Below are 72,089 nucleotides of genomic sequence, written 5' to 3'. Positions count from 1 at the left end.
CTTTGTAGCACTATGGACCGCCAGAGTCTAAACCCGCCCGAAATATAGGAAAACATGAACTCCAACTAGGAGACTATAGTCCGCTCAAACTCATAATACCAATGAGCCAATAAACTTGATGTCATATTGTATTGTTTCTATTAGATTGTTGAGCATATTACTACATTCTATTAGATTGTTTCTATTATATGGTTAACCTTCAGCAATTTCAAGTGTCTCATAAAATCCACACTATTATTTGAGTTCATTGCATAAGTCTCAAACTACTAGCAATTCATGCATATGTACTCATATGTTGAAGAAAGAGCCCAATTGTTGTCTTGTTCAATATGCCAAAAAAAATATCTCAGCATATATGGAATTGTACACAACCAGCGCCCCAGCATTTTTTATATCCTTGTACTTCGCTGCCCCAAATCCCTAAATCCCTGCCTTCACAAAATGCAATGGTTTTGAAATATATTTGGGAGAGATGCAATGTTGCTGCACAATTAATCTTTGATTTGTAATGTTAATGTGTTCTGTTGTCCCATATCGGTTGGATAAAAATTACATTTTGTTGATAATGAGCTTGTGTGTGTTTGGAATGAGACCACTGATGGGAAAATAGCAAGTGTACTATTTTTCTCACTGTAGTAATAAAAGGGAAATTCCCCGTTTGTCGATCTCAAGGACTGCTTAACGATCCAGAGTTTATCGATTGTTTCAATTAGACAAAAAGCCTTTGGTTTTTGTGATATGAGTAATTATACTATCAATTGCAAATAAATTAAACAAATAAAATGGTTGAACGAGAGACAAATTAGAGTAGATTGCTAGGGTACGGTGAATGAAACTTCCTGTAACAGATATAATTTATGAAGGCTTTGACAATAATCTCATCCGATTGATTTCGGTCCTCAAGGGTGTCTATTCCTAAATCCTTAGTGAAAAGACATTTGATTATGTAACCTAATTACTATGTCCATAAATAATTAAGTTCATACTCAAGCATTCGAATATCAAGAATTTCCGGTCAGATAGAAAATCCCTACTCCTATGTGATTTTTACTATCCAAAGTCCTTATACAGATCAATAAATAATTGCTATTCAGCTTAAACTATTCATATTAATCATCATTCGTTGGTCCGACGAATAAAGCATGAAGAACGGTAATAAGAACAAATCAATTGAGAAAAAGAAATAGTCAATGCATTCGCAAACATAAAATCTGTCACATTCAGAATCAGGGTCACCCCCCTAGCAATGGGGGGTTTAGCTACTCATAATAGAAATAAACACAAAGATGAAGTTGTTGTCATTACAGAATTTCTTGAAGGATCAATCTTCAATCGTCGAAAAACTCTTGAACATATGGATCCTCTGATAATCCTTGAGTCTCCAGCGCTCAAAACGCGTCTTTTTTCTCTCCAAAATTGTCCAACCCCCGGAAAATCGTGTTCTCCCCTCTAAATAGCTATTCAGTTGGACTTTTCCTGATTTTGGGCTTCATACGCGTATTGCCCAGTCTGATACGCGTATTGCACGTAAGACAGCCTCTGATACGCGTATTGCCCAGTCTGATACACGTATTGCCCAGTCTGATACGCGTATTGCACGTAAGACAGCCTCTGATACGCGTATTGCCCAGTCTGATACGCGTATTGCCCAGTCTGGTACGCGTATCACCAGAAGCTTGTCTTTTGGCTAGATTTTCCATCCCTCTGGTCATATACGTATGCTACGCGTACTGGGAAGGTCCATACGCGTATCATGTAAGGTCATACGTGTACGGACAGCAGGTTCTCCAAAAATTGATTTTTTCTTCCGTTTTCTTGCTCGGGCTCAATTTCGCATATGACGTTTGATTCCCTGAGCTTCCAAACTAGTTTTTGACCTGCTAACATACCCAAAAGTGTAAAATGTCCTCAAGAAACTCATAAGTAACAACACATTTTATATTATAGAATTGAGCTTATATCTAACTAAAAATGCTTCAGTTTACACAGTTTACCTGACTTATTTACGGTTAAATAGTGAAATGTCTAGCATAAATGGTGACTGATCACAACCCCAAACTTAGCTTGTTGCTTGTCCTCAAGTAACATTTTATTACCATCAAAGATCATGTCACCCCAAACTTACTGTAAAACAGTTCTTACCACAATACTGCTGAAATCTTTCGCACTGGACCTCTTGATGTTTTTTCAGGTTTTCTGATTTTTCCACATAGCCAACGAGCTAGAAACTCTTTCCCTCAGAGATATGACTTTACCTGTCAGCTTATATCACACTCTCACCAAGTCTCTCTGGGTTAAAGTGTTATCACTCTCAAATCACAATATGCAATATCAAATCAGAAGTTTGAATAAATTCTCTCATCCTATCAACATGTACAATCACACACACTTTTTGAGGTCTTTTGGGTTGTAACGGGGCTTTGGTTTAGGTAGGGTATGAAATTTGAACAAAGGTTTTTGGTTCAGAGTACATGAACTCATTCTCTCACTACGTTTCTTTCCTATTATTCCTGTAGGGTTTTGTAATCCTCTTTTCCTTTTATCTATAGTGAATGTAGCATTTTTCAAAAGTTGTTCTTTTATTGTTTTTCGCTTTTCTCTTTCTTTCTTTTTTTTTCTTTTTTTTTCTTCGGATCACAAGCTTTTGCTTGCTTCTTTTTTTTTTTGTTTTTTTTTTGTTTACTACATTCACTTACTGCAGAGCTACCCCAAACTTAAAGGTTGTTATTCCAACAGCAACCCCAAACTTAGATAGAAACGTAGAGATGAAATTAATCCTCACATACTCTGAACAGGGTAGGATAGTTACAAGGTCATGGATTTAGAAAAAACGGGTATATCAGAAATAAATGATTAACAGGCTCAACAGGGTGAAACAATGGATAATAATAATAGATGGGATGGCTAGAAAGGCTCTAGGTGATAAACAAAAACATGCCTCTGTGTGTGTATTCGTACAGCTAATAATAACAAAAGAACATACGCAAACCAAGATTGATAAAGACATACCTGATATCTCTCATATGATGATAAGTGTTTGACTTTTTCTGATCTCACCAGGACGGGTTAAGCTGACTTGTTCTATCATACCTCTGAGTTCAACGCTCATGTGCTCGTGGTTCTGATGTTAATCTTAACCAGTGCGTCCAATCATAAACAACAGTATCTACAGTCAAGGGGACTCAATGAGAGGACACCCAAGTATTTGGTGTAAGTGATCAAGATAACCAATAGCCAGACATAGTCACATATCTAACGAAATAAACAGGAAAATGTAGGTAAACAAAATCAAATTCATTAGATTAAGACAACCCATAATAGGTGATTACATCAAAGCAAAAGAAAATAAAAACTGAATAAACCAAAAAGAAAAATACACAAGGAAATTTCAAACCTCCATTGGGTTGCCTCCCAAGCAGCGCTTCGTTTAACGTCGCATGGCTCGACGGGACACCTCATACTCAGATGAGTTTAACATTTTCAATTGGCCCCCCTTTACCGGGATTATATGGTTCAACCTCTGACCATTAACCTTGAAGGTGTCGCCATTCTTCTCGTTTAAAACTATTGTGGTTCCTCCTTTCTTTGGTACCACATGCACAGGACTTACCCACGAGCTGTCAGAAATGGGGTAAATCATTCCTGAATCTAACAACTTTACAACCTCTTTCCTTACCACTTCTTTCATCGCTGGATTTAACCTCCTTCGTGGTTGTACTACTGGTTTCTGATTATCTTCCATCAGTATCTTATGCATGCATACTGTGGGGCTAATTCCTTTTAAATCCTCAACAGTCCAACCAATACCACTTTTATGTTTCTTCAGTACCTTTTCATCTTCTAATTCTGGTGAAGCTCTCAGATCCTCCCACCTGCGTGGTTTGGATTTCCTCCAAGGGGGTTGTGTATCCAGCATAGCAAGCACTTCTTTTTCTTTTTCATCATCCTTCTCCTCAATCTCTCTGACCGACAGACTAATAACTCTTTCCAACGGTAATTCAGGAAACTTTCTTTAAATTGTGCCAGTTACAATTTGATCAATTACTTCCACGGAGTGGTTTGTACACATATTCTCTTTATGTTTCATAGTATCTCGGACATCAATTCTGAGCTCTTCATCATACACCTTTAGGGTCAAGGTACCTCCCTCAATGTCTATCATGCATCTACCTGTTTCTAAGAAAGGTCTGCCCAGAATCAGAGGTATCTCTTCATCTTCTGGCATTTCCAAAATTACAAAATCAATAGGAAAAACAAATTTATCAACTTTGACCAGAACATCCTCAACTACCCCAAAAGGTCTCTTCACCGAGTGGTCAGCAAATTGAAGTGTCATTCTGGTATCTTGAACATTTCCAATTCCTAGCTTCCTGTAAATAGACAAAGGCATAAGGCTAACACTAGCCCCCAAATCAATCAGCGCCCTTTTAAAAGACCTATCTCCAATGGTACACGGGATGGTCACAGAACCTCTATCTGGCTTCTTCACTGGAATCTTCATACCCTGCAAAATAGCACTACAAGTTTCAGTTAGTATAACAGGGCCAGTGTCAGTGGTGCGCTTTTTGGAGATGATGTCTTTCATGAATTTCGCATAGATAGGCATCTGCTCGAGTGCCTCTGAGAATGGAATATTGATTTCTAATTTCCTGAACAACTCCATGAATTTCTGAAAAAATTTCTCATCTTGCTTCTTCTTTTTGTTTCTTTGTGGGAATGGAAGCTTAATGATGGGTTTTGGTTCAGGTAGCTTTTCTTGTACCACCGACAGTATCACACTTTCTTCCTCAGGTGGTGTCTTGTTTTCTAAGATTTCCAGGTCCACTTCAAGCAACTGATCTTCTTCTTCATCCTTCTTCTTACGATCTTCAACAGATCTTCCGCTTCTTGTTGTTATTGCACTCACATTATGGTGCTCCCTCGGATTTGTCACTGTTGCACTAGGTAATGCGTCCGGTGTTTGAAAATTTGTTATCTGTTGTGCTATCTGACCCAATTGAATCTCCAGATTTTTAATGGATGCATTGGTGCTCTTATGATTATTCCTGGTTTCCTCCTGAAATTGCATATTCTGAGTCGCCATCTTCTCTATAGCAATCTCCCAATCCGCTTTCTTCGGTACTTGTTGCTGATAAGGTTGCTGTTGCGATTGATATTGTGGTTGGTAAGGTGGTTGTTGTTGTGGAGGTCCTTGGTTCTGAATATTACCTTGCTGATCTTTCCAAGAGAAATTAGGATGATTTTTCCACCCCAGATTATATGTATTTGAGTAGGGATTATTTTGCCTCAGGTAATTTATAGCTTGCACTTGTTCTGCGGTTGCAACACAATGCATGGTAAAGTGTGGTCCACTACAAATCTCACAAATCATAGTCTGAACCGGTTGAACTTGAGCAACAGTCTGGGTACCTAAATTCATAGCTTTCAATCTTCTTTCAACCTCAGCAGCAATCTGGTCTTCCATTTTCACTACCTGATTTGCTAATTTCAAGTCAATTTTTCCCTCCGGCTGATTCACAGTACGGTCATATAATTCCAAATGCTCATTCGCTGCAATCGCTTCGATGATCTTTTTGATACCAGTTGCTGTTGAAAAATTACATGAGCCACTAGCAGCTGTATCAATGAGTTGCTTATTTCTCATCTTCAGCCCGTTTACAAAATTCTGCATTTGTTCAGTTGCATCCAGATTATGTGTAGGACATGCAACTAAACATCTCTTGAATCTTTTGTATGCATCTCCAAGTGTCTCTCCGTCTTTCTGTTTAAAATTCAAAATGTCATACCTCTTACGGATATACACAGAAGCAGGAAAATACTCGTTCAAGAATGTTGTTTCCATTTGTTGCCAAGTAGTAATGCTCCCTGCGGGTAGGGAATATAACCATTCCTCAGCATCCTCAGATAACGTGAAGGGGAACATGACCAATCTCTTTGCCTCTTCAGAATGCCCATCATTTTTTAATGATGTAGTCATAGTCAGAAATCTCTGCAGATGCTTGTTTGCATCCTCATTGATTTTTCCTGAAAAAGGTTTGCTTTCCAACTGACGGATGGTTGAGGGATGTAACTGGAAGTGAGCAACATTAACAGGTTGGTTAACAATGGTCAACCGCACTGCTGGATTATTCTGTCTGCCATAGTCACCTAAAAGTCTTTCCGCTGGGGGGGGGGGGTCTGCAGCCATGTTCACGGTGTCTGGATGTGAAGCTGTGTCTGACTCAAATTTTTCGGAGTGAACAGAGACTGGTGTGACAGGTGTGGTCGGTTCTTCGGTGTCAGAGTTTACCAGTTTCTTTCTTCTAGCTTCTCTGAGCTTTGCGCGCAATGTTCTCTCTGATTCTGCGTCAAAATGAAAATCAGCTGAGGCCTTACCTCGCACACACAGATTAGACAGAAGTTAGTTATAATAATAATGAAAATAAAATTAACAGTAAATAAAATTTTGGATGCAGAGCAACAAAATTCTAATTGAAAATAAATTAATAAACTCTATTATCTTTGGCAGTCCTCGGCAACGGCGCCAAAAACTTGATGGGAAAATAGCAAGTGTACTATTTTTCTCACTGTAGTAATAAAAGGGAAATTCTCCGTTTGTCGATCTCAAGGACTGCTTGACGATACAGAGTTTATCGATTGTTTCAATTAGACAAAAAGCCTTTGGTTTTTGTGATATGAGTAATTATACTATCAATTGCAAATAAATTAAACAAATAAAATGGTTGAACGAGAGACAAATTAGAGTAAATTGCTAGGGTACGGTGAATGAAACTTCCTGTAACAGATATAATTTATGAAGGTTTTGACAATAATCTCATCCGATTGATTTCGGTCCTCAAGGGTGTCTATTCCTAAGTCCTTAGTGAAAAGACATTTGATTATGTAACCTAATTACTATGTCCATAAATAATTAAGTTCATACTCAAGCATTCGAATATCAAGAATTTCCGGTCAGATAGAAAATCCCTAGTCCTAGGTGATTTTTACTATCCAAAGTCTTTATACAGATCAATAAATAATTGCTGTTCAGCATAAACTATTCATATTAATCATCATTCGTTGGTCCGACGAATAAAGCATGAAGAACGGTAATAAGAACAAATCAATTGAGAAAAAGAAATAGTCAATGCATTCGCAAACATAAAATCTGTCACATTCAGAATCAGGGTCACCCCCTAGCAATGGGGGGTTTAGCTACTCATAATAGAAATAAACACAAAGATGAAAATTGTTGTCATTACAGAATTTCTTGAAGGATCAATCTTCAATCGTCGAAAAACACTTGAACATATGGATCCTCCGATAATCCTTGAGTCTCCAGCGCTCAAAACGCGTCTTTTTTCTCTCCAAAACTGTCAAACCCCCGGAAAATCATGTTCTCCCCTCTAAATAGCTATTCAGTTGGACTTTTCCTGATTTTGGGCTTCATACGCGTATTGCCCAGTCTGATACGTGTATTGCATGTAAGACAGCCTCTGATACGCGTATTGCCCAGTCTGATACACGTATTGCCCAGTCTGATACGCGTATTGCACGTAAGACAACCTCTGATACGCGTATTGCCCATTCTGATACGCGTATTGCCCAGTCTGGTACGCGTATCACCAGAAGCTTGTCTTTTTGCTAGATTTTCCATCCCTCTGGTCATATACGTATGCTACGCGTACTGGGAAGGTCCATACGCGTATCATGTAAGGCCATACGCGTATGGACAACAGGTTCTCCAAAAATTGATTTTTTCTTCCGTTTTCTTGCTCGGGCTCAATTTCGCATCTGACGTTTGATTCCCTGAGCTTCCAAACTAGTTTTTGACCTGCTAACATACCCAAAAGTGTAAAATATCCTCAAGAAACTCATAAGTAACAACACACTTTTTATTATAGAATTGAGGTTATATCTAACTAAAAATGCTTCAGTTTACACAGTTTACCTGACTTATTTACGGTTAAATAGTGAAATGTCTAGCATAAATGGTGACTGATCAACCACCACCCTTCACAAAAAATTTGATCATCTTAAAGTTTAGTTTGGAGACTAAAATCAAATAAAATTCAATAGTGAAGAACTTCATTAAAAAAAATACATAGACAAAAACGAAAGAACAACAAATTATTTAATAAATGAACTAAAATAATCCATTTAATCATATTTATTAAATCCACGTGTTCTAAGATTTTAAAGTCAATTTGGCATCGCCAAATTTTATCCTTCAATCATATGTTGATATTTGACACGGTCTTCCAAATTAAACATATAAAGAGTTAAAGCATTTATGTAACAATTGTAAAAATAATATTTTTATAGGTTTAGGGTTTGCTCTGGCGATTTCGGATTAGGCGCACGTGAATTTCGACAAGTGATTAAAGTTTAGTTTGGGGACTAAAATCAAATAAAATTCAATAGTGAAGAACTTCATCCAAAAAAAAAATACATAGACGAAAACGAAAGAACAAAAAATTATTTAATAAATGAACTAAAATAACTTATTTAATCATATTCATTAAATCCACGTGTTCTAAGATTTTAAAGTCAATTTGGCATCCAAGTTTTATCCTTCAATCATTATATGTTGATATTTGACACAGTCTTCCAAATTAAACATATAAAGAGTTAAATCATTTATAACCATTTATGTAACAATTGTAAAAATAATATTTTTATAGGTTTAGGGTTTGCTCTGGCGATTTTGGATTAGGCGCACATGAATTCCGACAAGTGATTAACCAACTTGTTTCTAGGAGTTCAACAACAAAAACCTCCTACTAAGATGGTTTAAAATCTTACCCTTCAGGTTAGGGACCAAATTGGTGGGGTCTTTGTTGTTGAACCTCTCAATTTTTGGTTGTATTTTTAGGTGATGGGTCGAGGACGAGGAAGGCAAAAAAAGAAGGTGTCGTCGTTGTTGGTCCATCAACTAATAATGGAGGAAACATCAGAAGCTCATAATGGTGATAACGGGATCAAAAGATGCGAAGTTTTATCAGAAGATAGTATTGAGGAAGAATTGATTTCTCAAACCCTATAAGAGAATACATCCCTCATTATGAAGAACAATGTAATAGAGGAACGGGAGGGCACAAAGCAAAAACTTTGGGTAGATGTCATCAGTGGAAACCGAACTTTTTCAAATGGTATGGCGGTTGAATTTTATGCTCTCAAAATTGTTGAAGGCGAAGCTGAAATCGAGGAAACTGATGTGGAAACATTGGTAAAATTTTGGGAATCTTCGCTCATTATGTATGTGATATGTATAGACTTTAGTATGAATGCAGTTAAGCAATACATGATGAAAACCTGGAACTTTATTCAATTACCTGATCTATTCTATCACTGAGAGGGATATTTCTTGATGAAATTTTGGTCCTTTAAAGAGAAATATTTAGTTCTAACTAGAGGGTCATACACAATTTAAAACATGTTAATGATTCTCAAAGAGTGGACTCCTGACTTCAACTTTAATAGAGACATGATTCACAACATTCCAATTTTGGTGAAACTCCTTATTCTTCCTCTATACCTATGGGGTTCTAAGAGCTTGAGGAAACTAGGTAGTGTTTTAGGTAACCCTTTATTTACAGACGAATGCACTGCTCACAAACTAAGAGTTTCAAGTGCTCATATCCTTGTTGAAATTGATGTGACTCAGAATCAAAAGGAGTCAATAATAATAAAGAACAATGAGGGCAAGAAGATTGTTCAATAGGTGGAATTTGAATGGAAGCTCGAATACTATGAGATATGTCAGAATGTTGGACACCAATGCAACAAGGAGAAACAAAAAATTGCCAAGCAATGGTGTGTTAAGACAAAGCAACCAGTTGCGCAACCTGAAGAGGTTAAGATTCTTATTGCTCATACAATAAGCGTTTCCTTATGGACTCAAGTGGCAAACAAAAAGAACAAATGGAAGATGATTATGTAGTAATCAACTAGTGTTAAGGAATATATTCAATGTCATAATGGTTTTACTCCACTAATAATTTTGAGTGATCTTATAGTGGAAAATGAAACTGGACCATGATTGTTGCTTGTAATGTTAAAGGGTTGAATAATGTTGGGAAATGCAGAGAGATTAGGGTTTGTCTCAATAAAATGAAACCAAAATTGGTTATTCTTCTGGAAAATAAGGTGAGGAGAAATAAAAATGCCTCAATCAGAAATGAGTTAGGAAATAATTGGATGCTTGCTGGCAATTATTCCAAACATGACAATGGAAGAATTTGGATCCTTTGGGATGACACCAAAATTAAGGTGACTTATTTGGACTGCTCTGCCCAATATTTACACTTACGCATCTCCAACATTAATGGTGAGCGTGTATCTTAGAAATATATGCCCTCAATATGATATCGCAAATAATGAGTCTTTGGAGTAACATTAAGCAAATCTATTAGGACGTGAAATGACCTTGGTTTTTTATGGAGGGAGAGATGTCCATAAGTGTGAATTTTTTGACCTAGTGAAAATGATGGAGAAAAATTGTCTTTTGAAAAGGAGAGTATAAGTGGCCACTTTACTTAGTCAAACAATCAGTCCAATGACATTATCTACTATAGGATTATGATTGCTTGAGTTATTGCTAATCTGAGCTGGCACACACAGAATGACATCACTTGTCTTTATGTCAAAGATCATGGTGTTTTTTATCATGCCTTATTGTGTCTCCAAGATCAAAGCCAAAGCACAATTACTAAAATTCTTGAATGTTGTTATTGATGCAGAGGGATTCATGGAAACTATCACCAATAACTAGAAGCAACCTTTAGTGGGTGGTGCTATGTACATTCTTTGGAATAAGTTGTAGAGATTACAAAAGGATATTAAAGAGATAAGAAAACCTATAATGGGAATTAAAGATCAAATTACCCAAGTTATAGAGGCCCTAAAAGTTGTCCAAAGCGCCCTGATTCAAGATATAATGAATCCAAAGAAGATTGAGAAGGCCAAAATATGTATTGTTGAAGACATTAAATTGAACAAGTAACCGAGAAGTCTCATCAGGAATCTCTTCATCATCATCTTCTTCCATTTCGAACACAAGGAATTCAAAGTTGGGATAGGGCATAAGGTCATTGTTTTTAATGGGCTCAATTAATCTGCACAATGATTTTATGCTTGATTTTAGAATATGAGCAAATAAATGCACATTATGATGCAGATATAAAAGTGATTAATATCTTGTTTTTTTTATGTTACCATTTTTTCCAGAAAAAGGAAAAGGGAAAACATAATATGGATAAACGAAACAATATTTTATTAATGATGACAAAATCTGAAACAAAGCCCACGTAGATCCACTTTCACCTTAGGCATAGTGAAAGGATTTTTGAAAATAACAAAAAACAAATTACTTGTATAAGTGAATAACAGAAGGAGCATCAACAACAATCTAGTTTTGGCATATCTATCCACGTGTCACAAAGTTTGACACTCTTTGCTCTTCATCATCTTCTAAAATTGTGGCAGCAGACTAATCTTTGGAATGAATAAAGCCAACACTATGAAACACCTCCTGAATTCGCTTCAAATCTCTTCGGGTTGCACCAAGTGAGAAACCCAAACCAGCTCTGTTATTGTTCTCTGCAGGCTCAATAACTTGTCCCCACTTAGCAGATCGGCCATTCTTCAACACATGTGGGGCATACTTCAAGGATGACATGAATTCACCATTCTTCTTATCAGCAATATTATCAACATAAAGGTCGGTCAATAATAATGTTTATGTTAATATATGCTAGAGAAACGATATGTAAATCATTCTCCCAAAGTCATGCCACAAAAAAAGGGATGATCAAACACAAAGGCTAAAAGGATGGTCCATTACTTCAATCCACACTTCATGACACTTAGGAAAAACTTATGCATCAATCCAAAGTACCTTAACTAATCCATGATCACTTAGAAGGTAGATTTGAAATGATGAAAATTCATCAAGTACCAATCCATACATCATGAACAAGATGGACAAAAACCATCTAATCAATCATCCCATCAACACCCAAGATCCATTGAGTTTGATGAGACTTGAAGTCTAAACCATCATGATCTAAGGCCAACAGAAGTTCACAAGAGTCACAAAATATAAAATGAAATTAAGTGAAATAAAAATGCACCAAAGGTATTTTTTAAATGAATTTTGAAATAGAAATAAAATGGAAAATCCATAAAGTCCTTCAAAACACTAAATAAATGGCCCAAAAAATTATGGAAGGTTGAAAATAAAATAAGAAGCATATAATCATTTTTTCAGAATTTAAAATTGCAGAAAAGTATTTTTAAACCAATTAAAATAAAGAAGAAAAGAGAAAAGAGAAAAGAGAAAATTCATAAAAAATAGAAAGTTAGTGAAATGAAATGAAAATAAATAAAAATCAGATAAAAAAAATAAAAGAGAATTTTAGAAATTATTTTGGATAAATAATGTAATTACTATGAATTTTAAAAGAAAAAGAAATTAAAAATAATAAAAGAAAAAGAATTAAAATCAGAAGAAAAAAAACACGGAGCGTTGGATCACGCCTCATTAACTGACGTGGCAGATCCAACACTTCACATGTTAGAGAACACGATGAAACGCGTTGCAAGCAATACACATGATCCAATTCAAATCCAACCCATCAAAATATTTCATTCCTCCAACGTGTCTAACTAAACTCAAACAACCTGAGAAAACTCCGGTCGTCTTCTCCGGTGAGCTCTCATCGAAGCTTCATCTTTTGGTAAATTCAGAACACGAGACCACCACCATTGTGACCCTCTTCTCATCCTGAATTCAACCTCATGCTACAAATTCATTTATATAAACTTAACAAAGGGAATTTCAGAGAAGTTTCATAAATAAGCAAGCCATGAAAAATTAAATTAAATGATGAACACGATCAATCAACACCAGATAAGTTAGGGAAAAGAATCAGAGAGTGAATGACTAAATTATGGTAACTTATTTGAGTTCAAATGATGCTCAAAACTACCTTGTCCAAATGGTGATGAGAAGTTGATGAAGCTCGATTTGGTTAGAGCACTTCAGAAGGTCTCAGAGCTTGGGAATTGTTGCAAAAATTTCAGAGGATGCCGAAGGTGCTAATGGAATAAAAAATTGGATTGAAACAAGCTGAAACTCAACATGATAGTTGAATTTTCTGGAAAAATTTCAAGTTGCACCAGGGATTTCTTGTCACTCCAAAGCTTAGAAATGAATGCAATAGCTTCCTCTATTTATAGGAAACGTGATTGGATCCAAATACGTATGAAATGGTGCAGAATTCCTACAAAATGAATTTGATCCGAGTGTTAGAAAAATGTGACTTGAAACTCCTTAAAACGCAGCCAAATGATGCATTTTAAGGGTCAGTTAACTTATAATGACTTGGTTAAACATGTTTAGTTCCAAAACATATGCTAATTCAGTTTGGAATTGAGATTAGTGAAGTTCAAAACTCGGGCAATGATAATTTCTTCAGTTACAAGTCACCATGTTCAACCCAATGAGGCACCCTACTCAGGAGGCTTTTTGATCCCATTCTTTTTGCAATGTGTTAACATCATGTCAAAGATTACAATGTGCCAAGAAAGGTTGTATTTAGATGCTTAAGTACAAATTTATGTCATGTTGAAGTTGGCATGAAAAACTAATCATACAACTTAGAAACATTTGAGTGCTTCATGGCTGAAAGTGACCTGTAATGTTTCAATGAATTCCATGGCCTTCCAAGCATATTCTAACCTTGATCCTTGAAGCAAAATTATAGAGGGAGTCACAATTGGCATTGTGAAAAAAGAATCGGCCTCATATTTGAAAATAGAAGAAGTTATTATCTTTTAAAGTTGGGAAAAAGTCACTTGAAAATAGGTCAAATTTCATTAAGTCCACAAATGACCTATAATGTCTCCAAACTTGTGATGATCCTCCAAGAATAATAAACTATTGTCATGTAAAGAGAAGTTGCAGGGGGTGTTGAGAAGAGTCATATGCAAAAATGAGCATTCAAGAAATGTTGAGAATTGAAGGAGTTGTGATTCTTGGAACCTTGGCTTTAAAATATTGACTTTTTGGTCAAACCACTTGGAACAAGCTTGTGCATTTGGACCTTTCTTGCATTTCAAAGCTCATGGGTGATCATATGAACTCAAAATAAGGCACCCTTGATTTCCTCTTGATTAAATTGCTCAAAGTTTAAAGATGCTTATTGAAGAAGGCATGAAAATAAACACATGAACCTTTGACTTTCCTTGAGAAGTAAGCCACAAAACTTTGAGATGCTCTTGATTGAAAATCCCTAACTTGCAATATAAATTTAATAAAACACATTTTTTGCTATTTTGATTAGTGATTAGATAATCAATTAATCATGTAAACATAAAGATAAAACATCAACAAAGAGGTGCTTGATGATCTCTGCGAAAAGCAAACCCAAAGATGGATAAGGGGAATGACCAAGATGTGACCTTGTTTTTGTGTAAATGATGCAAATGATATATAAGATCTTAGGGTTAAAAATTATGGTATGACAGTTGTACTACCCCAAAATCCCCCCTCCCCCCCTCATTTTGCTTTTTTTTTCCTAACCTCATTCATGTCCCATTAACACACATCATTCAGTCATGATTAACACTTGCTAACGAGTATCATAGATTCAAAGTTCATGGTAGATAAAATCAGGGATTTGGCTTGAAGATTGTGGTTTTCCTCATCATCTGGGGGTGAAACTCTGATTGCTTGGTTGATGACATTTGAGGATCCTTTTGGTTTGCTTTGACTTGGAAACCCTATTTGTGGTTCCTGACATTAGTGCATTGCTTGTACTGACTATCTCCTGGTTGGAGATTTTGGTTATTACTTGACACCTGATCTTTGAGCTAACTAAACCCTTACTGCATGGCTCGTGTTTGATCGGTGCCAAGCATGCTTGCATTCGTATTCCACTACACCAGGTCATTAATTGCGTTTGACCCCGAGTCACTTCACCCATTAATTCCAGTGGACTTCATTGATCTAAAGTTCATTTGATTCAGTTTGATCAATCATGACATTATCACTAGGAGTCACTATCATGCATTCATAAAATATATTAGTTCTAATTGGTTCATGGGTCCCTCTTAAACACACATTTTTAATCAGAGAAGTTTATTTCATCATCTTTTTGTACCAGTTGACTTTTTGGTCAACCAGTTGACCAAAGTCAACTTATCATACTTGACCATGACATTTAGCATAAATATCAACGATCATTTCGTCATTGCTTCAAATTGATTTTAAATTCAAATTGATTGTATAAATTTCGTATTAATGGGTCATGATTGGCAAATTAATAGTTGGCCCTTTCATTCATGAAAGTTTTACCTTATACCCCTACATTTTTATCCTTCCACCCATACATTTTATAAAAAATACCAATTTTATCCTTGTATATTTTTAATTAATTTATTATTTTATTTTTTAAATATTTTTAAAATTTTATTTTTGTGTATCGGAAGACTTTGTAAAAGAGTTTCGTAGTTATTTTTCAAGTATTTTTTAAATATTTTTTATGTACCGGAAGACGTTGCAAAAAAGTTCCGGTAGTCAATTTTTGTGTACCAAAAGACTTTGTAAAAGAGTTCCGGTAGTCAATTTTTGTGTACCGGAAGACTTTGCAAAAAAGTTCCGATAGTCATTTTTCAAATATTTTTTTAACATTTTTTGTGTGTACCGGAAGACTTTGTAAAAGAGTTCCGGTAGTCAAATTTTATGTACCGGAAGACTTTACAAAAGAGTTCCGATAGTCATTTTCAAATATTTTTTATCATTTTTTTGTGTACCGGAAGACTTTGCAAAAGAGTTCCGGTAGTTAATTTTTGTGAACCGGAAGACTTCGCAAAAGAGTTCCGGTACTCATTTTTCAAACATTTTTTGACTTTTTTTTTATATCGAAAGACTTTGTAAAAGAGTTCCAGCAGTCAATTTTTGTGTACCAGAACTCTTTTGTAAAGTCTTCCGGTACATAAAAAAAAAATTTAAAAAATACGTGAAAAATGACTATCGAAATTCTTTTACAAAGTCTTCCGGTACGTAAAATAAAATTTAAAAAGTATTTAAATAATAAAATGATAAATTATTTAAAAATATATAAGGATAAAATTGGTATTTTTTTATAAAATGTAGGAGTATAAGGATTACAATTTGTTTCACATGTTAAGCCCACGACTCAAAATTAACATCCGATTCCACTATTTCTTTTTTACCAACAATTATCCAATTTCCATATCCATTTTGTGAATCATTTCTCTTATCCAAATGCTACTATGTTCATATCCATCAAAATCCATTAACCTAAATGCTCATTTTCCATATCCAACGCAAACCAAATTACCTTCTCAATACATAAACAACATGAACCATGTTCATTGAGCTTTTTCATTCCAATTCCCAAATTTCTTAGAAGTTGATCACCGACACATAATATTGGATCATCATAAACCGACTTGAACCACACACTTTAATTTTTCGGTTCATGTAATTTCTAACGTCCTTCCAAATATCAATCATTTTTGTATTTCAATTTCACCAATCATATTCAATCACACAAATCCATTCTATTTCCAAGGTCACAACACTATTTGTTTTATATAAGCACATTACATACATTCCATTACAAATTTTCAAAACCAAACTCATTATAATTTCAAACCTAACATTAAAATTCCAAACACCATTTTGCTTACACATTCAAATTCTAATTCTATTCAATCCAAGTGCATCGTATTACAACTCTAACTCCATTCTAATTCCAAATACATTTGCATTTGAATCGAAAATTGCATTACAACACTTTATGCCAATACGTAAACCATACATTCAAAACAATGCTAATCCATCTCAAGAGTCACAAAAATTATAGGGAGACTAAATCCAAGTAAGTCCTAACATGCTAAAATAATTTCCAAGACATCACCATCTTCATGCCATTGTCATTCAAAGACCAAGTTAGTTTCCCTTCCATGAACTACCTGTAAAAAAACGAGAAAAAGCCACTAGCAGTAGAATAAGCAGCATTGCAGGATTTTTAAGTCCAACAGAAAATAAAATCGCAGATAACAACTTCCTAAATAACATCCCAATGCCATCAACCAACTTAACAAAACCTCAACCAACTTAACAAACTACAACCTGTCAATAAATTCTAACTGCCTAACCGAATTAACTAACCAATAGTTTTCACTAACACAATAAAAACCAAAACAGATTTGCAACTAACTGTAACAGATATCCAACTAACTTCCTAACCTCCAACCGACTCAACCGAACAATAAAAAGAATTAGGATAAAAAGCTATCAAGGTTTATTTTGAATACTATTATGATGAGAGTATTTAAAGTATCAATCATTCTTCTTTAAATAACTTTAGTACGAATAAATATAATAATAACATTACTATAGTAATGTAGTAAAAACATTACTGTAAAAGATTTTGTGTATTTATGTCGAGGAAAGTAGCAATCATGTCTTTACACAAAGAAAAATGAAAATCCTATCCTTTAAAAAGCTAAAACATGTACATGTACATGTACTACATCAGCGACCATCTATAGACTTTCAAGAAGACAATGATCAACAAAAATATGAAGGTGTACATTAATTGTCTTTGGTTAATTTTTCGATTTCCTGTGAAATTCGAAGCTGTTGGGGGTACAGAACTTGTAATATCTCCTGAGCCAGTTTCTTCTTTTTCATGATTTTTGCTATTTCCTGTTTGCCATTCTCAAGCATACCATGTTCTGTTTCAGATGAGTTCACATTACTGTCCACAAAATTCTCTAAGGAGAAATTGTCGCCACATTGATCCATTTCATCATAGATTTCACTGTAAAGAACTTGGGTATTAAACTGGTTCCCGGGAACTGGAGCAGTAGTCTCCAAAGGTTGGTCGTCTGGAACTTGTGCAACAACCTTTGCACCAATTACAATTTCAGCATTTTCACCCAGTCCTTTCTTTGCAATCTGTACTCGAGCGTTTTGATCTAAGTATCGATATCCCTCACAGCCATATCCGTCATCTTTCTCATTCTCATACCGTTTCCCATATAGCTCACTTGGGTCTAAGTCATCCAATTCGGTATATGCAGCATCTTTCTCTTGCTCGCCTTGCTCCATCCATCCATCATTAGGAATTTTTAGTAACGCTGCCAACGCTTCACCAAAATCATCATCTTGAGCTCCTGCATCATTGTCTGCCTGACGGGCTTTCTCATATAAGTATTTATATCCCTTACGGCCATATCCAACCTTTTTCTCTTTCTCATACCGTTTCCCATATAGCTCACTTGGGTCTAATTCATCAAAATTGGCATATCCAACATCTTTCTCTTGCTCGCTTTGCTCCATCCACGCATCATCAGGAATTTTTAGTAACAGTTTCGCCGCCATCAATTTTGCAAAGCCATCATCTTGGGCTCCTACGTGTGCCTGATTTGGAGCCATCTCACCTATATCTTGGGCTCTTACATCATTGAGTGCCTGATTTGGAGCCATCTCACCTACATCATTATGTGCCTGATTTGGAGCCATCTCACCTACATCTTGGACTCCTTCATCTTGCTGATGATTTTCTTCAGCAACTTCTGTATAAACAAAATACATGCGCCTAGAGTTAATGTTATTCTTCTTGTTGAGAATAAATATTGCTTCTGTTACAAATTAATGAACAGTAGCATGAAATCTGATGTAAAAGTCAGCACTATATAAATCAACTGAAATCTATTACTTACTAAATAGGTCTGGCATTTTGTCTTCCGTTCTTTTCATTTTCCTATCATAGCTGTTGATTTTCGATTCCAATTTCTTGATCTTTTTATCAATTTCACCCTGTTGGAATGACAAATCCTTAAGGAGGATTTCAACTCTACAAAAAAAGCAAACACACAAAGTCAGTATTCTCAAGATACCAAGGTAAGAAAGTAATAAAAGAACTCAAAATTGACCACAGTGCAAATAACAGAAACACGTTAACATTATCATTCAAGAATTAATAATCTGAGGAAGTTTGATTCAAGATAACAGAAACACGTTAACATTATCATTCAAGAATTAATAATTTGAGGAAGTTTGATTCAAGATAACAGAAACACTGATATTTCACTCAAAATTGACGATAGTGCAAAAACAGAAACCCTCATATTTGACTCAAGATATGCAAGAATTAACGATCAGAGAAAATTTGGAATTCAACAAAATCAACAAAATCATGCTAATTCAAGCAAAATTGTTCAGATTGTATGAAAAGAACAAATAAATTGAATAACTTACTCAGCTGGATTGTTCATCTTAGAAGATGAAACAGAGAGAGTATGAACGAGAGAGAAGATGAAACAGAGAGAGTATGAACCAGAGAGAAGAATGCGAGAGACTTGAGAAGAAGAGTTCAGAAAAATGATAATGTGACTTGGTGCATTGATTATATATAGTTAGATAAATGGACGCTTGAACACTCACACGAAAAAATAAACAAATTTAATTCTATTTTTTTAATTAAGTATTAATTTCATGGTTAATTATGTTTAGGGTAATGCTAATATGTGTTTTAAGGGTGCATGATAAGAGTTAAATATAAAAATTTTCTTTTTGAAAATTATGCATTGTTTTAATTAAAATTTGATAATTGATTTTTTTCAATATAAATCTTTTATTTATAAATTGCTTATGTTAACATTAGCCTTATGTTTAATACCCTTATGTTTATTAACCTGACTAATTCTAATTTAATAGGTAATTAATGAGTAGGAAAATTACATTTATTAGAAAAATTAAGTTTATTATTTAATAGGTAATCAATTGCACTTCGATCCTTCTGATGTTTTTAATCCAACAAAAACTAATAGAGCCTTTAGTTTAGAAAAATTATATTTATTATTGAATTATCATGTCTTAAATTAATTACATAGCTCTTTCGAGCATCGTCCTTAAGACCTTTTGAACTGATCTAAGAATAATATAAAAAAAATATTGGGTCACCTTGTGAACCAAGAGATGTTTGGGACTATTCCCAAACACCTATTTCTTCGTCTTTTCGGCTTTACCCTATAGTGGCGGTCTTACTAGCCCACGTATTGGTAACAACCACCTTACTCCTGAGTTCATCTTTTCACCCTTGTTGGAGTGCAAAACATTATTCTTTGGTCCAGACCATACTTTGATCACACTTCTTTCCACCTCCCACTTCTAGTTCCTTGAACTACGAAGCTCTGAGTTCCTCATTGCACTATGAGGATACGTAGGCATGAGGACCCTAATCCTCACTGAACACTTTATCTATTTCTCTCCTTTTCCCATTCTTTTACGAGTAATCTTAGATGTAACACCCATTTGAGCGATAACAGTCAAAACGGTTCCCATGGATTATCATGGATGTTTGGGGTGCTAATACCTTCCCCTTGCATAACCGACTTCCTTACCCAGCATATCTCTTCCCTCGGGTTTTATCAATGTTTTCCTTTTGGGGATAAATAAAGTTTGATGGCGACTCTGTTGTATGTTCGAGCGTGCGATACGTTCGGGTATATTTTCGCTAGCTTCAACAGTATGTCTTAAGCGCCCATAAAAATTATGGCAATTCTTTATATGAATCCTCCTAGTTGCTGAATATTTGTTCAACAACCTTTATCCTTGCAGTCCACACTTTCTTGTACGATGGAGTATAATTATATCATGTGACGATATGAGATATTATTATACTCACCTTCACTGTTGGTCCTTGTTAACAAGCGGAAAAATATCTTAACATATCAATGTAATGCTTAGTTTTCGGTGATCATGTACAATATTAGTGGCAGTGCAACTGTGAGGTGGGTCTATAGAAGCTATCTTCCAAGAATCACTTCTCTTCCTGTGAAACGTAGCCAACCGAAACTTGCAAAGAATGTTATGCCATTCAATGAAATACCTTCTCGAATCAGTGCATTTCACAATGAAATCAGCAGAGTTCTCCATGTAAAAATTTTTAATAGCTCGCACACATTCTTCTTTAGTACAGAACCTGTCTTCCACTTTTAACTCACCCTCTGACCATGGATATAGGTTGTAAAAAATATTGTCAGATGTGTCATCGTCATGCAAGTCCATGTTTGTTATATGTTGAGGCAAACAATATACCTGACTTAGAGGTAATAGAATTCAATGATCGTCATCATCAATATAGTTGTTTAACATATGATCGACCTGTATCTCACTTTCTTCTTCTTCTTCGTCAACGCCGTTGACTTCTACTTCAGCATTGGCTTCATCTGAGTCTTCTTATTCAAATTCATCAGATTCAACTTGATCAGTTATCTAAGATTGTTGAGATGATATACTTTATTGGAGATTAATATATAACTTAATAGAGTTGAAACCAAAATGTTTGTGACTAACAAACATATATTCAACATCTTCATCATCTCGCACCTTTAGCGGGTAAAATTTACATTGATTATTTTCGAAATAAATTGGATTCTGGTATGTGATTTGTGACATAAGACAATATCCTAGATAAATTTCTATTCATTTTTTTCAAATGCAAGAAATTTGAACTTTTCTTGATTGAAAATCAGACAGTTTCAGTGTTTCGAAAACTAAACCCGTATACATCAGAGTCATATGTCTCACCGTTGCAGTGAGCATTGATAATATATTATGTTGCATATGACATATTATGATAATGAACTTGTGTTGGTTTGACAACGAAGTTGTGTTGGTTTGAGTAAGAGTATGAACTTGTGTTGGTATGAGTAAGAGTAAGAGCATTAATGGAAGAACATGACAAGACAAGCATGCAATAACATTCACCAGTTCAATTGGCGATTGCTTTGGAAATTTTTACATAGTCGTCAGTCCATTTGGTGTCTTCTATGCATGCCCTCGAGATTCTGTGATGCATGCCTTAGCCATGCAGCCTATTGAAAAAACTATGCATGGAAGACCTGCCACGAGACAACTATGCAATTAGACACCTAGGAAGTCGCCAATTGAGATGGCGTTAGCATGGAAATGTTACATGTGATCGCCAATTCAGATGGCGTTATCATTTATTTCTAGCATGGGCACAAGTGCATGCTTTTCATTATAAATAAACATTATAAACCTACACTTCTTCATCAATAACAATTTTCCCCCACATTTATCTCTCATATTTTCATCAGTAACCAATACTTCTTCATCAATAACACTACGGAAAAATATCTCTACTCAATATTGGTGAATCATATAGAGGAATTGTCGCCAACATAACGACTTATGTAAGTTTTTATGTAAAAACATATTTTCTTATATTTTTCTAACACATTTTTTTTATGAAAAAACTTATTTTTTTGTTTATTTTTTAGGATGTTTCTAGGTTTCGAACTCGTGACCACGAATTTGTTGCCATCGACGAGTTGATTCAGCCTTATGCTGAACTCGTCGGTTTTGGACATGTTAGCAAAATCATGTCTTGGTCGGTTGATAATAAGTTTATTCTAGCTTTATGTGAAAGATGACGTCTCAAGACGCACACATTCTGGTTTCCAACCGGTGAATGTACCGTAGCGTTAGAAGACATGTACATGTTATTGGGGATGTCTATCGAGGGTAAGGCGGTAAATGGGTGTCGTAGCCTAAAAAATATAGTGTGCGAAAAACAACCGGCGAGAAAGAAATGACAGAAGAGTCGCCACCGTGCGTTATTTATCCAAAGGAGGGAAAGGAAACGCTCGAAGTAAACCTGGAGAAAGGAAAGGAAAAGACAAGGTCTCGCAACCAAATCTTGGGTTCGGGAGTCGATTATGTGAAGGGAAGGTATTAGCACCCCTACGCATTTGTAGTACTCTACGGGATCCACTCTTGTTGTTCTTGTCTAAAGGGTGTAGGTAATATCTAATGTACTATTTACTAAATAGGGGTCAAAGAAAATGACTCGCACGGATGTTGCATCCACTGCATACGTATCTCATATGAATATGAGAATCAGAGTCTTCGTAGCTCGGCTACCTATGGGTGAAAGAGATGTGTGCTCGCTAAGACATCGCGTCTTATGCCTACGTATCTCATCTGGAATGAGAATCAGAGAAAAACGTAGTTCAACTAACTACAGGAATAAGGGTCTCGATTGCAACTAGGGCAAGAGAAAGGGAATGTCTCGATCGCAACGAGGGCGAGAGAAAAGAATCGCAACGAGGGCGAAAATAAACAAAGATTAGTTGTTAGTTGTTAGTCAAACTCGGCAAGACATCGCACCTTGTGCCTACGTATCTCATCTGAACATGAGAATCAGAGTTGCCGTAGTTCGGATACATAGGGGTTGCCATCTGAACATGGACTTACAAAGGAGGACACCAGTTGTGTCAAAGGAGAGTGGGCAATGTGTTCACGTCCTAGCAGCAGGTGTCGCAGCTCGCTGAATCGAGTCTTAGGCAGTTACCTCTTTGCAATAGGACGGAGTGACATGCCACAGGACCGGAGATGCACGGAAGATCTAAAAAATGGGGAAGCTCTTCCCTAGAGTTGTCATGCAATATGGACCTATGGGTTAAGATTTACAAATGGGAACATCTACCTAATGTTACCATGCAAAGAGTAAGGGAATTCTACCTATGTTATCATACAAAAGAATGAGGGAATTCTACCTATGTTATCATACAAAAGAATGAGGGAATTCTACACATGTTATCATACAAAAGAATGAGTTAATTCTACCTATGTTATCATACAAAAGGGTTCTAGCTAATGGGTGCTACCTAAACGGAACAAGAATTGACGGATGGGGCAAGGAGAGGAACCAGGGATAAAGGTAGATGACGATGCCTGAGGCAATCGACTTACAAGGTTGATGGCGACGCATAAAGCAATCGACTTACAAGGTTGATGGCGATGCATGAAGCAATCGACTTACAAGGTAGATGGATGAATACGTGTTGGTTCTGTTAAGTTTTGAAAAATGATTACTCGACGTTGAATCGAGGTTTTGATCTTATTTTGAAATGGTTATCGAATGCTCATTTTAATTCTTGTATTAACAAATGAATAAAGAATGAAAGAATAAATATTATACATTTGATGGGAGAGGGATAAATTTGTTATGAATGGGGATTGTTCATGGTAATCAAACAAATAAGAATAAATGCCCCATACATCATACAAGTAGGCAACAATTATTAATCAGTCAGGTAAATAAACATGTATATGGTCAAATCAAATAATCAAAGAATAAAATAATAAGACATTAAATAATGTATGAGAGTATGAGCATGTTAAACAATCAAGCAATATTAAACATGGATGAAAGAAACAAGTATAAAAAATATCAGATGAATCAAACAAGTACAACTATGCACACAAAGGATCAATGAATAATTTAATCGGGAAATGATACAAGGATCAAATAAAATCAAGATGAATGGCCTCTAATACATGACATATGAGATGAACAAGGGAGGATCAAAAGATCTCTTCAATTTCCCTAAGCAATCCCTATGTTAAACATCAATCATACAAAAGTCAACCAAAAAGGCAAGTCAACTTAAAAAATGTCAAATAAATAGTAAATTAATCACAAAAATTATGAAAAATTAAACTAAGTTATATGGGGCCAGGACATCATCATCCCCCAAAAAGATTTTAAAAATAATGAAAATTAGTTATTGAATTAATTGAATCAAAGCAAAGGTCAAACCAAAAGTCAAACAACAAGACTAGGTTAGAAATAAATTAAGAATAAATTGAAAATGGGAAATAAAATTCCAATAAAAGGTCAGGTTGACCATGAGACATTGGTCAACCCTCATCCCAAAAATCAGAATCTAAAAATAATTTTAAGTCAAGAAAATGAAATTAATAAAAATTTATGTGTTAAAATGGACTATTTGAAACAAATAATTAATTTAAAATATCAACATTAAATAAAATATAAAAATAAAAATTAAATAAATTAAATAAAACATTAAAGAATGTAAAATATATTTTTTGGTATTTTTATAAATAAATAAAATATTTTTTATTAATTAAATCAAAACAGAATAAAAAAGAATAAAAGAATTGAAGGAAGTAAATAAAAAGGAAATAGTGATGATGGGCCTCGTGTGTGGTGGGGGGCGGATAGCATATCCAGCGTCAAGCCCAACAGAAAAAAGAAAAAAACGTGACAGCAAAATAATATTCACTTAAAAATAATATGTGGACTATGCATTAATAAGTCAACTTCCAGTTATGCACTAGTGGATAAAACTAGGGGCGGCTGGTTGGATGCGCGTGGGCTCAAATCTTGTTTGTGTTATTTTTTTTATGCAAAATAGAAAAAAAAATCCCAAAAATGCAGCCATTTTCTACCAACCTTCCAACTAGCATATCTCCCTCTCTAATGCTCCAAATGGGATGACGTAAAAATCAAAGTTCAAGTTTGAAACATGTAGAACACAATGGTGTCTTGTTTTATGAAAAATAGTGGCCATAGCATGTAGAAAAGCGAACAAAAGGGGGCTTCATGCACCCAAATTCAGCACATATGAAAAACACAGCCCATTTCCTCCATTTTCAAACCAACATAACTAATGCTACAGGGCTCCAAATGAGGTGATGTAAAAATAAAAGTTTGAGTTTGGAACATGTAGAACACAATGATGCTTTGTTTCGTTAAAAATAATTACTCTAACATGTAGAAAAGCGAACAACAAGGGGGCTTCAGGCGAGGATTTTTGCAAAAATTCAATGTTTCAAAATTAAAATTTAATGAACATGCTTCAATGAAGGGTCCATAAGACAAACATAGCATGATATTAACATTTTTTTTTTGCATGAAACAAGCATGACATAGTGGAAAATAGCATGAAGTAAACATGAATGAATGTGACAATAGCATGAAAAACATGGTGAACAAACATGGAATATGGTCATGGAAGGTTGGAATAAAGAGATTACCTAGTGGAGAAAGTCCACTGCTTCTTGTTGATGGAGAGGGTGGAAGAAAAAGGAAATGCTCTTTTGATGCTTGTGCTTGAAAAGTGAGGAATGGATCTTGAAATGAAAACCAAGTTTGCCTTTGCTTGCCTTGTCCTAAAATTCTGTAGCCTCCATTCTAATTAGGGTTTTAGAAGTTTATATATGTAGGTCTTATGTGACTAATGGGCTTGAAATGTGACTTGGATTCATGAGCAAAAAGTGCAAAAAAGTGGGGTGGTATTAGGAAATCCAATTGTGGCAAAGCCTAAGCGAGTTGACAACACAAGCACATAAAGCAAATGGCCAAATGAGGAAATGCAAGGGCTGGTTGGTTTATGCTGCAAAACATGAAAATAAGTCCAACAGGGTGACTTTAAGGCATTTTAACTTGATGAATAAATGTCCAAATGGCAAGGCAATGCAAACAGTAGAAAGAGGGCATGGAACTTAACATTTTTCATGTTGAACACATCTTGAAATGGTGAGTGGAAAGGGGTGGAAAATGGCCATAAAGTTCAGGTTTCATGGCTGCAAAATGGTTGGGCCAGTTTGACCTAAATGCTGTCAAAAAATTCAGCCTATGATACCAACTTTAGATGAGTGCATCTTCCAAACCAATGATCCAAATTGCAAGGCAATGCAAACAGTAGAAAGAGGGCATGGAACTTAACATTTTTCATGTTGAACACATCTTGAAATGGTGAGTGGAAAGGGGTGGAAAATTGCCATAAAGTTCAGGTTTCATGGCTGCAAAATGGTTGGGCCAGTTTGGCCTAAATGCTGTCAAAAAAATTTAGCCTATGATACCAACTTTAGATGAGTATATCTTCCAAACCAATGATCCAAATGGGGTGGTTCCAAAAAGGTGTGAAAAAGGACATATCAAGGTACAACTGTCATGAAGAAAGTGCTTTCAAAAGATGCCTTGAAGTGCAAGAAATCTGGCCCATAAGTCTTGACAAATTTTGCAAATTCTGGACTTAGAAAAATTTCTAAGTGTTCTAAAATAATGTCTTACTTTGACCAAACATAACTCTCTCAATTTTAATCCAAATGAAACAAACTTTATATCTCTAGAAAGCTTGGAACAAGAGGAACAACTTTCATGTTGGAGAAATTTTCAAATGGAGCTTGCATCGTTATGGAAAATGGACTTAAAGTGGGTGCAAAAACCATAAAAATATGCCTTAAATGGAAAATCAACTATTTCCAAATTTAGTAACTTTTCAAACTCTTGGTTAAATGATGAATCCATGATCCAACCTTGATCAAATTTCACATGTAGGCTCCCTTAGGCATGAATTTTGAGATTCCACTTTCAAAATGTCAGGAGTTAACTTTTCTGGCCCCACTGTTGACTTTTCCCAATCTGTCTGATTTCCGATTCCATTGATCAATTGAAGCACCTCTGGCTCAAATAAAGAGCTGATTTTTTGCATGTAGATCCTTGTGGACATTTGGAGGTTCATGGAAATGAGTTTCAACCAAGGAATCAGCAATAAACCGATTTTATACCAAACCCTGGTTTTAGGGCAAAAATGACTAGGAACTGATTGCCAATGGACCTTTGTGAGATAATTGTGGATCTTCTTAGGCCAAGATGCTTCTCTAATCATGACATGAATGAGACATTCTACTTCCAACCAAACCTCGCCTGTTGCGGATAGCCATGAAACCCCAATTTTTGATTAAATGCAGATGCACACTCTGAGAGCTCTGAATATTCCACTAATGAACTGTAGACCAACATAAGATACCTGGACCACCTTGAGACCCTTGAGACTTGTATATTTGGAGAATGAAGTCCAATTCTCAATCTTGCTTTGTGTGGGCTCCTTCTGGTAAGGAGTGATCAATCAAACCCTGATTTCCCAAGTCACTAATGCAGTATGCAATGAGTATGACCTAGTATGATGCTAATGCAATGTGAAACACAATCCCATGTTTCCAAGAAAAATGAAGGGTAAATTTTGGGGTATTACAATGGGAAAACCAACTATGTGAATTCAATTTCCATGGAACTCTTAGGTGCTGACTTGTTAGATGATAACTCGAGAGGTCAGGATATACTCCTTTCACCTCTTAAGGCATATTACAACAACTTATAGTTAGATGAAAATTCTACTGAAGATGCTCGAATAATAAAAATTAGGTGTTATATTATGCTTTTAATTGGTTTATTTTTATTTTCCGAAGGTAGTGGTTCTAGTATGCATGTTATATATTTACCTTTATTAAGACATGTAGATAAAATAAGAAGTTATACTTGAGGGGCCGCTTGTTTGACTTATCTTTATAACTCTTTGTGTAAAAATGCACATTAAGACACATCTATATTTTCTGGGTGCACTATTTTGCTTCAAGCATGAGGTTGGTCCAGACTACCGTCCCTAGCGCCCGTCAACCACAACCCGTTCATATTCCCGTACGCACAAAAGTAATTTCTTAACAATTAACGATATTTATTTACCAATTATTATCTCTAAATAATATATTTTCTTTTTTGGTGCAAATGGTCAACTCGTGGTATGAGTTACAACAGATGTCCTAGATATTATATTACCCAATATCACAATCTCTTGGATCACCTTCAACCAGTAGATGTATTGCCATTAACCGAATTAATTCGTAATAATTTATTTTTAATATCACGCATTTTTTAATCTAATATATTTTCACATTTCAGTTCATTTGGCGTCCATATCTAAACTTGGATCATGACCATGAAATAAACGAACAAGATGCAGTCGTTTGGATTGCATGCACATCGATCATAAGGTTCACCACTATGGAGATGCACCACAATGACCGTGTTAAATTGCAATTCAATATGCTTTAACACATCCCAAATTCCTTGATAAACCTCAGAGAATGACATTTATGAAGAGTTAATGACTAATGGAACTTTAACCCTTGGCAACGCTTCACTAGATGTGAGTGTCGAAAATAGAAGCACCAACAAGACCATGTCTTAAGTGACGATGTGATGCCAACCGATGAAAAACAACTCGTAATTATATGGCTTGGTACAAATCGATTGAATTTGAGTTCCTCGAGGATATGTACCTATACGACTTACGCCATGTAACTTACACACAAGAAGGTTCAACATCTAACCCCACACAACATTGCGAGACCAGTTACTCACAACCTCATACCCATCAAAATTATCGTCCCACAAACAAACTAACATACGACTTAACATGTCAAACATCCAACCATAATACCAAGAGTATCCCCCGTACCACAACCAACAAGAAGATCATCATTAAGACACCCAACATCGTCATACACCCAACACATCACCCTACCATAGATGCCTTAGGCAAAACACTTAGCGTGGATTATGGCCAACGTTCGGGTAGCTAGGGGATGTGGTACTATAGCCAAAAAGCTCAAACATCACAAAACCAAAACATGTAACAACCATATGGCTACCAAACACCACAACGACCATTTCAATCTTTCCTCAACACACCATTCACACCAATGTCACCCTTAAATCGTCCCAGTCTCCCTCTAATAACTCAAATACAACCCAACTACTCTAGCATGGGTCACGAACTCAGCTATGGTGATAGCGCTTCATTGCATACATAAGACTACCTGGATTTGTCTGAATATCTTAGGAAGTCTCCTACAGGCGATGGTGATATTCCTGGACCCTCAAATCCTCTGACACCTGGGGTCATCAACGTGGGTTAGGGCCACGTGTCCGTGTAGCTAGGGGATGTGGTATTGGAGGTCAGTTGGGTCATCCCGATCAACGGCATTATTATTTTTGGTGTTCTTATGTAAACACATATAATATTAATACCAATTGGTCCGATTTTGAATTTTAAATAAAATACCCCCTATTTAAAAAAATTGCCTCCTCTCATTCCTTACACACATACGCCAATTGGATTGACAGTACCATGTACAGAAGCCAATTTAATTGACGTCTCCTTTTTAAATTTAAGGGTTGACGCCAATTCATATGACACACCTGCTTTGATGTGAGATAATCTGAAAAATTATCTGAGTTATTTTAGATTTTTATTTATTTAAAATTAAGTTATTTAAATAAAAAACTCTTTCAAAAATATTAAAAAACCTCATTCATCCACCGCTCCCACGTTTTTCAATTAATTAATAAAACCGCACAATTCTATCCATTATGAAAAGCTCACAATTTAATTTATCATTCTAAGCTATTTAAATAATGAATAAGTTATTCACCCTATTCCTCATGTTTCCATTTCTATATTAAATAATAATAAATTAATAAAAATAAACCTCATTCACCTTATTACTCACGTTTTCATTTCTATTATTTTCATTAACAAAATGTAATAAGAGGTAGTACAAGACTCAAATTTTATATATTTTCTTTTAGTGTTTTCATTGTTATTTTGTATTCTTTATTTTTATTGGGTGTGTTTTTATCTGATTTTGACATTTTCATTTATCTTTTTTATTGTGTTTATCTGATTTTTTTCGATCTTAGAGAAAGTTTAGGAAGGGTTCAGATATACCTGTCAGCTTTGGGGATTAGATTTTGCCCTAGTGTATTTACTAACTTTTTCATTTATTGTTCCACCACTTGCATGTTTGAGGTTTAGTCCCGATGTGGATGGTTTAGGATTTACAAGTCATTAATATAGTAATAACCAAACTTCGGGGGGTGAAAATATTATTTATTAATTCTACTATCAGAAAATGTTACATTGTAGTGTTATGTAAGAAAAAATAGAAAAAAAAACTTAGGTGTAATAGCGTTTGAACTTGGTTGGGTTCCAAATTATTTGATGTCAACATCAACATGGAAAGTGAAGCATTTTTTTTCTTCATATAAGGAGTCCGTCTTTTCTCGGATCACATGTGAGTTTTCTTCTGAGGAGATGTGTTGTTCTCTAACTAAGCTCTTGACAGTGGCGACGACCTCAATACCATATGCGAGCCAAAATGGTGTCTCCCCAGTGCCGAAGCTCTTCTGCCTAACCGAAGCTCTATCTAGTCATTGGTTTAAGGGTGCTCTACTTATATGCAGTGGTGCTTAACACCCAAATCTTGGAAGAGTTTTCTCAAGTTGTTGTATGTGAATCGAATTCTATTGTTTGTGACTACGAACCACGGATTCTTGCACCAAGATAAAATGTTTTTCTTTAAAACTTCTGGATATTATTGGTTTTGGTTTTTCACCAAGGCTTTATCCTCAATCTAAATGGTGAAGTAGTCAACAACTGCTATAAGGAATTTTAATGGTCATGGGCTTGTGGGAATAACCTAGTTTATCCATGCCCTAGTGGAAGGAAGGCTATGTAGTAATCAGATTGTTGAGCTCGGTGGAAGGACTATGTGAATATCTCGGTGCTACATGAATCTTTCGCTTTTAAATTTTTTCTACCAAAACTTGTGTTTCTTAAGGATTCTATGTGATCAGTATCCTGAAGGTTAAAAAGGATATTATCTCAGTTTGCAGTTTGTATAAACTTGTTCCATAATCAAAATGAATAGATTATTCATTTATTCTAGTCATAGTGGCTCTGTATATGATCATTATAAGTTATATATGATAGTCAGTACTTTATTTCGGTTCGTGGTTGGTCTATTATATTAATCAATGCATTAGAAATAAAAATAGTTATCTAGTTATATTAATATTATCTATAAAAGTATAAGTTGAAAAAAAGTCAGACAAACAAGTATTAAAAGGTAACGAAAAAGAAAAGAAAAAGACATCCCGTATTTGAGGTTTGTTATTTTGTTAAATAGAACTAAGTCCCACATAGGAGAGCATAGAAAAAGTGAAGAAACAAAGGCAGTATAAATAAATGGTGTACTACAATGAAGCCTGTAACTTCATAGATGTCATGCGGATTTAGTGACATTTAAATTAGTGAATAATTTGTGTTCCGAATTTATATGAACGTATTCTTAGGTACTATAAATTTGTACGTGCATACTTCTCTTTTCTACCCGAACTTTGTTTCTCAAGGGTTCTATGTGAGTATTGTTCTAAAGGTTAAAAAGTCTTGTCACTTTGTAGTTGGTACAACCTTGTTGAGACGAGAAACTACTTTTCATTTGAATATTTTAGAAGTACTTTCGTTGATGGCAATGTCTTTGTTCTAAGTGTAGGTTTTGTTGCTGGTGAAAAAGATGAAAAGAAGAAAGAATAATAAACTTCAATTCCTGAAAGATGAAAAGAAGAAAGAATAATAAACTTCAATTCCTGAAAGATGAAAAGAAAGAATAATAAACTTCAATTCCTGAAAGAATAATAAATTTTCACTACCGTGGTAACAGATACAGTAAACTATACTATATGTCGTCTCTCTATTTCTTTTTCTCTGATTTATTTCTCAATTTATATGTCATCTGTTTATTTCTTTTTCTCTGATTTATTTCTCAATTTATATGTCATCTCTCTATTTCTTTTTCTCTGACTTATTTCTCAATGCATCCAGGTTACTTGCTAGTGTTTGACTATGCAAAAGAACAACTTATATGTGGCGGGAAAAGTTATTATGTTGTGCTTAGATGTGAGTTATATTTGGTTTGTTGAGAATGTATCAAGTGTCCTATTATACTTATCCTATACTTAGCTTGTTATTATCTTCTTTTTTACTTTTAAAAATATTTTATACAAACTTTTGAGAAAATAACACCATTACAAAAAGCCTGCTTTGGCAGCATAGATGGAAAGTGTATTTTGATGGGAGGAGAAGACGATTTAGTTCAAGTTTGGAGCATGGAAGATCCCAAAGTGTTGCATGAGGCGAGGGACATATCTAACAGGTAAATTGCTTGGTAATATGGAGTTGGCGAATTATCCTACCATAGTGTTGATTTAGTTTACGTCAAATGCTGTGACAGGTCAGTGGAGCGGCTTTTGATTCATATTGGTCTCACCAAATTCAAATGACACCGGAGAAACAATAATGTATCAGTTTGGTTCAGCTGGTCAGGTACCTGGACACATGTTTTCGTTAAAACTTTCTCGTGTATTTCTGTAGCTTTTACTCTCTGCTTAAGACTTCACAAATGATTACTTCTTATTGGCATCTGTTATGATTGACCGATGGAAATGAAATTATTGCATCTGCATACCTAGAAATTGAATTCTGTGGGACCTGGAAATGGACGAGATTGTAATGCCCTTGAGGCATCCCCCTGGTGGATCCCCAACTTTTAGTGCTGGAAGTCAGTCATCCCATTGGGTACCTTGTAACCCACTCCAAGTATTCGGGGTGCTCCAAAAATCTCTCCCCAAGTTGCTCACCGGGTGCACATCGAACCACTTTCTAGCTTGGTATTTACCCATGAATCTGAACTTACAGCCTGCCAGGAGGGACATATCCAAATTTGGACGAGACCTGGCATAGGCGAGATCCAGCCAAGCAACTCTGAAACTTTGTTATCTACCAGTCTCAAGGAGAAGCCTTCACATTCTAGCAAGATCAGCAGTTCTAGCTACAAAAATAAGTAAATCTTAATCTAAAGGGAGTTTTAAACAATTTTTTATGCTTTAGTTTTAACATCTTGATTTATGTAAAGATGAACTAGCTAGTTTATTATATATTCTGTCATTAACGAATAAACATGCCATTAATAGAAATACGAGGATGGGGGGAGACTTCTCTCTGACCGCCTCCTGTAATTACCAAACGGTTTTTAATAGGATATCTGATTAGTGATTACTGGAATAATGTGATTTTTACATACATTCTTACTTTTGAAATACTTGCTTACATACAAGCCATTCTTTTGAAGTACATACATTGTTACTTTTGAAGTGCTTGCTTACATACAAGCCATTATTTGTCGTTCTTACTTGTATGCTAAGCAACTTGTATTGGAGTGAACTGTGTTTGCTGTCATGTTGTCATTGTTGAGGCTAGTATTTTATAGGGGTGACATAAGAGATGGATTGGAGGCATGCTAACGGGATCATACATAGAGATCTAAAACCTAGTATTATTATGAACATGTAGTAGATATTAATTATCATGTACATTTGATAAATTGTATGACGTTTTGTTTTGGCATTAATGGATGAATGCTTGATCGATGTATATACTCGTGAGTTCTAAACTTATAAGTGTTATGTGTTTTTGAAACTGTGACAATACAGACAATCTGTTGCTTACAGCAAATCAGAAGACTGTAAAACTTGCAGATTTTGGTCTTGCAAGAGAAAAATCGGGGACCGAAATAATGACTGCAGAAACCGGAACTTACTGATGGATGGCACCAGAGGTATGCCGGCCGTCTTTTTTGGAACGTAATTTTATTGATTCATTGATAACTATCCAAAAATGTGAATCAGAGGGTCCAATCACGATGAGATTTTATGGTGCTTATAATGTATCATTTAGCAAATTCTTGTATAATCACTTGTAATCTATTAAAAATGTTTTATGGATTTCCTGACAATACTTTGTATCCATAGAATTCTATTATGACAGCACCTTAACGTTATGTCAAGGAGAGAAAAAGCAGTATAACAACAAGGTCGATGTGTATAACTTTGGGATTGTTTTATGGGAGCTACTAACAAATCGTGTGCCTTTTGAATGGATGTCCAATTTACAGGTTGCTTATGCCGCTACTTTCGAGGTACTAAATTTGAAATTACAAAGTGTTTTTTCATCAATCGCTGGTTATATTTTCCCCTCAAATTAGAAATGCCGATTTAAATTTCTCTACCATGATTCAAGGATAGTTTTAATAGACCTTACTTATAACCTTACGTTAGGTCAACAATTCTGGTTTAAAAGAAAATTGATACAAAAAATCCAAAACAGAGAGCACACTAAATTTGATCACGGAACTCAGACCAATTTTTTTCTACATCCCCGACTATAAAGTGGCTGCAGAGTCTTTCTATTATGCATGTTGTTGAAGGATTAAAGTAATATACTAGTTTCATACTTTCAAAGCTATTTTTTTTTATTGTTGCTATTTTTTAATCAAGAAATGATTTGCATTTGAGATTTCAGCCAGACAGGCCGAAAATTCCAGACAATATGTTGGGTTGAAGATCCTAACTTGACACCAAGCTTTAGTCTAATCATCCGGATGCTCAACATGTTTCTTTTCACACTCTCACCACTATCTCTTCTCTTGCGGTGTCATCGCCATTATTACTATATTTGTTTTTAGTAATAACGTGGCCGTAGAGTCTTCGGACGATATTGACTCTATATTCTCCATAACCATTCTCATTACTCATTTTCTCAAAAATACAAAACTTTCTCAAAATCTCAAAGTTTCTTCCATCAACCAAGTTCAAAGGTGTTCTTCCATCAACATCAAGTACATCAAGTAAAACTCTAAATTTGTAAGTTTTTGATGTTTTGAATTTTTGTATAAATGAATAGAAGTTGATGATTTAGGTCAGAAATGAGTAGAAATAACATGGATTGTTGTAAATATTAGATTGTAAATAGTAATTATTTCTATTAGTAATGAAGCCCATTAGTCAAAGCTCATTAGATTTTCTATTCTCTCTTATTTAAAGCATGTAGATGTAACATGTAAGAATCACTTTTTAATATATCAGTAAAATATTTTACAATATGGTATCAAGAGCTCCCGATTTTGGGGGATTCGCTTCCGCCTAAACCCTAGCCGCCTTGTAGCGGAGTTTTTTTTTACTGCAGTTTGCAGTTTGTTGTTGTTTTTGGGTGTTTGGGTCATTGTTGTTTTGTGTTGTAGCACATCGTGCTTCTTGTTTTTGTTCACTCATCTTTGAAACCCTAACCCATCCTGTTTCTTGGTTTGTTTTCTCTCGATTGTCCTTTCAATGGCTGAGATTATTAACGATCAACCACCTCCACCTCCACCTCCCACAAATCAGAATGATGTTTCCTCCTTCAGTCAGAATGATGTGGAACGGTTGAAGTCTATGCTTGACTCCATGAGTAAGCCTTCTGGTTCTGGGTCTCTAGCAGTTACTGGTAAGAGTTTGTGTTCCCGATCTCTTACTGTTTGTGGTAATATTCCAAAGAATGCGTGAATTCTTGACTCTGGTGCTATTAATCATATGACATTTGATTTCACATTATTATGCTCTTATACTACACCTTCGAGTATTCCTTATATCACTGTTGCTGATGGCTCTCATGCTTGTGTTGTTGGCACTGAAAATATTGACTTGCAACCTCCATTCCAGTTGCAATCTGTGCTTCATGTTCCCACACTTTTCCACAATTTAATTTCCATCCATAAGCTTACCCGTGATCTGAATTGTAAAGTAATTTTTTCTATGTCCCATTGTGTTTTTCAGGACCTTACCACGGGGCAGACGATTGAAATTGCTAAGGAAAAGGAAGGGTTATACTACTTCTCTGATGACCATCCAAAGGTGTTGTCCTCCTGTTTCCAGTCTCAGTCTTCCTCTTCAGCCTCACAAATTTGGCTTCAGCACAAGCGTCTCGGTCATCCTCCATTTTATATAATTAAGTCTATGTTTCCGTCATTGTTCTTACACCATTCTGTTGAGTCTTTTAAGTGTGATGTTTGTTAGTTGGCAAAACACAATTGTGTATCTTTTCCTTCCAGTTTTAATAAAAGTGATGAACCTTTTGATTTGATTCATTCTGATGTTTGGGGACCTGCCCCTACCTCTAATATTTTTGGTGCAAAATGGTTTGTCTCATTTATTGATGATTGTACTCGGGTAACTTGGATTTTCTTGATGAATACTAAATCCGAAGTACCACAAATATTTATCCAATTTTATAATATGGTACAAACGCAATTTGGGAAAGGCATAAAAAGAATTCGTTCTGACAATGGTAAAGAATATGTCAATCATACCTTTTCCAACTTCACTAGTAAACATGGCATTCTCCATGAATTCACATATGTTGACACCCCACAACAAACGGTGTCGCAGAAAGAAAAAATCGTCATTTATTTGAAGTTGCTAGATCTCTCCTTTTTCAAATGTTTGTTCCTACCTCTTATTGGGGTGAGGCAATTCTTACTGCTGCCTATCTGATTAACCGGGTCCCATCTCGAGTGTTAGATGATAAAAGTCCTGTCCAATTTATGCTTTCACGTTTTCCATCTGTTCCTATCTTACACACTCTTGAGTCTCGCATTTTTGGTTGTGTTGCTTTTGTTCATGTTCATAAACAATATCGCAACAAATTGGATCCCTGTGCTGTCAGATGTATCTTTCTAGGTTATGCACCCAACAAAAGAGGTACAAATGTTATCATCCTCTGAGTCGAAAATTCTTTGTCTCCAAAGATGTCACCTTTCATGAAAATGTGTCATATTTCACTCGTTCTCAGTCTCAGGGGGAGAACATAAGTGACTTAGAGTCAGAGTCAGAGTCGGAGTCCGAGTTTCTGATCCTTGGTCCTAGCCTCCCTAGAACACCTATTAGTGTTCCCTCTCTTGAACCCGAGTTGTCACCTAGTTTGAGTTTGAGTCCTAGTTCAACACCTGAATCTGAGCCAGTAAGTGTTCCTGGTCCTTCAAGGCCTTCTGTTTTACAGGAATCAACACCTCCAGCACCAACTCTAGTGTATCAGAGAAGAAGTAAACCTGACCTTCTCCAGAAACAAATTCAATCGCCTGAACCGGAGGTAAGTACTGAAAATGATTCCTCTAGTGATGATTGTGCCATTTCTGATACTTGTGACACTAATCCAGTTGATTTACCCATTGCTTTGAGGAAGGATAAAAGATCTTGTCCCTCCCTATATCGACACCCTATCTCTCAATATGTCTCCACTAAACATCTTTCCACACAATATCAAAATTTTATTGCAGCTGTTGATTCTGTGAAAATCCCATCATCTGTTGAAGAAGCATTGCAAAATAGAAATTGGGTCCAAGCTATGGATGAGGAAATGAGAGCACTTGAAAAAATGGTACTTGGGAGATTATTGAAAGGAAAAGAGACAAAAGTCCAGTTGGATGCAGATGGATCTATACTGTAAAGTACAAATCTGATGGTACACTTGATCGATACAAAGCAAGACTAGTGGTAAAAGGTTATACTCAGACGTATGGTATTGATTATGAGGAGACATTTGCCCCAGTGGCAAAGATGAATACTGTTCGAATTTTACTATCTCTTGCTGCTTCATGTGGATGGGAATTGCAACAGTTTGATGTTAAAAATGCATTCTTGCATGGAGACTTAGAGGAAGAAGTGTATATGGAGATTCCACCAGGTGTTGGCATAACAAATGGAGCTAACAAGGTGCGTAGATTGAAGAAAGTCTTATATGGACTAAAGCAGTCCCCTCGGGCATGGTTTGGAAGATTCACAAAGGCAATGATGTGTTTGGGCTATAAGCAAAGTCAAGGAGACCATACTTTATTTTTTAAACATTCACAAGGAGGAAAACTGACTGTACTTCTTGTGTATGTTGATGATATTATTGTTACAGGAGATGATTTGATTGAGAGACATTTCCTCAAAGAGAAATTATCAGCAGAGTTTGAGATGAAAGACCTTGGGCAACTCAAGTATTTCTTGGGAATTGAGGTAGCCTACTCAAAGCAAGACATCTTTATTTCTCAAAGGAAGTATGTGTTTGATCTTTTGCAGAAAACTGGCAAACTTGGATGCAAACCTGCAAGTGTTCCCATTGAACAAAATCACAGGATAAGTTTTGAGGAGGAAAGTGACAAAGTTGACAAGGGTCAATATCAGAGATTAGTGGGAAAATTGATTTACTTGGCACACACTAGACCAAATTTGGCATATGCAGTCAGTGTGGTGAGCCAATTCATGCATGATCCGAGGGTGAGACATTTGCAGGCTGTAGACCGCGTTCTACAATATCTTAAAGCAACTCCAGGGAGAGGACTTTTGTTTAAAAGAGGTGGAAATCTAACTATGGAGACTTACACTGATGCGGATTATGCCGGATCAGTGAGTGACAGAAGATCTACGTCAGGCTATTGTACTTTTCTGTGTGGTAACCTTGTAGCTTGAAAGAGTAAGAAGCAAAGTGTAGTTGCTCGATCAAGTGCCGAGGCAGAATTTAGAGCTATGGCACTAGGAATTTGTGAGCTATTGTGGATGAAACAAATTCTAGAAGACTTGAAGATACAATGTGAAGGTCCTATGAAATTGTTTTGTGACAATAAATCGGCTATTAGTATTGCTCATAATCCTGTTCAGCATGACAGGACTAAACACATTGAGATTGACCGACATTTTATCAAAGAGAAGTTGGATAGTGGACTGATAACTACATCTTACGTTCCTTCCGGGCATCAGCTGGCAGATGTGTTAACAAAAGGCTTACCAACAGAAAGATTCAGGCAACTTACTTGCAAGCTGGGAATGATAGATATCCATTCACCAGCTTAAGGGGGAGTGTTGTAAATATTAGATTGTAAATAGTAATTATTTCTTTTAGTAATGAGGCCCATTAGTCAAAGCCCATTAGGTTTTCTATTCTCTCTTATTTAAAGCATGTAGATGTAACATGTAAGAATCACTTTTTAATATATCAGTAAAATATTTTACAACATGGATGATGATTTATACATACAATAGAACATGTTTGATGGTTAAAAATAACGATAAACCCATTACTGCCATTGACAATATGAAAAACAAAAAATTCCAGAGATGAATCTCTAAAATTTTTCAACGTTTGAATTTTCAGGAACCGCAGATGCATCTCCGTAATGTGAGAATTTGGATCGCTCTATTCTTTGCAAGGTAGCTTCTTGGTTCGACAAAGATTTAACATGTAGTCGAAGTCTGTGTTGGATTTGGGCTCTCTTCCTATATGAAGAAAAGTCCAAATATGATTATCCAATTTGTCTCACTTGTTTAAGTGGAGATGGTCAATTTAGGATTGAGAGAGATAGAGATACAATAAGGATTCAAAAGAGAGAAAAGAGGAGAGAAATTCATTCCAGTTTTTCTGCAATAAGTCTCACTAAATCGACGATCCCTGATTTGTTAACCGTCGGGTAAAGCTCAAATTTGGAGGTCAGATTCGTAATACATATCTAATTTTTGACCATTCATAATTTCAAAACAATGTCCGAGGTGAGAGTTATTTGCTCCGCATTGAATCTGCAGATTTGAGAAAAAATTTCAGCTTTCTTATTCTTATTTATAAGCTAGTTTGCTTTGTGATTTGAGGTTGTTAGCACTAATATGTGAATCACTTTAAGACTCTCTTGTAACCTTAATTAATTATATCGTGATTTTTTACTCTCATATTGAAGGATTTTCCACGTTAAAAATATTGGTGTTCTCTTGTGATTTTATTTGTTCGATTTGCCGTCTTATATTTGTTGTTGATTCTCAAGGTTCTTAAAAGTGTGAAATTTTATATCCACTGTTTATTGGTCTATTATTGTGTCTTAATTTTTTATCAGAGAGGCATCAAAGCTCTTGGTTAAGGGCTATTTTATTTGTTTGAATGATGGAGTTAAATACAAAGATGAAAATTGTATTCTTGAATGATTTAATTACCATTTGTGGAAGGGAAAGATGAAAGACTTACTATTTGTGAAGAAATCGCATTTATCGATTTTTAGTTCCGCGAAGTCGGATTCTGTGTCCGATGAAGAATGAGAGTTTGAACATTAACAAGTATGTGGTTTTATTCAACAATATATAGAAGATAGTATTTATAATCATATTGCTAATGAGACACATGCAAAAACTTTGTGGGAGAAGATAAAGTCCCTGTATGTCTCTAAATCAGGGAATAATAAATTAAGTGAATCGAACAAATAACTTTATAAGTTTGAAGTATAAGGAGGGGACTTCTATTTCAGATTACTTGAGTGAATTTCAAGGGCTTCTTGATTAAATGTCAGGAATTAGTATCAAATTTGATGATGAACTTTTGAGACTATTTCTATTGTTATCTTTACTAGAGTCTTGGGAGACATTTTGGGTTTCTATCACAAGTTCTGTTCCATGTGGTGTTGTTTCTTTGGAAACGATTACGGGTGATATTCTTAATGAGGAGATGAGAAGGAAGACACATGGTTCTTCATCTCAATCCGAGGTACTTGTCACTGAAAAATAGGAGGAGAAGTCATGAAAAGGAACAAATGTGTGGTAGAGAGAATAACATAAGCAAGTTCAAGTCGTGATACAAGAATCTGGAGTGTCATTATTGTCACAAAATATGACACATACAAAAGTATTGCTATCAGTTGAAAAGAGATAACAAAAGCAAGAACGATAAGTCTAAATAAAGGGACCATGAAAATTATGATGATGATCATGTTACTACTGATACTAGTGATGATCTTGTTATTCTCCGTGATCACGAGTCTGTTAATCTTGTATCAGACGAGAACATATGGATAATTAACAGTGGTGTTACATTGCATGTTACACCAAAGAAGAATTTCTTCACATCTTCTTGTGATTTTGGAGTGTTGAAGATGGGTAATGATGGTGTATTTAAAGTAATTGGTGTTGGTGATGTTTCTTTGAAAATCAACATGGGAATGCAATTGTTTCTTAGAGGTGTCAAACATGCTCCAGATGTCCGCTTTAATTTGATCTCTGTGCATATGTTAGATGATTGTAGTTATGCTAATCACTTTGGTTCTGGAAAGTGGAAACTCAACAAAGGTAGCTTGGTTGTGGCTAGAGGAGAAAATCTTTCTAGACTGTATTGAGCAAAAACTTTGGTTTTTAGGGACAATGTGAATGCTATCAACATGGAAACATCTTTGTGGCACCGAAGACTTAGTCATATTAGTGAAAAGAGGTTGAACGTTTTGGCCAAAAAGGATGTTCTTCCTGGATTAAAGAATGCAGATTTGAAGAATTGTTCTCATTGCATGACTGGTAAATAGACTAGAGTATCTTTCAAGAGACATCCTCCCTCAAGGAAGTCAAAGTTGCTTCAATTGGTACATTATGACGTTTTTGGTCCATTAAAGGTAAAATCCTTTAGTGGTGCACTTTATTTTGTTATCTTTATTGATGATTGCTCCAGGAAACTATGAGTTTATGCCTTGAAGACAAAAGACCAGTGCTGGAAAGTTTCAAAGAATTTCATGCTTTGGTTGAGAGGCAGACAAGCGAGAAGCTGAAATGTGTTCGTTCAGACAATGCTAGAGAGTATTGTGGACCATTTGATTTCTATTGCAAACAACATGGTATTTTATATGAAAAGGCTCCTCCTAAAACTCCCTCAATTGAATGGTTTAGCAAAGATGATGAATCAAATACTAATTAAGAAAGTAAGGTGTATGCTCTCTGAAGCTAAGTTGCTTAATCATTATTGAGGCGAGACACTTTACACGGTAGTGCATGTTCTTAATCTCACTCCTACGGTTGCTTTTAACAGTGAAGTTCAAGATAAACTTTGGTTTGGAAAGAATGTCAAGGATCATTTGAGAGTCTTTGGTTGTAAGGCTTTTATGCATATTCCAAAAGATGAAAGATCCAAGTTGGATGAAAATTCAAAACAATGTATCTTCATCGACTATAGATAATATGAAGTTAAAGGTTGTATGATCATGTAGGGAAGAAGCTTATTCAAAGCTACAGTGTGGTGTTTATGAAAAACCAAACTATTGAACACATTAATAAGGTAAAGAAGGCTACACCCAAGAAAGATATTAGTTTGTCTAATGTTGATCCAGTTCGGTTACCTAGTCATAATCTAGATGCTATTGGTGGTGATGATCACAATGGTGAGCTATATGATTATGCTGATGATCTAAAGCTTGGTGATGTAAATATTCCAACTAATGATGGTGAGTGTGAGAGCGATATGTCACAGGATGAGAGTCTTGGTGAAACTCCATATTCATCTCAAGTTCAACTTAGGAGGTCTAACGGTCAAAGACAACCTTCTACAAGGTATAATTCTGATGAGTATGTGACCTTGACTGATGAGGGTGAACCCGAGTGTTTTCAAGAGGCCATGGAAAGTGATGAAAATCAAAAGTGGATGGATGAAATGCATGATGAGATGAAATTATTGCATGATAATCACACTTATGAATTAGTGAAGCTTCCTAAATGCAAAAGGGATTTGGAGAATAGATGGATTTATAGAGTTAAACATGAGAGAAACTATAAATCTCTAAGATATAAAGCCATGTTAGTAATGAAAGGTTTCCTTCAAAAAAAGGGTGTTGATTTAATGATATTTTCTCACCTGTTGTAAAAATGGCATCAATTAGAATCATGTTGAGTTTGACTGCTACTCTTACTTTAGAGGTTGAGCAAATGGATGTGAAAATAGCTTTCCTTCACGGTGATTTGGAGGAATAGATCTACATGAAACAACCCGATGGTTTTCAAGTTAAAGGTAAAGAAAATCATGTGTGTAGATTGAGAAAGAGTTTATATGGGTTGAAGCAAGCTTCAAGGAAGTGGTACAAGAAGTTTGAGTCTATTATGTGTGATCGAGAATACTAGAAGACTACTTCAGATCATTGCGTCTTTGTTAGAAAATTTTCTAACGATGACTCATTATAATTTTGTTATATATTGATGATATGCTTACTATAGGAAAAAGTATTTCTAACATTAATAAGTTAAAGAAGCAATTGGGTGAGTCATTTTCCATGAAAGACATGAGAGTAGCTAAACAGATTCTTGGCATTAGAATCATGTGTGATAGAAAAGAGAAGAAACTTTGGATGTCACAAGAACACTATATCGAAAGAGTGCTGCAAAGATTCAAAATGGAAAGTTCTAAGGCGGTAAGCACTTCTCCCGCAACTCATTTCAAATTGAGTTCTAATCAAAGTCCTTCAAGTGAAGATGAAGCGTTTGATATGAAATGTGTTCCTTATGCGTCTGTCATGGGTAGTTTGATGTATGCAATGGTGTGTACCAGACCAGATATAACACATGTTGTTGGTACAATCAGTAGATTTTTATCAAATCCAGATAGAGAGGATTGGAATGTTGTAAAATGGATTTTAAGGTATCTTCACGGTACTACTTCTACGAGGTTTTGTTTTGGAGGAGATAAGCCTACTCTAGTGGGTTACTCTGACTCTGATATGGATGAAGACATTGATTTTAGAAAGTCCACTTCGGGCTACATGATTAAATTTGTAGGGGAAGTTGTGGTTTGACCGTCTATATTGCAAAAGTTTATAGTATTGTCTACTACAGAGGTCGAGTTCATTGCAATTACCGAAACATGCAAAAAGTTATTATGGTTGAAGAAAATTTTGCAGAGCTTGGTTTTGTTATCCTTCATCGGTGCCTTTCCTTTGTTATTGTGCTCCTTTTACCTTTGTTATTACCTTTTTTATTCATATCAGATTCATGCATGTCATTTTCGATGTAAGTACCTTTCAGATTCTTAACCATCGCCTTCAGATGGGTCGTCGTATCTATTTACATATAGTGATCTCGACTACCTAGAGTCAAATCCTTTGATATTTGGTTGTTGTGGTGATTGTTCTCCCTATTGATGCTCCATTTTCTGTCAAATCTACTATTCTTGTCAGGTAAGTTCACATTGTTGTTGATTTCTCTCCGATGAATCTTCAGATAACTCTGATCTTTATCATTTCTGGTCTTTTGGATGTTGTTTTTGTTTATGTTTTGTCTAGATATTCTCTTTCTGTTTTTATTGGTAATGTATTTTGTACAATCGTCCTCAGTGTTATTCGCAATGTTCATATAGATGTTGGGGCTTCTTCTGTCACTCTTCTGATGGGGAAATTTCTTATGGTACTTACCTGTTGCTTGTGCTCTCTCAATACTCATGTTCATCTCTTGGCTATTCTCCACCTCAGGTACCCGTCTATGAGGCCTCATCTCTGTTTGTTTATCAATTATAAAATCTTGACCTCTCTTATGTTTGATACTTTTTCCGTTGTTGTTTGCGAGTTGGGGACCTCTATTTTCCAAGTTGATGTGATTAATACCTTCATTCTCAGCAGGTAGTTTGGTACTCATCTTGTTCATTCTATCTTGATGTCTGATAAATTCCTTTATTCTTTTAACATTGTAGTGAATTTCTGTCTTGTTAGGGATGTTCTCGTTCTTCTGTAAAGGGATTTTCTCGCTTTGTATTTTCTGGTACTCTCTGTTCTCCTTATTCTTCATATGACCTTCATAGTTAACTTTTCCCTCCTTTTGGTTTTGTTCTTTGTCTCTACGATGCTCCTCATTGTACAGGTCATTTATCTTGATGTTGTAGAAGTTTCTTTTGTTCTGCATCGCCTATTGTATACTATCAGTGATAGCCATCCAAATTCCATATATTATGTTTATCAATATAGATAGAGTGTTCTGGTCCATTTTGGTGATGTTGTTCTTTATCCAATCTTTGAATCCTTCCATCTGTTTGTTAAAGAAATTTAGGTGCAGTTGGGACCCATACCAAGTATGATTTGTCCAATTGCAATTTTTAAGACAATGATAAGTGGTTTCGAAGATGTTATTACATCTAGGACTAAAAGGGTCGCGGTTGATGCCTCTGAGGTTTAAATTGTCTTTAGTAGGGAGGCAATTATTCAGAATCCTCCACATAAGGATTTGTTGCCTAGGTGTCACTTTACTGCCCAAAGTTTTCCCCAAATATCCTTCTCAAGATTCCATTTGGAGATCTCCATGTTCTTTTCTTTCTTCCACTCTTTCAAGCTATAGTAACCTGATTTCAAATTATAGTTGTCATTCTTGGTAGCTTGCCATCATAGTCTATCTTACTCTTCAAGATTATAGAGAAGGATCCTTAGGATATCTTCCATGTCAATACGAATGAAAGTATTATTCATGGTGTTTAGGTCCCAACAACCTTTTTCCTTACCAATGATGTCCCTAACTCCAAGAACCCTTGTTTCCAAGGGTTTTTGTGTTTGGATTTTAAACCTTTATCGATTAGGGATCCAATTGTTATCCCAAATATTAATAACATTGTCATTTCCCATATTCCAGTAGCTTCCTTTCTTTATGATCCATATACAGCTATGCAGACTTCTCCATAAGTAGCTAGGGTTTCTCCCAATTAGTATCTGAGTTAGGGTAGTACTTTGCTTTAAGAACTTTATCTACCAATGAGTGAGGGTCTGTGCGCAATCTCCAAATCTCCTTTGCTAGAACGGCCTTGTTGAAATCTTCAATGGGTCTAAAACCAAGCCCACTTCCTTCTTAGGAATGTAAAGGTCCTTCCATTTCTTTCAATGTATTTTAGATTCTCCCCACCAGAATTTAGTTGTAAGACTATTAATCTTCTTACACAGGCCTTTGGGTGGGTAAAAGGAAAGAGTCATAACATAGGTTGGTATAGCTTGGGCTACAACCTTGATAATGATAGCTCTACCTGCATAAGAAATGCTTTTCTCCTTCCACATCTTAAGCTTTTCTCTGACCCTGTCCACTAAGAAGCCAAAACATTAGTTTTTGGATTTTCCAACTTGAGTAGGGAGACCAAGGTAAGAGTGAATTTTTGGAACAATATGGATTCTGATGATGCTGTAGAACTTTTCCTGGTTAACCTGGATGGTGTTTTTACTCAAAAGCATTTCAGATTCGTGGTAGTTTATTTTTTTATCAGAGCAATTATGATAAGTGTTAATAATGTTAAGAAGGGTTATGACATCATTTTCTTTCGCTTTACAAAACTATAGGTTGTTATCTGCAAAAAGAAGATGGGTGATGTTTAGGGATTTTTTAGAGTATTTATACTTGATAACTCTTTACTATATTGAACATGAATAATAAGTTTAAAAAAAACATCAGCACAAAATACAAAATACCGGGAGATATGGGATCCCCCTGACGGATAACCCTAGTAGGTAGGAATAATGTAACCTATAAGAGAGCCATTGAAGATGATAACAAACTTCACAGTGGTCACACAATTCATTATGTTATTAATCATGTTAGAGGGGAGACCAATATTAGTAAGAGTATTCTTTATAAAGCTCCACTCCAATCGGTCATAAGCCTTCTCAGTATCAATATTGATACCCAGATAACCCTGATTACTTTTAGTTTATCGGTTCGGCTTGTGGAAAGCTTCATGTGCAACCATAGTGTTGTCACTTATCAACCTCTTATGGACAAAGGCACTTTGATTTTGGCCTATGATACTAGGAAGAATAACTTTAAGCCTATTAAGGACCTTAGTGATAATTTTCATAAAAACATTGCATAAAGCAACATGCATGTATTCAGAAGGTTTAATGGAGTTTTTCACTTTAAGGATTAGTATGATGCAAGTATTATTGTAGCTTTTAGGACTGTCTATATTATTAAGGATTTTGAGGATAGTATTAGTGATGTCAGCTCCCATAATAGTCAAACTAAGATTGATAAAATAAGGCAGGAATGTCATCAGACCCTGGAGCAGCGTTGCCCTTAAGGTTCTTCATAGCAAAGACAACCTCTTCACTAGTAAAAGGAGTCTTAAGATGGTCAAACATGTCATCATTAATCTGATTGGTTTGGCCTAACTGATTGTTATGGGTGGTGATACTATTGTCAACCTTGAAGAGGCCTTTGTATAACTCCACCAGCGTCTCTTGAATCTCTTCTTCCTTATAGGATATATCCCCATTGTTTTTAGTGATGAGTTTAATCTTGTTGTGAGTCTGTCATTTTGGAAGCCTTTTGGTGAAAGAAACTAGTGTTCTCGTCCCTTCTCTTAGCCATTGCATCTTAGTTCTTTAGACCCATCAAATTTTCTATTGGTCAAACAAATTGTCCTGTCTTTCTTGATTCTCCTTGATAGTCTTGTAATTTTTATTAAATTGGTTGTCAGGTTTAAAGAGTTTGTATAATCTTTTTAATTCTTTTTATCTCAGTGGCAGGGTTTTCAAATTCCTTCTTTCTCTTATTTAGACTATAATTAACAAAATTTTAAAAAATATATTGAATTTATAATGCATATTCATTTACAATGTCAACTTCAAACAAACAAAGTAAGTTTTTATCTTTATTTGTTTGTATATTCAGTAACTTCATGTGAATTTTATTTTTTATTGGCAAATAGACAAAAAAATTATTGTTTTGGTTAAATAAATGTGTTACTAAATTTGGTCATCCTTAATTTTGAATGTTGCTTAACATCACTTTTCATATTTGATATTTTTTATCATATCAACTTTTTAACTACTATTGTATCTATTTTTTAATTATGATCAACCGCTCATTTTTCGTATTAATCCTAATTTTAAATCAATTAATTGATTTAATTACAATTATTCTCATAAAATATTTTTACTTATTTACATTAAATACTGAAATTTTGAAGATTAGAGAGTAAATTAATTATTTGAAAAAAAATCTATAACGATCAAATTAATGAGAATTATTAAATATTGTTATATATACTACTTATAAAGCAATACATAAAACTTATTATGATATTATTTTTATTATTCAATTACTAATAAACAATTAGATATAGTACATTAAGGCAATAATAATACATAATGCTCTAATAATTTTTTTTCTTTGAGTAAAAATATATAAAACTTAATTTATTGGTGGAATAAAAATGCAACCTATTATTTTTTCCGCATTCTATATATTGTTCATCGAGAAGTGTTTTTACTTATATAAATATTAAAAAATTAAAGATCCGAGAGTGAATTGATTATTGAAGAAATTATTTAACTATTAAATTAAAAAAATAAATATTATTATATTTAATAAAACATTATATAAATGTAAGTAGGAAAGTAATCATACTTGATTCTTTAATAGTTTTTTTACAAGTAAAAAAATTAAAAAACACTCATTGATCTTGTTATAAAAAAACCTATAGTAAATATTGTCCAAAGAGAATTAAAAAGTTACAAAATGAAATATATTTTAAAAATAAAATATAAATAAATTATTTTAAATATGTATAAAAATAGCAGTATAGAATTATTGTGCAATTTTTTTTTATGCAGTGGCATATTATATTTATTAGTTCCAATAATATTTACTCTAAAAAAGAATTAGGATAAAAAGCTATCAAGGTTTATTTTGAATACTATTATGATGAGAGTATTTAAAGTATCAATCATTCTTCTTTAAATAACTTTAGTACGAATAAATATAATAATAACATTACTATAGTAATGTAGTAAAAACATTACTGTAAAAGATTTTGTGTATTTATGTCGAGGAAAGTAGCAATCATGTCTTTACACAAAGAAAAATGAAAATCCTATCCTTTAAAAAGCTAAAACATGTACATGTACATGTACATGTACTACATCAGCGACCATCTATAGACTTTCAAGAAGACAATGATCAACAAAAATATGAAGGTGTACATTAATTGTCTTTGGTTAATTTTTCGATTTCCTGTGAAATTCGAAGCTGTTGGGGGTACAGAACTTGTAATATCTCCTGAGCCAGTTTCTTCTTTTTCATGATTTTTGCTATTTCCTGTTTGCCATTCTCAAGCATACCATGTTCTGTTTCAGATGAGTTCACATTACTGTCCACAAAATTCTCTAAGGAGAAATTGTCGCCACATTGATCCATTTCATCATAGATTTCACTGTAAAGAACTTGGGTATTAAACTGGTTCCCGGGAACTGGAGCAGTAGTCTCCAAAGGTTGGTCGTCTGGAACTTGTGCAACAACCTTTGCACCAATTACAATTTCAGCATTTTCACCCAGTCCTTTCTTTGCAATCTGTACTCGAGCGTTTTGATCTAAGTATCGATATCCCTCACAGCCATATCCGTCATCTTTCTCATTCTCATACCGTTTCCCATATAGCTCACTTGGGTCTAAGTCATCCAATTCGGTATATGCAGCATCTTTCTCTTGCTCGCCTTGCTCCATCCATCCATCATTAGGAATTTTTAGTAACGCTGCCAACGCTTCACCAAAATCATCATCTTGAGCTCCTGCATCATTGTCTGCCTGACGGGCTTTCTCATATAAGTATTTATATCCCTTACGGCCATATCCAACCTTTTTCTCTTTCTCATACCGTTTCCCATATAGCTCACTTGGGTCTAATTCATCAAAATTGGCATATCCAACATCTTTCTCTTGCTCGCTTTGCTCCATCCACGCATCATCAGGAATTTTTAGTAACAGTTTCGCCGCCATCAATTTTGCAAAGCCATCATCTTGGGCTCCTACGTGTGCCTGATTTGGAGCCATCTCACCTATATCTTGGGCTCTTACATCATTGAGTGCCTGATTTGGAGCCATCTCACCTACATCATTATGTGCCTGATTTGGAGCCATCTCACCTACATCTTGGACTCCTTCATCTTGCTGATGATTTTCTTCAGCAACTTCTGTATAAACAAAATACATGCGCCTAGAGTTAATGTTATTCTTCTTGTTGAGAATAAATATTGCTTCTGTTACAAATTAATGAACAGTAGCATGAAATCTGATGTAAAAGTCAGCACTATATAAATCAACTGAAATCTATTACTTACTAAATAGGTCTGGCATTTTGTCTTCCGTTCTTTTCATTTTCCTATCATAGCTGTTGATTTTCGATTCCAATTTCTTGATCTTTTTATCAATTTCACCCTGTTGGAATGACAAATCCTTAAGGAGGATTTCAACTCTACAAAAAAAGCAAACACACAAAGTCAGTATTCTCAAGATACCAAGGTAAGAAAGTAATAAAAGAACTCAAAATTGACCACAGTGCAAATAACAGAAACACGTTAACATTATCATTCAAGAATTAATAATCTGAGGAAGTTTGATTCAAGATAACAGAAACACGTTAACATTATCATTCAAGAATTAATAATTTGAGGAAGTTTGATTCAAGATAACAGAAACACTGATATTTCACTCAAAATTGACGATAGTGCAAAAACAGAAACCCTCATATTTGACTCAAGATATGCAAGAATTAACGATCAGAGAAAATTTGGAATTCAACAAAATCAACAAAATCATGCTAATTCAAGCAAAATTGTTCAGATTGTATGAAAAGAACAAATAAATTGAATAACTTACTCAGCTGGATTGTTCATCTTAGAAGATGAAACAGAGAGAGTATGAACGAGAGAGAAGATGAAACAGAGAGAGTATGAACCAGAGAGAAGAATGCGAGAGACTTGAGAAGAAGAGTTCAGAAAAATGATAATGTGACTTGGTGCATTGATTATATATAGTTAGATAAATGGACGCTTGAACACTCACACGAAAAAATAAACAAATTTAATTCTATTTTTTTAATTAAGTATTAATTTCATGGTTAATTATGTTTAGGGTAATGCTAATATGTGTTTTAAGGGTGCATGATAAGAGTTAAATATAAAAATTTTCTTTTTGAAAATTATGCATTGTTTTAATTAAAATTTGATAATTGATTTTTTTCAATATAAATCTTTTATTTATAAATTGCTTATGTTAACATTAGCCTTATGTTTAATACCCTTATGTTTATTAACCTGACTAATTCTAATTTAATAGGTAATTAATGAGTAGGAAAATTACATTTATTAGAAAAATTAAGTTTATTATTTAATAGGTAATCAATTGCACTTCGATCCTTCTGATGTTTTTAATCCAACAAAAACTAATAGAGCCTTTAGTTTAGAAAAATTATATTTATTATTGAATTATCATGTCTTAAATTAATTACATAGCTCTTTCGAGCATCGTCCTTAAGACCTTTTGAAATGATCTAAGAATAATATAAAAAAAATATTGGGTCACCTTGTGAACCAAGAGATGTTTGGGACTATTCCCAAACACCTATTTCTTCGTCTTTTCGGCTTTACCCTATAGTGGCGGTCTTACTAGCCCACGTATTGGTAACAACCACCTTACTCCTGAGTTCATCTTTTCACCCTTGTTGGAGTGCAAAACATTATTCTTTGGTCCAGACCATACTTTGATCACACTTCTTTCCACCTCCCACTTCTAGTTCCTTGAACTACGAAGCTCTGAGTTCCTCATTGCACTATGAGGATACGTAGGCATGAGGACCCTAATCCTCACTGAACACTTTATCTATTTCTCTCCTTTTCCCATTCTTTTACGAGTAATCTTAGATGTAACACCCATTTGAGCGATAACAGTCAAAACGGTTCCCATGGATTATCATGGATGTTTGGGGTGCTAATACCTTCCCCTTGCATAACCGACTTCCTTACCCAGCATATCTCTTCCCCCGGGTTTTATCAATGTTTTCCTTTTGGGGATAAATAAAGTTTGATGGCGACTCTGTTGTATGTTCGAGCGTGCGATACGTTCGGGTATATTTTCGCTAGCTTCAACAGTATGTCTTAAGCGCCCATAAAAATTATGGCAATTCTTTATATGAATCCTCCTAGTTGCTGAATATTTGTTCAACAACCTTTATCCTTGCAGTCCACACTTTCTTGTACGATGGAGTATAATTATATCATGTGACGATATGAGATATTATTATACTCACCTTCACTGTTGGTCCTTGTTAACAAGCGGAAAAATATCTTAACATATCAATGTAATGCTTAGTTTTCGGTGATCATGTACAATATTAGTGGCAGTGCAACTGTGAGGTGGGTCTATAGAAGCTATCTTCCAAGAATCACTTCTCTTCCTGTGAAACGTAGCCAACCGAAACTTGCAAAGAATGTTATGCCATTCAATGAAATACCTTCTCGAATCAGTGCATTTCACAATGAAATCAGCAGAGTTCTCCATGTAAAAAATTTTGATAGCTCGCACACATTCTTCTTTAGTACAAAACCTGTCTTCCACTTTTAACTCACCCTCTGACCATGGATATAGGTTGTAAAAAATATTGTCAGATGTGTCATCGTCATGCAAGTCCATGTTTGTTATATGTTGAGGCAGACAATATACCTGACTTAGAGGTAATAGAATTCAATGATCGTCATCATCAATATTGTTGTTTAACATATGATCGACCTGTATCTCACTTTCTTCTTCTTCTTCGTCAACGACGTTGACTTCTACTTCAGCATCGACTTCATCTGAGTCTTCTTATTCAAATTCATCAGATTCAACTTGATCAGTTATCTAAGATTGTTGAGATGATATACTTTATTGGAGATTAATATATAACTCAATAGAGTTGAAACCAAAATGTTTGTGACTAACAAACATATATTCAACATCTTCATCATCTCGCACCTTTAGCGGGTAAAATTTACATTGATTATTTTCGAAATAAATTGGATTCTGGTATGTGATTTGTGACATAAGACAATATCCTAGATAGATTTCTATTCATTTTTTTCAAATGCAAGAAATTTGAACTTTTCTTGATTGTAAATCAGACAGTTTCAGTGTTTCGAAAACTAAACCCGTATACATCAGAGTCATATGTCTCACCGTTGCAGTGAGCATTGATAATATATTATGTTGCATATGACATATTATGATAATGAACTTGTGTTGGTTTGACAACGAAGTTGTGTTGGTTTGAGTAAGAGTATGAACTTGTGTTGGTATGAGTAAGAGTAAGAGCATTAATGGAAGAACATGACAAGACAAGCATGCAATAACATTCACCAGTTCAATTGGCGATTGCTTTGGAAATTTTTACATAGTCGTCAGTCCATTTGGTGTCTTCTATGCATGCCCTCGAGATTCTGTGATGCATGCCTTAGCCATGCAGCCTATTGAAAAAACTATGCATGGAAGACTTGCCACGAGACAACTATGCAATTAGACACCTAGGAAGTCGCCAATTGAGATGGCGCTAGCATGGAAATGTTACATGTGATCGCCAATTCAGATGGTGTTATCATTTATTTCTAGCATGGGCACAAGTGCATGCTTTTCATTATAAATAAACATTATAAACCTACACTTCTTCATCAACAACAATTTTTCCCCACATTTATCTCTCATATTTTCATCAGTAACCAATACTTCTTCATCAATAACACTACAGTAAAATATCTCTACTCAGTATTGGTGAATCGTACAGAGGAATTGTCGCCAACATAGCGACTTATGTAAGTTTTTATGTAAAAACATATTTTCTTATATTTTTCTAACACATTTTTTTTATGAAAAAACTTATTTTTTGTTTATTTTTTAGGATGTTTCTAGGTTTCGAACTCGTGACCAAGAATTTGTTGCCATCGACGAGTTGATTCAACCTTATGCCGAACTCATCGGTTTTGGACATGTTAGCAAAATCATGTCTTGGTCGGTTGATAATAAGTATTCTAGCTTTATGTGAAAGATGACGTCTCAAGACACACACATTCTGGTTTCCAACCGGTGAATGTACCGTAGCGTTAGAAAACATGTACATGTTATTGGGGATGTCTATCGAGGGTAAGACGGTAAATGGGAAAACCAACTATGTGAATTCAATTTCCATGGAACTCTTAGGTGCTGACTTGTTAGATGATAACTCGAGAGGTCAGGGTATACTCCTTTCACATCTTAAGGCATATTACAACAACTTATAGTTAGATGAAAATTCTACTGAAGATGCTCGAATAATAAAAATTAAGTGTTATATTATGCTTTTAATTGATTTATTTTTATTTTCCGAAGGTAGTGGTTCTAGTATGCATGTTATATATTTACCTTTATTAAGACATGTAGATAAAATAAGAAGTTATACTTGAGGGGCCGCTTGTTTGACTTATCTTTATAACTCTTTGTGTAAAAATGCACATTAAGACACATCTATATTTTCTGGGTGCGCTATTTTGCTTCAAGCATGAGGTTGGTCCAGACTACCGTCCCTAACGCCCGTCAACCACAACCCGTTCATATTCCCGTACGCACAAAAGTAATTTCTTAACAATTAGCGATAGTTATTTACCAATTATTATCTCTAAATAATATATTTACTTTGTTGGTGCAGATGGTCGACTCGTGGTATGAGTTACAACAGATGTCCTAGACATTATATTACCTAATATCACAATCTCTTGGATCACCTTCAACCAGTAGATGTATTGCCATTAACCGAATTAATTCGTAATAATTTATTTTTAATATCACGCATTTTTTAATCTAATATATTTTCACATTTCAGTTCATTTGACGTCCATATCTAAACTTGGATCATGACCATGAAATAAACGAACAAGATGCAGTCGTTTGGATTGCATGCACATCGATCATAAGGTTCACCACTATGGAGATGCACCACAATGACCGTGTTAAATTGCAATTCGGTATGCTTCAACATATCCCAAATCCCTTGATAAACCTCAGAGAATGACATTTATAAAGAGTTAACGACTAATGGAACTTTAACCCTTGGCAACGCTTCACTAGATGCGAGTGTCGAAAATAGAAGCACCAACAAGACCATGTCTTAAGTGACATTGTGATGCCAACCGATGAAAAACAACTCATAATTATATGGCTTGTGATGCATAATTATAACTTACTCAGCTGGATTGTTCATCTTAGAAGATGAAACAGAGAGAGTATGAACGAGAGAGAAGATGAAACAGAGAGAGTATGAACCAGAGAGAAGAATGCGAGAGACTTGAGAAGAAGAGTTCAGAAAAATGATAATGTGACTTGGTGCATTCATTATATATAGTTAGATAAATGGACGCTTGAACACTCACACGAAAAAATAAACAAATTTAATTCTATTTTTTTAATTAAGTATTAATTTCATGGTTAATTATGTTTAAGGTAATGCTAATATGTGTTTTAAGGGTACATGATAAGAGTTAAATATAAAAATTTTCTTTTTGAAAATTATGCATTGTTTTAATTAAAATTTGATAATTGATTTTTTTCAATATAAATCTTTTATTTATAAATTGCTTATGTTAACATTAGCCTTATGTTTAATACCCTTATGTTTATTAACCTGACTAATTCTAATTTAATAGGTAATTAATGAGTAGGAAAATTACATTTATTAGAAAAATTAAGTTTATTATTTAATAGGTAATCAATTGCACGTCAATCCTTCTAATGTTTCTAATCCAACAAAAACTAATAGAGCCTTTAGTTTAGAAAAATTACATTTATTATTGAATTATCATGTCTTAAATTAATTACATAGCTCTTTCGAGCATCGTCCTTAAGACCCTTTGAACTGATCTAAGAATAATATACAAAAAATATTGGGTGCGATGGGACGTCATCACTCAGCAAGAACGTGATGTCATCCGACCCAACCCATAGGTTGATGGATGTGCCACAAGAATGCATCACCACTTACTATAGTTTGATGGATGATGATGTTTCAAATCAGATAGAGCAGACCTCGAGGTCTATATAGAAAACATGATCATGAAGACCTAAGAAGAGGGAAACCACTACAACAACCTGGAGGACGTCTTGAATTCAATCAAGAAGTACAAGACGTGGATGAACCCCGCCAAGTGTTCATTTGGCGTCCAAAAAGTACAATTCTTGGGATTCATGTTAACCAGGAGAGAAATATAAGCCAACCTGAGTAAGTTCAGACCATCATTGCTATGAGGAGTCCTATCTCAATGAAAAAGGTTCAATAATTGACAAGACAATTAGTCCTCCTCTCCCAAATCCTTTCTTGTGTGGGGACAAAGCTTTCTATTTCTTTGCCACCTTGAAGAAAAGAGAGAAGTTTGAGTGGATAGAGAAATGTTAGGAGACATTCTCAAAGCTTAATATTTTATTGGTGATGCCCCCGATCTTGACCCGCCTGTCTAAGGGCATGTAGTTGTTCTTGTACCTATGACTAATTGACAGAGCAATGAGTTATGTGCTCGTCCAAGAAAAATAAAGTAGTGACCAACTGATCTACTTCTACACCAAGGTGTTAAAAGGCGCATAACTAAGCTACCAAAAGATAGATAAATTAACATTGGTGGTGGTGATAACATAAAGGAAGTGTAGGCTCTACTTCCAAGGGCACATGATGATGGTAAAAAGAAACTATCTCATTCTCCTTATATTGAAAAAGATGAATTTGGCATGAAGAATGGTGTCTTGGTATGTTGAGTTATCAAAATATGACATTCACTTCCTCCCAAAGGGCAATATAAAATCTCATTTGTTGGTAGATTTTCTAGTGGACCTCGTCTCCTCAATGGGTGGGAAATCCCTTCACGTGTGGGCCCTATTAGTGGATGACACATCAAACATGAAAGAAACCACAACCAAGATGTGGTAGAAGGCTGACAGAATATTCTCATACAACACTGTCTAAGGTTTGAGTTCAAATACATCAATAATTAGGAAGAATATGAAGCCTTAATCGACACGATGCCTCTAGCCAGAGAAATAAATCTGTCCAATTTAAAGCTAGAAGTGAATCTTAACGGTCACTATCCAAGTCATTGGAGATTACTAGATGAAGGATGAACAACTCATCAAATACATTTAGAGAGTATAATATATGGCCACACATTTTAAATTCTTTGCAATGATCTATGTGCCTAGAGAGAAAAATGTTCAGGATAATCTTTTACAAAGCTCGACATCACTAAGAAGTGCGAACACAACAAGACAATAATTGAAATTCTGGTATCAGATATGAGATGTCGAAGGTAATGTCACGACACTAATATCTGAACAATATAAACATGATAAAAGATAAAGAGCAGTAATACAAGTGACACAAGCAATTGTTAACCCAGTTCGGTGCAAATTCACCTACGTCTGGGGGCTACCAAGCCAGGAAGGAAATCCACTAAACAAAATTAGTTCAAAGACTCTCAGTAAATAACTTCAAGTTACAGTCTTTTCACCTAATCTCTACCCGTGTGACTTCTATCTAAGAACTCCTAGATATGAGATCTTACTCACTCCCCCTCAATCACAGCAGTGATGTAAAACAAGTATTACAATGAAAGAAGACACTCTTCAAGAACACATACTTGATCTTGCTTCAAAGCTTCAACCAAGTAATCACACACTCATGCTTCAAAGCTTTGAGTGGACAAATTACAACTCAAAATCAGTCCAATTCAATCATCCATGGATGAATGAATGACTCACAATACACACGACCACACAAGACTAAAACCCTTATTCTCTCTCAATATTTCGTTTGTTATTTCTTGTGTGTTAAAACCAGGTATTCCATGCCCTTTTTATAGAAGTGTTTGGCTGGACTTGGACATCACAAAACCCTAAAACTATTTTTCATTCATATCTTCTCATGACAGCTGATTATATTTTGTTGGAAAATAAGTCAATATGGTTTTAATTACTGATTGAAAGCGCGTTCAATCATTACATCAATCTCACATAGATTAGCATAAAAAACACAATCGCATAATACATAACATTCAGACTGAATATTCTGTATACAGATGTCATGACATCGGGTTTGACATCTCAGTAAAATCCTGCACATTCATATTTTGAACACCCTGCAGGAACATGTTATCTCATGTCAAGACAACACTTGTGACAACTTGTGAACACTCTAGGTTTTACCAAAATTGCTGACAACACATAGAACCAACAAACTCCCCCTTTGGAAAATTTTGGCTAAAACATACATCATACCATTTGTTCACAAGATAATAACCACATCAGCAGTTTAGCAGTAGAAGTATTAAAACGCACATTACTAGCTAAAATAGCAATTAGTAAACACATATTAAACACACATTCCCTCGTGCTCCTTCTCCCCCTCAGTCTGCTCAACACAGACATCTCCTTCAACATCACTTGTAACAAATACCTCCCCATCTGACATCACCTGTACTACACAGATTATCTCCAACAAACATCCTTTTCAACATCATCTGTCATCTATTTATAGCATAGCTACTTTAGCTACAGCTCCTTTAGCTACTTCTCCCCCTTTTTAGCCAAAAGAGACCAAAGAGACCAATGAGACAAAATAAATGTCTATTAGTCAAACAGAATGTCACATAGAATGTCAAAACATATGTTAGGTGTTACAGAACCACAAACATACACAGCTTAACAAGCTGAGATAAAAATCCAAAGAAATAAAAAAAACCCAGAAAAAATACATCAAGGCATCAAAACAAGACTGCCAAAAGAACCACCATCAAAACATCCAGAACAACACACCATCAGAATAGTGGGGGACAACTTCAACACAACTAGTCAAAGGAGCTTGCATCTTCATCCGCTTCAGAACCAGAACTGCCACTTGATTCATCTTGAGATTCAGACCTCTCACTAGAGGTTTGGGCTTCTGTTTCCTTGGCTTGTTGTCGCAACCTAAAAAATATTAGTGCGAAAAAACAACCGGCAAAAAAGAAATGACAGAAGAGTCACCACCGTGCGTTATTTATCCCAAAGGAAGGAAAGGAAACGCTCGAAGAAAACCTGAAGAAAGAGGAAAGGAAAAGACAAAGTCTCGCAACCAAATCTTGGGTTCGGGAGTCGATTATGCGAAGGGAAGGTATTAGCACCCCTACGCATCCGTAGTACTCTACGGGATCCACTCTTGTTGTTCTCGTCTAAAGGGTGTGTGAATATCTAATGTACTATTTACTAAAAGAAAGGGGTCAAAAGAAAATGACTCGCACGGATGTCGCATCCACTGCATACGTATCTCATATGAATATGAAAATCAGAGTCTTCGTAGCTCGGCTACCTATGGGTGAAAGAGATGTGTGCTCGCTAAGACGTCGCGTCTTATGCCTACGTATCTCATCGGGAATGAGAATCAGAGCAAAATGTAGTTCAGTTAACTACGGGAACAAAGGTCTCGATTGCAACTAGGGCAAGAGAAAGGGAAGGTCTCGATCGCAACGAGCGCGAGAGAAAAGAATCGCAACAAGGGCGAGAGAAAAGAATCGCAACAAGGGCGAAAGCAAACAAGGATTAGTTGTTAGTCGTCAGTCGAAACTCGGCAAGACATCGCATCTCGTGCCTACGTATCTCATCTGAACATGAGAATCAGAGTTGTCGTAGTTCGACTACATAGGGGTTGAGGATTGCCATCTGAACATGGACTTACAAAGGAGGACACCAGTTGTGTCAAAGGAAAGTGGGAAATGTGTTCACGTCCTAGCAGTAGGTGTCGCAGCTCGCTGAATCGAGTTTTAGGCAGTTACCTCTTTGCAATAGAACGAAGTGACATGCCATAAGATCGGAGACGCACAGACGGTCTAAAAAATGGGGGAGCTCTGCCCAAGAGTTGTCATGCAATGTGGACCTAAGTGTTAGGATTTACAAATGGGAACATGATAACATGAAATAATATCACATTCTAGGACTCAATTTAATTAAATTAAATTATTATTTACTTCAATTTATTTCATTTTATTCGATATTACTCGGTATTTTCTTTCTATTTATCTCAGGTAGTTTATTTGAAGCACAAGTGAAAAAGGAAGAAAAGGAGGTGCAAAAAGGAATGAAAAGAAGCAAATATCAAAAGCCAAAGCCCAGCCCAAAAGCACAGGCGCTGCGCCTGTGACGAGCGTCACACAGGCTGTGACGAGCGTCACGCTTTGCCCACTTGTGTTACGAGCGTAACACATGGTGTGACGGACGTCACACCATTCTCCTATATTTTTGGCTTCAGAAGCGCAACAAAGATGTTGAGGCCTATTGTTACGCTTGACCATTTGCAACGTGAAGACCCTTTACGCGGAAGACCTTTGGAAACAGTTACAACAAGTGACCAATATAAATAGTAGTTTTTGGCAAACCCTACGAGACTCTTCTTCGCCGTTTTTAGCCACTTAATTCAATTTTCTTCTTCCAGCCGTGCGAGCATATCATTATTTTTCCTTTACTGTTTTTGCTTTTTAATTGCAGTTTTTATTTTTAGTTTCTTTTCCAGTTAAGCTTTAAGTACTTAATTAATTCTTTTTCGCACAATAGTTTCTACACCGGAAACTATTGTGTACCTTTCACTAGATCTAACCTTACGTTAGACCCTAGATTTTTTTTATTCCTTCAATTTTATTTTCCTGTCCGATTGAAGAATTCAAGAACAAATCCAACCGGTCTGTGGTGGAGTGTTCAAGACTGCTATTTAATTACTCAGGTTCTTTAATTATAGTTTGAATTTATATATGCTTTATTTTACTGTTTATTTATGTTATCTGCCTGAGATGGAATTATTTATGCATGCTGATTATTTAGATCTGTTTAGTATGTCTGGCTAATTTATTTAGGTATCGGTATGTAAAGTAAGCGGAATGAAGGAATCAAAACTAAGTTGGTTTAATTACATTTAAAAATAAAATCACTCTTTTTACGGTCTCAATTTACAGGTTTAATAACAAGGTTTTGTACGAAAGTAAAAGACATAAAGAAGTTAAAATCAATAGAACGAGAGTTTGAGTTTTTAACTGGACAGTGTAAATTGGACATTAATTCTAGATCAGGGCGAGAGCAAATTTTTAGAGTTAATTAAATTCTAATCTTTTTCAAAAAGTATTTTTAAAGGTTGAATGTGAGGACGAGAGTTAAGCATTTGAATTTAATTGTATAACCTAAGTCAATAGAGCGAGAGTTTGAGACAAGGGTGTTTAAACGATTAGTGTTTTCTTAAAAAGAGTTTCTACGGATTCTCTTGTTTTCAAAAAGTGATTTTGGACTTAACTAATAAGTGACAACTATGTTAATATAAAATCATAGTTTATTCAACAGAGAGAGAGTTTGAGAAAAGGCTTTTAATCAATAGTGTCTACTGAAAAGATTTATTTTAAAACCAAGAAACCAACGAAGAATTGATTCCCTAATTACGACGAACTACATACCGATATCCGCTTATTTGATATTTAATTTAGATCTTATTTTAGTTTTAATTTCCCCCCCAAACAATCAAAGTATTATCCGCCTTAGCTTTACGAAGTAACCTTAGAAAACGGTATATCGATTCATAAGTCCCTGTGGGATCGATATCTTTTAAAACTACGCGATAGAACTGTGCACTTGCAGTTTGTACCCCAAATTCGACTCATTAAGTCGCGATCAAGTTTTTGGCGCCGTTGCCGGGGACTTTTATTTAGTCGATATCGTAACTCTTCTGTTACGCTGTAGAGACTAAGGCTTATTTTTCTTTTCTTTTCTTTCTTTCGTTGATTTGTATTCCACATACTCGTTCACAAGGCGAGCCGTTCTACTTACGAATCAACGATATCGAACTATATCTCCGAGTCTTACGACGAATTCGAGAATATCGTGCTGCAAACAATCTCCCTCCTAGCGAAATTCCTGATCTCAAAAATCTTTTCCCTTCGATACCCGAGATGGCAGAACCAGCTCGTGCTCTTCGAGATTATGCCGCTCCATCGCAAGATGAGCCGCATTCGAGTATTTCTCCACCCGCAATCGAAGCAAACAACTTCGAACTTAAACCTTCACTGTTGCAGGCAGTGCAACAGAACCAATTCTCTGGAAATCCTACCGAGGATCCAAACTTTCATTTATCCGTGTTTGTCCAATACGCTGATACTGTTAAAGCTAATGGTGTCACTTCAGAGGCAATTCGACTTCGTCTTTTTCCCTTCTCGTTAAGAGATAGCACTAGAAGATGGCTTCAATCTCTTCCTTCCAACTCAGTCACAACATGGAACGAGTTGAAGAAAGTCTTTCTTGCCCGATATTTTCCGCCGAGCAAAACAGCTATGTTGAGAGCCTAGATAAATGGATTTAAACAGAAAGATAACGAGTCTCTCTTCGAAGCATGGGAAAGATACAAAGATATGATGAGACTTTGTCCACACCATGGTTTAGAGGACTGGTTAGTAATTCATACCTTCTATAATGGTCTCCTATACAACACGAGGTTAACAATAGACGCCGCCGCAGGTGGGGCACTAATGAACAAACCTTATGCTGATGCTTACCAACTTATCGAAAGCATGGCCCAGAACCACTATCAGTGGGGAAGCGAACGAACAGTGGTAGAAAAACCTCAAACGAAAACTGGCATGTACGAGATAAGTAACCTTGATCATGTTAATGCAAAAGTGGATGCTCTGGTCCAGAAAATTGAAAGTTTAAATGTATCACCTCCAGCCACCGTGGTAGCCATAACTCAGAACTGCGAAGTCTGTGGAATCCAAGGTCACACTCCTGCAGATTGTCAACTCCTAACAGGAATCCAAGCGGAGCAAGTGAACTATGCTCAAGGAAGCCCCTACTCGCATACCTATAACTCAAACTGGAAGAATCATCCCAATTTTTCATATAAGAGCAATAACGCTTTATACGCACCTGGACAATCTCCAAATCAAGCCCCAGCTATACCTCCGGGATATCAAAAGCCGATCCCATCTACACCTAACAATAACACCCCTAGGAAATCCAACTTGGAAATTATGATGGAAAACTTTATAGCTTCTCAACAGCAAACCAATAAGGACTTCTTAAACCAGAATGTACACACTGGCGAACAAATTAAACAACTAGCAAGTAAAGTAGATGCCCTGGCTACCCATAACAAAATGCTGGAAACGCAAATATCACAAGTAGCTCAATAACAAGCACCTACTGCTGCCCCAACTGGTACATTTCCTGGACAACCCCAACCTAACCCGAGAAGCCACACTCATGCAATTATACTGAGAAGTGGAACGGAAGTGGAAGGACCGTCTGATCCAAGGGTAGAAAACCAAAACTCTGAAAAGTCAACTGAGGAGGAAAGTGAACCTAAGGAAAAGGAAGAGAGTAATAAGGAAACCATAGAAAAGAAGGAACCTTATGTACCTCCACCACCCTATAAACCACCTATCCCTTACCCTCAAAGGCTTATTAAAACCAAAGATGCGGGCCAATTTAAAAAATTTGTTGACCTACTGAAACAATTAAACGTCACAATTCCGTTTACAGAAGCTATTACGCAGATGCCCTCATATGCCAAGTTCTTAAAAGAAATTCTTTCTAATAAAAGGAAACTTGAAGATAGCGAAACCGTTACACTCACTGCTGAATGTAGCGCTATAATCCAGAATATGCCTCCTAAACTCAAAGACCCAGGTAGTTTCTCTATACCCTGTCACATAGGAAAATTTGTCATCGACAAAGCCTTATGCGATTTAGGAGCCGGTATTAGTGTTATGCCTTTATCCATATGCAAGAAACTGGAAATGGGAGAATTAAGACCAACTAAAATGTCTGTGCAACTAGCAGATCGTTCCGTTAGATATCCTATAGGAATTCTTGAAAACGTTCCCGTGCGCATAGGTCAATTCTACATTCCAACCGATTTTATAATTATGGACATTAGAGAAGATGAAGTTACACCCATTATACTGGGAAGACCGTTCTTAGCAACTGCCGGTGCAATCATAGACGTAAAACGAGGACGACTCACTTTCGAAGTAGGAGAAGAGAAAATTGAGTTAATTCTTTCCAAATTTTTGAAAGCACTTGTAATAGAAGATTCATGTTACTTCATGGATATCATCGATGAATGCATAAAAGAAACAGAGTTAGAAAAAGACAAATCATCTGACTATCTTGTAGAAAACAAACTTAACCAATGTTTAGCAATAACACCGGACCCTACGCAATGCCTTAAGAAACCAACCCTAGACCTGAAAACACTTCCCAAAAACCTGAGATATGAATTCCTAGACTTAGAACTTGAATGACCAGTGATAGTTAATGCAGACCTAGGAAGACTCGAAACAGAAAAACTCCTGCATATCTTAAGAAAATATCCAACCGCACTAGGATACAACATCACCGATCTTAAAGGAATAAGTCCTTCTATCTGTATGCGCCGCATCATGCTAGAAGAAGACTGTAAAACTTCTAGGGAACACCAGAGGAGACTAAACCCGATCCTGAGTGAGGTAGTGAAGAAGGAAATAACCAAGTTATTAGAGGCAGGTATCATATATCCTATATCTGATAGCAAATGGGTTAGTCCTGTACACGTAGTACCAAAGAAAGGAGGTATAACAGTTATTGAAAATGAAAAAGGAGAAACTATAACAAAACGAATCGAATCGGGATGGAGAATGTGCATTGACTATAGGAAACTAAACAAAGCAACCCGAAAAGATCATTTCCCTTTACCATTCATTGACCAGATGTTAGAACGATTAGCAAAACATTCTCATTTCTGTTATCTAGACGGTTGTACAGGCTTCTTTCAAATACCAATTCATCCTGATGACCAAGAAAAGACAACGTTCACGTGTCCTTTTGGTACCTTCGCTTATAGACGAATGTGTAGGTGTTTAATTGGCTGCATTATATGGTAAAACACTAGCTGGATTCTAATGTCTTGACTGATGTCATGACATGGTGTGTATGTGTGACTGCATTGTAGGTTAGAATATCTAACTGTACTCTGATGTCTTGACTGATGTCATGACACACTTGAGTAGTTACTGCAGGATTAGCTAATACAGGATTTATTGAATGTCAAACTGGAGACTGTGACATTCATCCCTGTCAGCAGCTACTGAGGAATAGAACAATTGGCGTTCTGTTAGAGCTCAATATTCATTTGTAGTCTGGTTATCAAGGAAGAACCAGACCTGGCATAAGGCCTACTGTGTGAATGTCAAACTGGATGTTATGACATTCATCATGGACAGTATATACTGAATAATAGACAGAGTGGGGTTCTGCTACACTTCAGTATGTTTCTTAGTTTGTTCTTCAAGAGGATAATAGAACTAACTTAAGGCCAAATGTGTAAATGTCAAATTGGATACTTTGACATTTATTAATGTAAGCTGTTACTGTAGTATGGTCTTTTTGGTCATGTACAGGTCAGCAAAATTGTACAGTCTGTTTTCTGGAAAAACAGACTCAGCATATGATCCTTGATGTCAAGCTGAATGTCGTGACATTCATTCCTGACAGCATATGCTATATTGTAGGTTGTTCAGTTTTCTGTTTCAGCTTTTTCTTAGGCTATTCTTCAGGAAGTCAACAACTTAGAGAAAAACCAGGAAATCAACAACCAAGTTACACTTAATGAACCTAACAAATAGCCTATTTGTTAGTAACCTAGATATTGAATTTATGGGAACTCGCGTGACCTTAAATTCAGGAGAATACAAGTGCAAAAGCCCAGGTACTGCACTATAAAAGGAAGTCGTTCCTTCATTCAGTTTCGGGGATTGTGAGGCGTGAAGATTAAGTGTGTCCATCATACTTCACTGCTGTATTTTTGAGTCTTGTATTAGACATATCTTGTAAGCCAAGCCATTATCACGTTGATGATTGTTTTGGTATAGGGTGTTCATTGAGTTGTAAGTGTTGTGTCGCTCAAAGCTTTTAAGCGTGAGTGCTGTGTATCTTGATTAAAGCTATTAAGCGCAATCAAGAGTTGTTTGAAGTGTGACTTCAAAAGTGTCTTTAATATTGATTAAAGGTAGTAATCACTGAGGTGATTGAGGGGGAGTGAGTAGGAACTCTGATCTTAGAGTAAGATTGAAATTGCATTGGGTAGGGATTAAGTGACGAGTTGTAAACGGGTGAGTTTAGCTTTGAATTAATACTACTAATAGTGGATTTCCTCCCTGGCTTGGTAGCCCCCAGATGTAGGTCATGTTAGACTGAACTGGGTAAACAATTACTTGTGTTATTTACTGCACTTACTGTTAAGTTCTGCATAATTCTTGTCTGTGCAGAATTGGATGTCATAACAACCCGTGTGACATCTAAAGTCTGATAACTAGAATTTCAGAATGCCGTTTGGCTTGTGTAATGCTCCTGCAACCTTCCAAAGGTGCATGATGGCAATATTCGTCGATTTTCTCGAAAACATCATGGAAGTATTTATGGATGACTTTTCCGTATACGGACAAAGCTTTGAAGAATGCCTTGAAAACCTAGAAAGAGTTCTAGAGCGATGTGTAAAAGTAAACCTAGTACTTAATTGGGAAAAATGCCACTTTATGGTACAAGAAGGAATTGTTTTAGGACACATCATCTCGAACAGAGGAATTGAAGTAGACAAAGCCAAAATAGAGGTAATCGAAAACCTTCAACCCCCGAAAACTGTGAGAGAAGTACGAAGCTTCTTAGGACATGCCGGTTTTTATCGACGATTCATTAAAGACTTCTCTAAAATAACTAAACCTTTGACCGGGCTATTGATGAAGGATGCTGAATTCATATTCGACAATAACTGTTTAGAAGCATTTCAAACGCTTAAACAAGCATTGATCTCCGCACCCATAATGCAGACATCAGATTGGAATGAACCATTCGAAATAATGTGTGATGCCAGTGATTACGCTGTAGGCGCTGTTTTAGGACAACGAAAAGATAAAAAGCTTCACGTTATATATTACGCAAGTAGAACTCTAGATGAAGCACAAATGAATTATGCCACAACCGAGAAAGAACTTCTAGCAGTAGTGTTTGCGCTAGATAAATTTCGTTCTTACTTGGTCGGAGCCAAAATAATCATCTACACTGACCATGCTGCTATCAAATACCTCTTAACAAAAAAGGATGCAAAACCTAGACTCCTAAGGTGGATCCTGTTGCTACAAGAGTTCGATTTGGAAATCAAAGACAAGAAAGGAACTGAAAACGTAGTAGCAGATCACCTCTCTAGACTTGAGAACCTTGAACCGGAAAGAACATCAATTAACGATGATTTCTCGTACGATAAGCTTATAGCTACTTTGGAAGAAAATAACGCTGATAAACAGGTAGAAACCACCTTAGCTATATCTCTTACACCGTGGTACGCTGATCTCGTCAATTATTTAGCTGTCGGAATAGTTCCACCTACTTTATCCTACCAGCAGAAGAAACGATTCTTCTATGACATAAAACACTATTACTGGGATGACCCCTTACTTTTTAAAAGAGGCCCCGATGGTATTTTCCGTCGGTGTATACCCGAAGAAGAGGTAGAAAATATAATCCAACATTGTCACTCCGCTCCTTATCGTGGACATGCAAGTACATCCAAGACCTGCTCTAAAATCCTACAAGCCGGTTTTTATTGGCCAAATATATGGAAGGATGTACATGCAGCTATTAAGAAATGTGACAGATGTCAACGCACAGGAAACATATCTAGACGTGACGAGATGCCACAAAAGGGCGTTTTGGAAGTAGAGATTTTCGACGTGTGGGGAATAGACTTCATGGGACCTTTTCCATCCTCTTTCGGTAACAAATACATACTCGTGGCAGTTGACTACGTATCAAAATGGATTGAAGCTATAGCTTCTCCAACAAACGACACACGAGTAGTAACCAAACTCTTTTAGAATATAATATTTCCAAGGTTTGGTGTCCCAAGAATAGTAGTCAGTGATGGTGGATCGCATTTCATATCCAAGGTACTCGAAAAACTACTGTTTAAGTATGGCGTAAGACATAGAGTAGCGACACCCTACCACCCTCAAACCAGTGGGCAAGTGGAAGTGTCTAACAGAGAAATCAAACAGATACTAGAAAAAATAGTCGCCACCTCAAGGAAAGACTGGTCATTGAAATTACCAGAAGCTTTATGGGCTTACCGAACTGCTTACAAAACTCCCATAGGGACAACTCCATTTAAGCTCATTTATGGAAAATCCTGTCACCTCCCGGTAGAATTAGAACATAAAGCCTATTGGGCTATTAAAAATCTAAATTTAAACTATAAAGCCGCTGGTGAAAAGAGAATCCTTGATATAAGCGAATTAGAGGAACTCAGAAGAGACGCTTACGAAAATGCCAGAATCTACAAGGAAAGAACAAAACAATGGCATGACAAGCGCATATCAAGGAAAATCTTCAAACAAGGCGATACAGTCCTTTTATTTAACTCTAGGCTAAAGTTATTCCCGGGAAAACTACGATCTAGATGGTCAGGTCCTTTCCAAATCACCAATGTTTTCCCCAGTGGAGCGGTAGAAATTAAAGGCAAATCTATGGAACCATTTACCGTAAACGGGCAACGTCTAAAACATTATCACTATGCAGAAAACAATGAAGATTCGCAAGTCTTGCACTTAGACGAAATGCCTCCAGAATTTATAGATTATAATTGATAGTTTTTATGTCGAGCTTGCGACATTAAACAAAGCGCTTAGTGGGAGACAACCCACCAATATTTATATTTTCATTTCTTCCTTAATTATTCTTTTAAATTTTATTTAGTATTTTTCTTAGTTTATTTTAATTTATTAAAAAAAAACTTTTTTTTTCCTTCTTCTTTCAGCATTTGGCCAAACCCTGACTAAAACTATTGTTTTTCTTTTCTCTAGCTAACATTAACCTGATGGGACAAATTGATTGTATGGGTATCAAATTCAGAGGGAAAGCTCAGAAACAAAAGTTTGAGGAACTAGCCACGAGAGAGATGCTACCTAGCCTGTATGCTGATGACTGGGCAATGACTGCCCTTGGACTAAGACAAAGTGTCCTGTATTTGTTGAGTCAGATTGGGTGGGAAACCTCTCCTATCCGTAGACATTTCGTCACTTACCGGAGACTAACACTAGAATTCCTTAGTTCCCTGATCTATCTACCCAACCATGGAAAAGGAATAAGCAGAGGTTTCATCCAGTTCAGAATGTTTAACATGGAGTACCAATTTAATATTCAAGACTTTACCAACCTTTTAGGTTTCCCTACCTCTTTTGACACATTCACAGTGAGCCAAGAAGAACTTTTTGAATATAGAGAACTTGAACACTTTTGGGGAAGCTTGACTGGAAATGACGATCCCGAGGAACATGAGTTTCTCTCTGGAAACATACATAACCCGACCTTTCGCTATTTCCATAAGATCCTGACCCACACCTTATTTGGGAAGAAGCCAACCAGTACCACAGTTTCACGTGATGAACTCTTTATCATATTTTGTGCTTCCCAGAACCGCCCAGTAAACGGTGCCACTTTTATGTTGACAAATTTAGACCACCTTATCCAAGACGAACGAGCACCAATTCAAATAGGCGGTTTGATAACCATGATTGGTAATGCTATCGGATTACGTCAGCCTATGCTTGACTTAAGCCCTTTTTGTGGCATTACTATTATGAGTATACCCTTCCTCTTCAACATTATGTTTATAGCAAACCTAGGGTCTGACGAGTTTGAGCCTATAATTAATAACCAAGTTCTTTGCCTATTCACCTTGCCCAGTCCTAGGACTAGTGTTCATAATCGCAATAACTGACTCTACAATCTGAACGCAACACCCTCTCCAGCTAGATCTACTGAATCCATCCAGGACTATGAGATTTGTGATGACCAGATTCCTTATGCTGAATCTGACCCTCAGACACCATCTGGTTATTATGATATTGATCCTCCTCCTCAACCTGCCCCGACCGAAGAATCGGCGATACCCGATCTTAGACATCATATGCCCGGAGCTGATTATAACACCACCATTCAAGCTTTGATGTCAGAACAAGACGCCCTCAGAGAAGAGTTAGCTAACATGGGACAAGAATTTCTGGGATACATGAACAGTATGACAAATCAGTTCCACGAGTTGCTAAACCGTGTTAACTCCTTTGCTCCTCCGGCCAAAGATCGTGCAGATGGATAGAAGTTGTTTTTCTTAGTTATTTAGTTTTAAGTTAGATTATTCATTAATGTTATTTCAAATTATGTTCGTATTTGTTTCTCTTTCGCTTTTTTTTTTCTCCTCCAATGTTACATTATGATTATTTTATGAAGCTATTGATTTATTTTACTTTACTATGAATTATGCAATATCTATCAATAATGCTCTCTACTGTATGCTACCTACATAACTTATTAAAGATATATATATATATATATATATATATATATATATATATATATATATATATATATATATATATATTATGGAAAGTAGAATAGCATGCAAGACAATTTAAAGTATCACAATAGCCAAATAAAATAATCTGAAGCAAAACAAAATAATAAAAATAAATCACTATAATTATTATGAAGAACGCAACCAGTAACCCGTGCCAAGATGACTGTGTGACGAGCGTCACACACGCCATCACGGTCGTCACACCAAGTACTTGTGACGCCCGTAACGCCCCTGTCACGAGCGTAACACCTTCAGACTAGGTGAACGTTACAAGCCGTTGGAGAGACGACCGTTACACCATTTCACCTTTTTACCTTCCCCATTTATTCACATTAACCCACATTTATTTACTTTTCAACCATTCCCTTTCCAACTTCCAAATTTTTTTCCTATAAATACCCACCATACGTTTCTTCATACACCACAAATCATTCTCTAAAATCAATTTCATTTCCCTTCTCCCCTAATTACCTCTTTCAAACCACTTATCGATATGGCGGGCAACCAAGCTTTCGGAAATATCATCTTCCGATCCGAAGATGATAATTATCAAAGGGAGCAGTTCGAGCGTTTCCAACAACGAGGTGTCACCTCTACCAGGTATCTTGATCTAACTTGTTTACAAGAATTAGGATTACTTCAAGATATAGAATGGATGCTCCATCTTGCTGATTTAACCTTTCTATGCACGCATAATCAACCTACCTACCCCTCCCTAACCTTAGAATTTTTAAGTTCATATGCGTACAACACTCCCACCGGTGAAGACGAGTACTTAACCGGTACCGCAACCTTCCGTATGTTCAACACTGAATACTCCTTATCCCAAAACCAATTGAGCACCATGCTACAGTTCCCTGTAGAAGGTCAAGTCCACCCGAGAATCCCTCCGAATTCCCAGTGGAACATACACGCCTTCGACCTCTTTAGGAAAATATCCGGTGTAGATGCCAACAACTGGGAAGAGCTCCTTGTTTCCCATATACATAACCCAACTATCCGGTACTTTATCCGCATCCTGCAAAACACAGTTTTTGGAAGACCGAACAACAACAAAGTCAACGCAAAGGAATTATTCTTCCTCGAATGCGTCTTCGAACCGGATACTAAGGTAAACGCCGCATCCTTCCTATTTCATCATATCCGCTCCTTATGTGCTAGAGGCCGTCAACCTTTTGTAATTGGTGGATTAATCACCACCATAGCACTTGGCTTAAACCTAGGGGACCGACTCCAAACTTTAGAATCTTTACCTCCCCTATTTATGGATATAAGCTACTGTCGGTCCAGCCGCCTAATTAAGAACAGAGTAGGCGGAGGGTATTACCTTATGGTGAACAGCCAGGAAGTCCCAAGCGTTGTTCTACCCAACATTGCCCTAACAGATGTCACCAACCCCAACCGCCACCTCTATGATCTAAACGCTCCCGAAGCTACCGAGTCTTCACACGCAAACCCGTCTACAGACGAGTTCGAAGAAATGGAGCTAGGTGATCATGCTCCTGCACAGCAATCAGTCCCGCTCAACCCTTCCGATAATGCAGCTGGCCCATCCTCACGACGTCGTCGACGAAGAAGACCTGCAACCAACGACGACATCATGGATGCTATTGATGGTATGCAAGCGCAGAATCTCGAAATGATGCAAATGATGCGCCAAATGCAACAACAACAGGAAGCGA

General features: G+C 35.9%; 1 protein-coding gene, 1 long non-coding RNA gene and 1 other non-coding gene across 10 annotated transcripts; 1 reads left to right on the top strand and 2 right to left on the bottom strand.

The window, feature by feature from the left end:
- Positions 1-17,396: 17,396 nt before the first annotated feature.
- On the bottom strand, positions 17,397-55,318 carry LOC127126099 (uncharacterized). 8 transcript variants are annotated; one of them, XM_051054951.1, is made up of 4 exons: positions 55,163-55,318; positions 50,258-50,391; positions 49,976-50,110; positions 17,397-18,549 (listed from the first exon to the last, which is right to left on the bottom strand). In XM_051054951.1, the coding sequence occupies exons 1-4, from the start codon at positions 55,309-55,311 to the stop codon at positions 17,612-17,614; spliced, it is 1,356 nt and encodes a 451-aa protein (XP_050910908.1). In that variant the 5' UTR covers positions 55,312-55,318; the 3' UTR covers positions 17,397-17,611. The 8 variants fall into 8 exon arrangements, with proteins under 8 accessions (XP_050910908.1, XP_050910911.1, XP_050910916.1 ...); XM_051054954.1 differs by lacking the exon at positions 55,163-55,318 and adding an exon at positions 50,796-50,981; XM_051054959.1 differs by lacking the exons at positions 49,976-50,110; positions 50,258-50,391; positions 55,163-55,318 and adding exons at positions 18,745-18,878; positions 19,283-19,474 and having other exon boundaries at positions 17,397-18,432; positions 18,514-18,597.
- LOC127126100 (uncharacterized) lies at positions 43,802-55,168 on the top strand. Its single transcript, XR_007804908.1, has 5 exons — positions 43,802-44,353; positions 44,533-44,791; positions 44,882-44,930; positions 54,628-54,718; positions 54,802-55,168. It is a non-coding gene; the product is annotated as an uncharacterized LOC127126100 (long non-coding RNA).
- A 6,978-nt stretch (positions 55,319-62,296) lies between the features above and the next one.
- On the bottom strand, positions 62,297-62,403 carry LOC127132996 (small nucleolar RNA R71). Its single transcript, XR_007806997.1, has one exon. It is a non-coding gene; the product is annotated as a small nucleolar RNA R71 (small nucleolar RNA).
- Positions 62,404-72,089: the final 9,686 nt, after the last annotated feature.

The sequence above is a fragment of the Lathyrus oleraceus genome, chromosome 3, assembly GCF_024323335.1.
Source record: "Lathyrus oleraceus cultivar Zhongwan6 chromosome 3, CAAS_Psat_ZW6_1.0, whole genome shotgun sequence".
Lineage (NCBI taxonomy): Eukaryota > Viridiplantae > Streptophyta > Magnoliopsida > Fabales > Fabaceae > Lathyrus > Lathyrus oleraceus.
Note: the sequence above shows the minus strand (reverse complement) of the source record. Positions and strands in the feature narration are given on the sequence as shown.

Bases quoted from the DNA above. Each gene is read 5' to 3' on its own strand.
- LOC127126099 (XM_051054951.1), bottom strand. From the start codon at position 55,311: ATGAATGCACCAAGTCACATTATCATTTTTCTGAACTCTTCTTCTCAA. The intron at 50,111-50,257 runs GTAAGTAATAGA...TTGTTTATACAG, and splicing joins CAAAATGCCAGACCTATTTA to AAGTTGCTGAAGAAAATCAT. The intron at 18,550-49,975 runs GTGAGATGGCTC...TCCAAGATGTAG, and splicing joins TGTAAGAGCCCAAGATATAG to GTGAGATGGCTCCAAATCAG.